The following is a 70,389-nucleotide window of genomic DNA, read 5'->3' as shown; positions in this document are numbered from 1 at the left end:
CAGCCAGGCTGCTCAGGAAAGCCAAATCAGCAGGGATGACATTGCTCTACCCGGTGGCTGCTACAGAGAGCCTGACCAGGAAGAAGGAGTTGAGGTGTGGTGAGTTGACTTTGGTTGTCCTCCAGGGGCTCAGCAAGCTGCTGTCTCAGTGCCCCTCCTCTACTGGACAGGAGGAAAAATACACAGTTTATGTTTCTTGGTCCAGATATGGACCAAGAGATGTCCCAGCAGTGCCATCTTATGCAAACACATTGACCTGGAGAAAGGAATTGAGGTAACTGCCAATCAAATCAATATAGGTTAGTGAGAAATAAGAACAAATCATGAAACATCTCCTCCATGTGATCATGGCTCATGGACGGTGAATGTGGCTTACAATCACTTCAAAACATGTTTTCTTTGCCATTTCTTCTTTCTCATTCTTCTTTCTCATTCTCTTCCCCTGCTTCAGTGTGGAGTCCAACCCATGGATGACATTTCTCCAGGAACGTCTCCAGTGCAGGTTCCTCCCTCTGCCTGCAGTTCCTCACAAGCTCCTCCAGCCCAGTGGCTCCTTTCCATGGGGTGCAGCCTTTCAGAAACACACTGTGGCACTGTGGCTCCTCTGTGGGACACGGGTCCTGCCAGAAAACCTCTTCTGGCCTGGGCTACTCACTGCATGGGGCCACAGCTCCTGCCAGGAGCCTGCTTCAATGGGAGCTCTCCATGGAGTCACAGATTTTGTCAGGCCATGCCCACTTACTCCTATGTGGGGTCTTGTACTGTCTGCATAGTCAATATTTGCTCCACCACCTATCCCCCACTAAGTGAGAGGGACAAACCTTGGTTTCCAACCTTGGGCAGCTGAGGAATATCTGCTCTGCTCTCTGCAGCACCTCCCACCCCTCCTTCCTAAATCCTCCTCCTTGCTAATTGCAATACTGATGCTTAGAAGAATGGGGCTCAGCATGAGTCCTGCCTGAGACTGTGAGATTTTACCTCAGCGTTTGTTATTCTCAAGGCCCAGACAACACCAGCTCTTCCCAGCTCAGAATACCCTGGAGCAAAGACAAAACCCTGGAAGGGCAGCTCTGCTCAGCTCCTCTGGGGCTCCCATGGAGCCTCAGATTTGGCCGGGCAGGAGCTCAGCTCAGGAGGGGAGAGGGACAGGCAGGGGCAGAGACTGGAACAGGGACAGCAGAGACGCAGGGAGTACAGTTAATTTTCTTCATAGTAGCAGGAATGGGAGTGTGTTTTGAACCTGTGCTGGAAAGTGTGTTGGTAATTCAGGAGTGTTTGAGTTATTGCTGAGCAGCCCTTACATGGAGGGAAGGCCTCTACTGCTCCTCATTCCACCCACCAGTGAGGAGCTGAGGGTACACAAAATCTGGGAGGGAACACAGCTGGTTCAGCTGACCCCAGCTGACCAAAGAGGGATTCCAGGCCATAGGACATCATGCTCAGCATATAAAGATAGGGAAGAGGAAGGAAAGGGGGGATATTGAGTGATGACATTTGTATTTCCATGTAACTATTAACCATGATGGAGCTCTGCTTTTCTGGAATAGGTTGAACTCTTGGCTGTGAATGGGAAGCAGTCAACGAATTCCTTGCTTTGCTTTGCTTTGCTCACACATGCAGTGTTTGCCTTATTTATAAAAAATATTAATTTATTTGTTAAACCCATGAATTTTCTCACTTTTACTCTTCCAATTCTCTCCCAGTTCAATGAGGGGGCAAAGGAGCAAGCAGCCATGTGGTGCTTAGATACCATTGGTGGTTAAACCATGACAAAGAAACACAATGGGCACTGAAAGAACTGCAGTTTGAACATGGCAAAGCAGAACTGAACCACATTTGGATACTTCATGATATTTAAGGAGTCTCATAACAACATTGCAGTAGGATATAACAACAGTCAATTAATTGTATCTGAGGAAAGGGAAACACTGCACCAGGAACTGCACTGCTAAGATGGACTTTCCCAGGACATGATGAAAAACTCCTTCCCTGCACTCCCAGCTCTACCACCATGTGAATAAACACAAATAAACACAAGTGTTGTTCTTCCGAGCACTTGTGAATTCATTTCTTTCTTTACAAGTACAGTCTTTCATGGAAGACATAGGGAGACCTGTGCCAATGCATCCAGGGGCTTGTGTTTCTCCCAAATCGGAGTTACAGACACCAGAGGGTCAGGCAGGTGTCCCCAGGCTTTCCTACAGTTCCCCCATTGGTGCTGTCACATGAAAGCAGAAGGCTTCCTCATCCCTTAGTGTAGGGAGATTTAATTGACCCGTAGCGTTTAATTTGTCAATGCCCCAGAAAAGCCAAGATGCTTGGGCAAGCCACCCCATCAGTGTCCAATTCGGGGGACACTGCACTGAGCCATCCTGCTGGATCAGAGGGCAGCTCAATTGACTCAGTCAGGGAAACGCCATCAGCCTCAGGAAGACCCCGCAGCAGGTCTTCCCCCTTTATTGGAGTGTGTTCCCTACTGAATTTAGTTCCCACAGTTACCAGCTGATGGTAACTGCCAGCACCTGGCAAGAATTTACTCTGACAGTTTCAGAATACCACTCCCAGAAGCCCAGGGCCCCTGAGGGAGCATCCCCCACTGCTTGTGGGAGGCTGGCAACCACTATCCAGCCCTGTAGTTTTCAGCCGCTGCTTAGGCCTTATGGCTACAGCTTAACTCGACACCCTGTGTCCGCTCAACCCCCGTGGCTCCTGCCACAACTTCAGAGATCTTTCTTTGCCTCCTGGGTGTGCTCACCTCTGTTGTTCCGGCTCGCCACTCCAATGTTCCTGCTGCAGCACATTTCAGCACCCATAGTGGCACTGGGACAGGCTGCTCCCCGTGAGTTTTGCAGATGCAGCCATCTCCCCTCTCCTCCAGCGTCTGGGCCGCCATTGCCTCATGAGGGAGAGGAGCTCGCCCCACAGCGCCCCCTGCTGGAGCGGGGCAATCATCGCACCCGCCCTGCCCGGCCGGGAGCCAGCAGCGCCCCTGCTGGCTGTGCCCAGAACTGCACCACAGGGGAAAGCACCTGCGGCCGGGAGAGGCTGGGACCGGCTCTCTGCTTCTCTTTGCTGCTGCTGTTTGTTTGTTTGGGTTGTCATACACGTATCTATTAGTAAAGGACTGTTATTCCTTTTCCTATATCTTTGTCTGAAAGCCCTCTATAATAATTCATACAATTATATAATTATATTTATATTTATATAAGAAAAGTTATAAAAATTTGGAGGGAAGGGCATCATATTTTTCCATTCCAAGGTAGGTTCTCACGTCCCATGGCAGACAGCTGTCTTTCAAAGCAAGACACTGCTCCAGGCCATTGACAGGAAAAAGAAAGGCAGAACTGAGCTTTTGAAGCAACAAAATGCCAGCATTTGTGGCTTGTGGGTGGCTGTGAGCACAGGTGTCTCTCTGTGGCCACTCAAATGGAAAGGGGCTGTTTAACAGCCTGGGAGAGCTCAGGGAGGAGCAGGGTGAGGTCTCCCTGCTCTGGGAGGATTTGCCAGCCAGGGCAGGGGACATGAGAGGCACCTGTGTGTGCCCAGCCCTGGTACAGGAGGGGTTTAGAGCTTGTTCTCTTTTTCACTGCAATCCTTGGCATGAAAGGGCCCTCACCATTCAACCTGAGACCTTGGCTCTCACAGACAGATCATTTTAGACATTTGATAACCAGCTCCAGTTGAACAAGTGGGCAGGAAACTTCTGCCATTAGATATTTACATTTAAGTTCATATTTGTGTTCTTCTCTTTGTTTCATAGCATAGAGGAAGATTTTGGTAAGAGCAAAGATCCTTTTAATTTCAGATCCAACAATGGCCAGGAGCAGATGCAGGAAGAACAAGACCCTTCACTCTTTGATCCTCACTCCCAAGGTTTCAGTGCCTCTACACAACAAAATACAATCACTTTACCTGCTTTCACCTCTTACCTAAAACACCATGAAGACTTTCTAAGGTACTAAATGATCCCCAGGCACCAATTCTAAGAGACCAGAGGGCATTCCTCCTGCCTCTGAGCACTGCAACAGAGAGGAAAAAGGGGACAGCTTTCAGCAAGTCAGAAGAATTATCATAAGTGCTTTGAAATAACAAAAAAAGTACTGATAGTTTTCCTGCTTTCTATTCACTTTAACTCCATCAGACTTTTCAGAGGTGTCATGTAGTCCCCAAGTTCTCATTTACAACTCAAGATTTCAGATACTATTTTAGATTTTTCCTTGAAAGCCATATGGTGTTTATTCATGTGGTGTGTTGGATCTCAAACCACTGAAGAAGTCATGTGACTGCCTGTATAATCCAAAATTCTGTGTAGTGGAACTGAGGCAGTTTTTGCTATGAAATACCTCACTGTGTATGGGGGGCTGGGGGAGCCACAATGATATAAAGAGCATAAGGACCAGTATAAAAACCCAAAGAAGGAATAGGCAAAGGGGTTTTTTATGATGGTCTCTGTGATCCTAAAGTATCAGGTGTATCCCTCAGGAATTGTTGCTTTGCTTTCAGAGGTCTGCATACTTTTAAAGTACTTCAAGAACATCCCATGTTATTTTACATCCCTAAAACCTCCTGCTCTCCTTCCAGAAAGATGTGGGACTGCCTTGGGTGCTGCGAAATATCTCTCCATGTCTGTAGGATACGTTTCATGGGAATAAATGTGTATCTGGGAACAATCTCTCTGCACTTCCAGTTCCAAAAGGAACAAAGGAATGCAAATTTAGCATTGTGGAGGAAGACCTTTTCTTTCCATGCTGTTCAATGATTTTCTTTTAATAACTAAAGACAGGATATTTTCAGAGCTGCACAGGGACTCTGAAATTAATTTACAGCTCATCCTGTGACGTATAAGATGAATGCCAAGGAAAAGTACAACTTTTTGTTCAAATAAATTTTCCAAACATAAAACACAAATCCCTTCCCAGAAGCAAGCAGGAGTAGGAATTCACGGCTGTACTGTTCAGTGATGCAAACTAGTGGGAGTCAGGGTGAGCCTTCTGGGGTCAGATAAAACAAATCTTCTGCTCTCTCAACTACAACTGCACTGGGTACATTATTGCTTGCTGAAGATCCTGCCCAGGGAGCTATTGCAGAGAAGCAGCCTGTTTGTATTCTGGCTGTTTGGAAAGCCTGGAGAGGAGACCACATGAAAAGCCTTTCAAGGTTTTCTCAGAGAACACAGAATGCACAGCACTGACAGGATCTGGCCAAGCCTGGTACAACAGCTGGGAAGGAAATGCTGGATTTCTGGTGGGTGTCTGGTTGCTGTAGGTGTGGACAAGTGTGCAGTTCTGCTTGCTTGATCAGGAGAGCTGATCCATGAAGTTGTGGCAGAGCACGATTTGCCTTTCACCTCAGTTCCTCAGCAGTGGCATAGGGCTGATGGGGAAAGGGGGTAAAATCAGAGCTCCTTGATCAACCTTCCATCAGTACCCTGGGATGAACAAAATGTCAGAGCTGGGGGATCTCTTGACCCACCCGCAAGGCAGACACCATGCAAAATGAAAACCCTAATGCACCACTCTTTACCCAAGAGACACCCCAGGACGCTCCTTTCTAAGCAGACACGCCAGTCTTTGTGGATGTGTCTGACAGCCTTTCATAAGCTGAGCCCTTTCTGGCAAGGAAGGCTGCTGGAGGATTCCTTTCAGTTCCATGTTTTTAGTCTAATTCAATTTACTAATTTGAGATAAGTCCTGACATTGGTTTTTGAGATCATCCTTGATTCTCAACATATGACCTGACCTAGAGGCAAAGGTATTTTGTTTAAAAAACAAATCATAGAATCACAATGATTTGTTTGCTACTAAATTCTTTTGACACCAATTGTTTTCTTGTAAGACAGCTAGCTGTGAGTTTAAGCAATCTTCTTTCGTTACTTGCATGTCCTATGGTGAGGAATAATGACATAAAAGACAGTAAATGGGATTGTTACAAATTAGTCCCAGCTGGAGTATATGTGAGTTGTGAGTCACTCAGCACTCAGGAAAGCCTGCAGTAAAATCAATCATGCCTAAACCATGCGGTTTCTAACATACAGTCCAAAAAATTCTATCCTAGAAATAGTTGAGAAATCAACTACATCACAAGATGGTGGCACCACTGTGGAAACAACACCTTTGCCAACGATTTTCCATACCAAGAACATCAGCTCTGAGGAACAGAACACAACAGAGCTGATCTGCACGGACAAGTTCGACAGCAGCATGGTAACAATCCTGCCAGGTACAGTTTGGTGGCACAGCTGCAACACATTTCTAGGGACAATATCCTGTGGGGCTTGGTGCTCGCCTGCCTGTCAGCATTGCCCTGGACAGCCAGCAGAAATCAGAAAGATATTTGGTATTTCAACAGGGAGAGCTGAAAGATGTTTCAAAGCATCTGAAAGACATGGTTTCAACTGCTTAATAACTTTGGGAGAAAGAGGCTAGACACAGTCTATTTCATTAAAACGTGAATTTTCTTATGACTACATATTTCACCCTGCAGCAGCAAATCTACTGCAGGACAACCTGGAACAGCCTATCCAACACCAACAAAAAGTTCAAAGTGGGGCATATTATGAGGGTTTTTTACTAAATCACATTTTATATTTTGTGGGATTGGTTTTGTACTCCTGAAGGTCATTCAAGGTGCTGAAGGGCTAGTAGGAGTGTTTGCAACAGCAGAGACCCCTCAGCTGGGTAACAAGGTGAGTTACCCAAACAGGATAGTGAAGTTACATTGCTCTCTGGGGGATAAAGGCATGGAAATGTATTTTCTCCAGGGCAGAGGACTCAGGACACAACACATTCAGCAGACACAAGCTGCTGTTCCAAGCTTGCTCCTGCAGTTACACACAAGCCCCAGGAAGCAAAAAGCAACAGGGACAGACCCTGGGCTCCCCTGTTGCTGCCATGTTCTCTCTCGCCTGTTCCTTTGCTGCTCTTCCTTTCCCTGAAACTGCCACCTGTGCATTTCCCACTTTCTGCCAAGATCACAACACCAAAACCTAGACCATGATGTCTCCCCTCTTTTCTGGTCACTGAGCAGACCCTGAAGAGCAGAGAGTGAACATGCTGTCCATGGCTGTGCTGGGTTTGAGAGTCCTGCTGGCAAAAGGCATCGCCTTCAATATCCTCATGAGTATCAAATTGGTTCTTTTCTGAGGTAAGGGAGCTCACAGCTTGGTGTCTGGAAAGCCTGGAAGCATATGCCAGAAGTGACTGCCTTTCCATGTGTCTGTCCCTAGCCCCACAAGGAATCATGCCTATTCATCTGCTCCTGATTCCATTCCACAGCCCTTGCAAGTATTCTGGGGAAAAGACAACAACAATAACCGAACCACACACAAGAAAATCAGTTTTTCCCCTAAAAACCAATTGAGACAAGTCTATCATGACTCCCAAAGGACAAAGGAAAAAGCATTTTTCTGTATTCAGATCTCAGTTCTTGAGGCCATTCCACAGCCCTTGCAAGTATTCTGGGGAAAAGACAACAACAATAACCGAACCACATACAAGAAAATAATTTATCCCCCTAAAAATTCAATTAAGACAAGCAGTTTGTGCCTCCCAAAGGACAAAGCAAAGAGTGTATTTCTGTATTCAAAGTTCAGTTCTTGAGGATGGTTCCCAAATTTTGTTTGCCAGAGAAACTCTGGTATTACCTGAACAGTCTAAGAAATATTGACTATATTGAGTGGCAGAATACAAAGCCGGGAGAAAAATCCAGACAAATAAGGATTCAAAGGCAAGGATCCCAATATAAAAACATTTGGCAGTAAAGAGAGGAAGGCGAAGAGTTTTAAAATTAAAGTATCAGAAGAGGAACAAAATATTGTCCAGCCTAACTTTTGTGATTGCATCTGTCATCATCTGACAGTTATCAAGCAGTGGTTCACAGGTCCAGTTTTATTAAATGTAATTTAAACCTCCCTTTGCTCTTCCAGACATGGGGAATGAACCTGAAGAAGAGCAGGAAAGAATGTGAACCAGCAGCACAAGGGGGTGGAACAAGCAGGGGCAGAGCTGCTGGCAGACACCACCCAGGACACAAGGCAGCACCTTCCCCTGAAGACACTGAACACTCTTCACTCCTGCCTGCCCAGCTGATTTACACTGAAGAGTTTCAAGTGCTTTTGCTGCTTCCTCTCCTCTGACAACTGAGGAGAGTGGATTTCTCCTCATCCTCCTGCTAAGCAGATCTCCCCACTCTTCTGGCATTTGCACACAAGTGTCCAACCTGCTTCAACAGCTTTGGAAACTCCAGGGCTCACTCTAGATAGATGGCCTTTTAAAAGCACCTTTCCCAAGCATGCTGTGTTTCTGCCTGTGGAACTGGAGAAGCACTGCTGGGGCAATTCAAGCCCAGTAGCTGCCATTTGTAGCTTTGGGTTTTAGATAGATTCAATAAATGTGTATTGCAGCTAAGAAGAGCTCTGTAAAATCTGGAGTGATTTAATTTATCCAGACAATGTCAATTTCTTTATTAAGCCTTTATTTATTCTGCTGAAAACTCTGGCAGTGAGTGTTTCATTGACCTAAAGCCCTCAGTTCATGACAGGGTCCCAGATTGTCCCCACTAAGCAGTGGCTTTTCACTTTGCATTGGCAATGCAGAACATTCAGCTTAACAAAACAGGAGAACAGAAGTGTTTTCAGAAGAAATCTCACAACTTGGAGCTTTAGTGCAGTCCATTGTAAGACTGTCTTAGTGCAGTTGATTCCACATAAGGGGACGGTATCTGCAGCTCTGCCACCTGATACAAGGTGTGGAAAGTTTGTAGGGAAACTGCGCCCCACATTATATAGCCTCTGTTAAAAGAAGCTCATTTGCATGTGGAATTATCCTGACATCTGAAAATACAATATTGTCCTGTAAAGGATCCCATTATATCAAAATAACAGAGGATGATTATAAGCAGAACTTTTTGTTACAATACATTGTGACAGTACTAAAAATCTCCTAGAGATTTATTTGTTTCTATGTTTGATTGTGGTCACAGAGCCTTTGAAATTCTCAAGGGGTTGAGCCACTCTCACTGGAGATATTCAAAAACCACCTGGTCATGGTCCTTGGCAAACAGCTCCAGACAGTCCTGCTAGAGCAGGGGACACCCAGTCACCTCCAGAGGTCCCTTCCAACCTCAATCCTGCATTTCTGTGACCCCTTTCTCATAATGTGGGAAGCGACAAGAAGTTCAAAATTTCTTTATATACCTTTAGACAGGGGTCTTGTTCATCTTTGCCCAGGGGGAAAGGAACTGAAGTCTTTTGCTAAGGACTGTTTCTGTGCTGCAGGCATGAGGAGCTTAAGATCTCAAGAGACTGGGTGTAGCACAGAAGATACACAAAAGATAATGACCATAAACCAACATCAACTCCAAACTTCATGGTCAGAGACACCTGGTCTGGGAAATATGGATAAGAGAATGAAGAATGAGAACCTCATTGAAGGCCAAGGGATCAGTAGCCAGTAGGAAACCAAATACTAAAAACTTGTCACAAACAGGAGTGCTTGAGGTCGCTTAAAAAATCTCCATCAAGGTTATGAGCAAAAGTCAGATTTAATATTAAGCAACAAAGCAGGACAAGTTACTACTGCTTACAGGACAGCTAGGGCACAAGGGAAAACAAGCAACAGCAAAACCAAACAAAATCCATGCAATCAAAACACAAATGTACTGAGAACTCCCTAGGGTTGTGTGTGTGGGGGGCTGTGTGCATGTGAAAAGACATTGCATACAAATATAAAAAGGAACCATACAAATATAAAAAGGAACATGGCCTAAAAGCTTAATAGCAGCACTCAAACTTAACAGTTCTTTAGCTTAATTTATACCTTAAATCTAGTAATTTAACATAGGGAAAGCATTTAATTTATCCCAACTTAACTTGAACTTTATTTATAGCTTAACCTCAACATTCAAAACACTTGACAACATTTAACCTAACTTATAACTTCAGTTCAAACTTAGCAACTTAACAAAAGGATATTTAGCAAAACTTACCTTATGTTTAACTTAAAGCAAAAGACCAACACTTAGCAGCACTTAAGTAAACTTCTAAATTAACCTTACTTGCAGGCCTGAATGCTTAGATATCTGAGGTACTTAAATACCTAAAAAAGAAGTATTTCTCTCAGATTTGTTATAGCAAATGCACACAGAAACAGTGCAGCAAGGTAACTGTGACAATTCCCCTCAGAGGTCCGTGAAATACTCACTTTTGCATCACTGATGGGTGAAGGACTGGGGCTGGAGGAGTGAGGGTGTGGGCCCAGGACACATCTTGGTTTGCTGATCCTCCAGGTGTAGCAAACCCGAGGGTCTGCTGCTCTGAGAGACCCCCTCAGAGGGAGATTGCTGCTCACAGCCCACTGCCCAGGAGAACTTAACCAGCCCCATTTTGGAACAGTGCTTATAGGTCCCAAGAGTGGGCTTTAGTTATAGCCATGTTTCAGCCTGGCCACAGTTTGGCTCAGCAGTTTCTTTGAAAGTATGAAAATAGGAATGTTGTGCCATTCAGGCCAGAGAAACATTTTCCAAGGCTGGTCATAAGGAAAACAGCAGCTTGTTAGCAATTCCTGGGAGCAGACAGTATTTCTGACAATCTTGGAAAGAGCTGAGTCCAGGTGCTGTTTGCAAGGCCAAGGCCTAACAAGCATTTCTCAGATAACACTGCAGCCTGGAAAGGAGTAGGGGGAAGAATGCACCACCACAACTGTGTTAACATTGAACCAATGGATTTCCAGATGGGTTTTGACTGTATACGTGTGTGAAAAATCTAGTAAAAACCTTATGCAGGAAGGATTTTCTCTGCACACCCAGGCAATGTGTGGATGAAATGGTTTCCAGAATAAAGTAATGCCTTAATTCTCTAACAGAAAATTGCTGTTGGAGAGTTTTCAGTTTTTCCACAGTTTTGGTGACAAGAGCACCCACAATGGGAACTTCAATAAAACTTATAAAGTAATTTCAGGAAAATTTTCACCTCCAGCACATCATATGTATTTTTACTTCCCCTTGGTGAATCTTTGTTGGGGGTTAGGATTTTTCATTTTGTTTCTTTCTCTCATAGAATTTGTTTTTAAGAGACAAGAAGGACCAGTACTTAAGAGAGACAAAAGATATAGCCAAGGGGGAAGGGAAGGAGTGCAGCTGGCTGCATTATCTATCTGAGGGGCATTCTCTTGGGAAGGGCAGAAATACCTCAAGATTTTGGCCTGGGGGCAAGGGCACAGCTCCTAGCTCTCTCTTGCTGCTGGCATTGTGGGATAATCTGTTTCTTGCTGTGAGAATTCACTGCCACTGCTGGAGCCCAGCCCTGTACTGCTTCTTCCTTACTGTGTGTGAGCCTTTGCTTGTAAGAAGAGCTGTTGGACTGGGACCTTATGAACACCCTCCCTCACTCAAAAGGACCCTCACCATCCACTGAGGGTGAGGAGCAGGGGGGAGTATGGAACTCCAAGCCCCCGAGCCACCTCTGAGGCACTTTCCCTGGCTGACTTCTCTGACATAGTTCGGGATTCTTCCCTGCACTGTCATAGCCCCGGTGAGCCAGGACACCCCACAGCTCCTGCTACAGTGTGGAGTTCCTGATACACTTCATTTCTGCCCTGCCCAGGGATCTGCTTGCCTTCCATCTGCTGCGCCGAGCTTCCTGCTACAGCTCCTTTTGCCATCCAAAGGGGGACTGGAACTGGCTGCTGCAGCACATTTCAGCACCCGTAGTGGCACTGAGACCATTCCTCATAATGTTCTTTTAAATTTCAGTGGCTGCTCGCCGCGAGTTTTGCAAAGGGAGCCCCCTCCCCTCTGCTCCACCGCCGGAGCCGCCATCGCCTCATGAGGGAGACGAGCTCGCGCCACAGCGCCCCCTGCTGTTTGTTTGGGTTGTCATACACGCATTTGTTAGTGAAGGACTGTTGTTCCTTTTCCTACATTTTTTGCTTGAAAGCCCCTTAATTTCAAAGTTATAATGATTTATTTATAATTTATATTTTATTAATATCTTAATATATATATATATTTACTTAATATATAATTTTAAGGGGGCCATATTTTTCCATTCCAAGGGACGTTCCTACCCTTCTTAGCTGACACCTGTCTTTCAAACCATGACAGTCACACACAGAGTGTGGTATCTGACATCTGTCCTGCTGAACAAGGCAAAATGGTGAGAGCTCTCTCCTGTGGCAGAGAACATTAAAAGCATCCTGAAAGAATAAACCTCTTTCCAAGAGGCCACATGGGAAAGCATCATGAACAACAAGGAAATCTGAATAGCAGGGAGAATATTTTGCTCACTAGCAAACTGAAGACTGTATTTAGAGTGAACACTAAACCATCCATGTGTTATCAATATTATTCTTATACCACATCCAAAACACAGCACTGTTCTAGCTAGTAAGGAGAATATTTTTCTCTCCAATTTTTATTTATATCCAGGGAGAGGAGTGTTTATGCTTCCAGTTTATACCTTTCTTGCTTTGCAGAAAGGTATAGGAATGACCCATGCAAGAGTCAATATCTGAAAAGTTTCTGTGTCTAAGACACAAATGATGGAGCCAGAAAGGCTCCGGCAGCACCAGGCAGGACTCCCAGGCTCATTCCTTCAGTGGATCCTTTCCCAGAGCCAGAGGTACGTGACAGAAGGAGAAGGAGAAGTTCAGGACAGTATCAACATCTCTGCATTACCTGATCCCTTTGCACTCAGCCTCCTGAATTTGCACATATCAAAGCCTCAGCCTTGCCCTTGCCGGAATCCTTGGGGTTTTTCCCATGTGGTGCCCCACAGTATTCTAGGGCCAGAATTCCTCACCCTCAGGCCCTTGACCACCTCTGGGCACAGCACAGCAACCTGAGCTGGGCTGTATTTAATATTTTCCTGCCACAGGGAAGGGTGCTGCCAGCTGCAGTTCAGATGGCTCTGGAGGGGACGTGGCTGATGCTGCTCCTTTTTTCCTGCTGCAAGGCCAGGCTGGGTGTCAGAGCACTGCCTGTGCCCATCACTGCAGCCCCAGCTGCAAGGCTGGTGTTTGGGAGGAAGCCTGGGCATATATTTAAAAGGATACTCAAAGCAAACCTCCAAACTTCTATGAGTTTTAATTTGCTAAAGTAATTTAAATACATTAAATGAGGTTTAAAAATATTCCCCCCTTTTTTCTTTAAAATGGATTTCCTCATAATATTCTTTTTGATTTCAACATTTTATTTGAGAGGGTAAACCAGACTGTGTTTCACTTTCTCTTCACATAAACCTTTAGACATATTTTGATAAGATGATAAATGTATTCTTTTGTTTTTACTTAAAAGGTATCAAACTCCATGATAAATGATAAATGGACAAAACAGCTTTTTGTACCACTGAAACCTTTTGCTGTCTTATACAGCATTAAAAGTACAATCTAATATTCATATTCCTGCATTTGCTGGGTATATTCTGACCAGCGTGTTCAGTTCCCCCATATACTAGAAAGTTCCTGGTAAATTTAGATCTACTGATGTAAACTGAACTTCTTTCTCTGATCTCTCCTGCTCTCTTCTGGCCAAAGTGTTTATTGTTCTCACAACACTTTCAAATTCGTGAAATCCAGCAAATAGCTCAAGCAGGAGGAAAAAAAATAACAAAAAACCAACCAATCAAAGAAACCACACAAACCCCACAAGAAGTGCTGCGCCTGCACATGCCACAAATTAAACTTCGCTGCTCTTCATTTGCATTCTGGCCTTACCAGCAGGAGTAGTTGGGAAATCTTGCTGAGTGATGCAGAGGCTTTGGAACGACCAGGATCAGGAAGCTGAAAGAGCTGGAAAACTGCATTTGAAGGTTCAAACTACAGCAGGAATACAGCTGGAAGTGATTTGTAACAGAAGAAATGGAGTAGAATACAGGCAGCATTTGCAGCACTGCTTTCAAAATTCCTCAGCATTTCTGAAGGAATTTTAAACAACAAGCTATTCAAGAAACTTGGTGCTCAAAATTTCCTGGGCTGGAGGAAAGATGTCTTGATGATGTTAAGGAATGGGTTTGTGCCCCAAGAAGCTGTTACACCTAAGTCAGGTCTTCCAAAGTTGTGGATAGGATGCCGGGCTAAGCAAGAAGCAAGTCTGAACCAGCAAGGAATGCAGCCCAAGCTTTCTGGCTTCAGGCAATGAAGAGGCTGATAAGAAAACGAGGGAATGCAAGTGCCAGAGTGCCTGGTGCTCTGGGATAAGGATATTGTGAGGAAGCTGTTTCCTGCAGCTGAGATGCCCTCAGGAGCTCCAGTCCTTGGGTGTCTGTCGAGGGGTTTCTCACTGGGGCTTCTCACATCAAGTTCTGGCTTTTTCTGCCAACAGGTGAGTCTGTTTGCATGGCACAAACCTGTGGATATGATACTTCTTTAACTGAATCCAGCTGGGAATTCAGGGGGCTGTGCTTTGGAGCAGTCTCCTTTAGGCATCCCGATACTGAGAGTGTGCTGTGAGCAGCTATAATGGGTCTAATGGAAGAGGGAACGAGTGGAGGGTGGGGCTCAAAGGACAGCCTCAGACGTGGTCACTTGCTCTGGGAAAACCTAAATTATCCTTTGGTGGGTCATTCACTCTATAAATCAGGACACAGCCATTGAATCCCTTAAATCTTGTTCTGTAGCAAAGTGGTGCAGGGACTTGGAAGAGGATGGAATGATTTAAATACACAGAACTGGCCTGTTCTTGTCTTTAAGTTAATTTGAATTAATAAAGGTTTTTCTATCTATTTAATAGAAATATATACAGTTTTCCAATTATATATGTTATAGTAGCATCAGTGGGAGAGTTTCCATTTGTTGAGCAAGTTTTTGTGTTTGGAAATCTGGGTGAGATATTTAAAACTGTTCAGTGATGTGATCTGCTGCGTTTCAGCTCTTTTTTGTTCCTCATCTCAGCCAGCTTTTAGCTGAAAATATTGGTAGGGATATAAAGATAATGAATTTGAACAGAAATCATTTCTGCATGGGCAGGCATGAAGGTTTCCCATTACTTAATTTGTAATTTGAACAATAGTTATTCCTCCCTCCCTTTACTTCCTTTCTTGCTGTGTCGTACATTAATTTTGGGAATGGCACTCGAGAAAATTCCAAACACCAGTTGTGCTGTGGCTGACCTACACAGAAAAACTCACCTGGACATGGTGAGAAGGAATTATTTTGTGAAGTGCTATTCCACTGACACTGGGAGTTACTGCTGAGCAGGAACCACAAACACTTCAATTTAGCTACAATAACCCTGAGTAAAGACAAAATCCTGGCTGTTCTTGCCAGCCAAGAAGAAAATATCATCAACTTCTGGTTCTAATTGTTTTCTTTTTCTTATTTGCTGCAAGTAAATGTACTTTGAGACTGCTTGACTGGAGTGGAAAGGATGGACTGAGCTGTTCTGGAAGGGATGCCCAGATTTTTTTCAGCAGATCCTGAATATCCATGCAGAATTTTTATTTTTATTTTTTTTTATCTATAGTGGGACACAGAAAGGGCAATTGCATTGCTGAGGAAAGTAAAAGATTTGAATAAATTTTCTTTTTGGTCTAAGAAAAATCTGCATGTGTTCAGTTATTTTAGAAACCAGCACAGAATTATTGATTTCATCACAATCACGTCAATTAACACAGTTACCACACCAAGAAAAGAGTGTCTGGTTTTAGAGCTGCAGATATTTTCATGCCTTTAAATATTTAATCCCTGAGTATAATTCTCAAATCACTTTAAAACAAACATGATCATTACTTCTATGTAATAAGAAATAGGCAAAAATCATAAAGTGCAATGGAAATATCTTAAATTTCATGAGAGGAGGGAGGGGGAGTTTTTGTAAAGGGTGGAGCTGCTGTGGGCACGCTCATTGAGACACTGCAGTTTGTGTCTGGATTTCGGCTGACTGTGGTTTCAGGTGAGCTGCTCCTCCTTGGCTGCAGGAATGTGGGGATGCTATTTCCATTTGCTCCCATTTACAATTCCAAAATGGGGAAAAAATTACAGAAGCACAAATCACTTCCCTGCCAACTACAATTTGGGGAAGTGAGATATCAGTAAAATTAAGATAATTAAGATAGTCAGATATTAAGATAAGGAATTAAGATAAACAGATATTAAGATTAAGGAATTAAGATAATCAAATTGTAATTACAGCAACTGCTTTCAAAGCTTTAGTCTAATATAGCAATGAGACATCTTCCCAGAGGTATCATTCAGAACAGAAAATGCAGCTGAGTAAGAAAGAGAGGAAAAAAACCTGCAAATGGATAGATATAAGCAAATTATATCACATTATTCCCTGTGCATTTAGGTGAACTTAATACACAGAGATGTTCACACAGAGATTAAATTTTAATTTTTATTGCTTTTATTTTGCTTTAAACTTTTATTAATTTTAAAATGCCTTTTTATTGTTTACATTTTATTTTGATTTGGGTTCATTTAACTTTTGAAGGTCAGTAGCAACTGAGATCCTTGTGGACAAACTGGTTGTGGTTGCCAGTCCAGTGTTCCATGAGAAAGGGTTGGGAAGCTACTGCCCCTTCAGAGACAGAGACACCATGCAGAATTGTTTGTTCTGTGTGGAAGGGTTTGAGGTTACATTTGAGAAAGGAAAATTTGGATTAAAGTCCTACAATGCTTTTTTTTTTTCCCTGCACATCAGCAATTTGAAAAAGATCTAGAAGCAGTGCATGAGGTGAAAAATGAATGACATGCATCAGTCTGCTTTGCTTCTTTTTAACTTAATTATTTTACAAGCCCTTCTATGGTACTGAAAACACTTGTGGCAAATACCAGCTTACTTTTGTCAAGGGATTAGATCTCACACTAAAACCCACTCTGCATAAGAACTTTTGAGTTTATTTTTTGGGGTTTTTGTGGTTTTTGTTTGTTTGTTTTGTGTGTGTGTTTTGGTGGGGTTTTTTTTGTTTTGTTTTGGTTTTTTTTGGGTTTTTTTTTTTGTGTCTAAAAGCTTATTTCTCCTTAAATATGAGGAATACACAGACTGAGTCCAAATGTGGGACAACATCTCCATGAAATCTCTTGATTTCCAGCTAAACTAGACAGGAGAAAATCAGTTTTTCTCCTCAGTAAGTCATTCGCAGTAACCCAGTGTCCCTGAAGCCAAAATGACCCATTTACACTCCTTTCAGCACAGGTTAGTGGGTTTTTTTCTCAGCAGCACTAGAGCGGCCCCTACAGCGCCATTGGGTGAAAAACATGAGGTTTTTATAGTTTTATAATAGTGAAATTCTAATGGAGAATTCTGAGAAAGAAAGTGGTCGGAACAGAAGCATGTGGTTGTCTCAAACAGCTGCTCTACATGGTGTTAATTGGAATTAGAAGTGCCTTAAAGAAAAGGGTGTTTTACACCAGGCTGAAACAAGTGATTCTTCATCTTCGAGTTGTGAGAACTCAGCAAGTTTTGAGTTCAGGTTTTTGCAAAATTTCTTGAGTTTTTTGAAGTTTCTTACAGTTGTGATATACTAGTTTTGAGAAAATAATTTTCGGTCAAGGAAGAGCATAATAATAATAATGTCAAGGAATTCTGAAGAACAGTAAAGAACCTGATCATTCCAGAGCAGCTATGAAACAGTGAAAGGTTCCTGGAATTGTGTGGCTTCCACAGATTTTTAAATCAGAATTCAGCCTGGCATTTTGAGGTGGTCTTGTGATAACTTCCACAGCAGTTGGAATGTTGGAAATGGCAATGCTCTCAGCTTTGGGACAAGGACTGCTCTGAGGGTAAATCCAAGTGAGTATAATACAAGAGGAATAAGGAAAAAACAATGTGAAGGAAAAATAATTTTCTGAATAAATTCCACTCTTCTGTTTGCATGTAAGTTGTCAGAGTTACTGATGTGTAGCTAGTCTCGTGTAGGCTAGAAAAAGGAAATACTGAATTTGGGGGCTGCTGTGCCTTTTCTAGAAATCTCTGTGCATCTGTTGGAATGCAAATAGAGGCAGAAATAGAGGAGTTGCTCTGTTGATGGTCTGTCTATAATTTTAGTTATACAAGAAGGTTATAGAAGTGTTTGTGGTTTTGTTGTTGGTTGGTTGGTTTTGGGGTTGAGTCTTGTGTCATTGTTTGGGTTTGAGGTTTTTTTTCCCCCCAAAACTGGAAATGTGAGAACAAAGGCAAATTCGTATCTTAGAGAGGAATAAATCCTAAGGCTTCATCATCATTTTGGTGCTGTTCAGGGGATGGGGACACTTGGATGAGAGTTGAGACAGTTTTGATGTGAAATGCCTGATGTTGCAGGCTGGTGTAAACTGGGGTAAGATAAGCGCTAAGTGAAGTAGATGGACAAAGTGCTGTAGGAAAATTTCACTCCTATCTTGCTTTTTCTTGTTCATCTTGCTCACAGTTAATTATTCTGATTTCTACAGTTGCTGCTATCACAGGAGGATGGGCCACAAGCTGTGTTAGGTGTGAGCTGGGCTGGTGAGATAGGATCCCACAGCTCTGGGATTCACTGTATGGAATTGTCATGAGGATTTTTTCAAGCATTTCAGTCACAGAATGGTTTGGGTTGGAAGGGACCTTAAAGATCACCTCACTCCAAACCCCTTCTCCAGACCTCATCACCTGCCCTAGATCAGGTTTTGACCTAGAAAGCTTGAGAAAAAACACCCTGAGAGATCTGAGTGCACATCAAAGCTGAAAATCTCCTTTCAGTCAGAAGCTGCTGCCAGCAGTTTTGGTAAAGCTCTTTGTCACAGTGAAACTCTGGAGGTAGCTACAACAAGCTGACTTTTGGAAAAGGGACAAAACTCTCTGTTTATCCAAGTAAGTGCCAGAAATTTTTAAAAAACTGAACTTTATCATACTGTCTCATTTTGAAAAGACAGGTATCTATTTAAGGAAGGCAGGAGCCTCTCTTGAAATGGAAAATGTAAATTCCTTCTTTCAGAATTATTATAATTTTGAAATGCAAAGGCTTTCTTGTGAAGACATGGGAATAGGGATAACAGTTTTTATTAGACTCTCTGTTTATCCAAGTAAGTGCCAGAATTTATCAAAAATTGAACTTTATAATACTGTCTCGGTTTGAAAAGACAGGTATCCGTTTAAGGAAGGCAGAAGCCTCTCTTGAAATGGAAAATGTAAATTCCTTCTTTCAGAATTATTTTATAATTTTGAAATTCAAAGGCTTTCTGATGAAGATTTGGGAATAGGGATAACAGGTTTTTATTACGAAAACTAAAAATACAAGTGAACTAATACAAAAAAACAACAACAAAAAAACCCCCCTTCTGACAGAGTAAGAATACAACTTGACAACCTGTGGGTCAGGGTGGTGATAGTAATCTTATTAAATGGTGGTGGTAGTCTTCTTGGAGTGCCAGGTGTGGTTCTGCTGGAGCAGGGATTCTGGAGAAGGGTGGAGTTTTCCTCTGAAGGGGTGGTGTGGATGGGTCTGGTCTTTTTTTTGGTGATTTAGTGGAGAAGAAAGCTGCTCCTCTGGGAGTGCAGTGGGAAAAGGCTGGTTTTGTATTCTAAATCTCAGATTATATCCAGGAAGGAATGTTTGGCTCTTCTCTTTGGGTGCAGCATCTCCCAAGGGGATGATGGAATTTTATCAGCCATGCAGGGACACTCAATGATCCATTAACAGAAAATAATAAATAATTAATGACCCATTAACAGAAGATATCTCCTGGAGGGAGGATTGGTTGTGGAAGAGATAAAATAAACTGCTTAATTAACAGAAGATAACTGCCCTGCCCCTAACAGATGGGAAATAGAATACCCCCAAACCATATTTTAAGACCCAGGACAAATACTGAGATGAGCTTTGGCCCTGGCAGTGTTCAAGGCCAGGTGGATGGGCCTGGACCAACCTGGTCTAGTGAGTGACATCCCTGCCCATGGCAGGGGGTTGGAGTGAGGTGACCTTTAAGGTCCATTTCAACCCAAAACATGCTAGGTATCTGTGATTCAGGGGGTTAACGAGAATTTTTTCCCTAAATGATAATATTTCCAATACCAAGAGTTAGTGGATGTGTCACCTTTCAGATACAGAATAAGTGGATATTCGTCTTGAAACTGTCAGGGTTGTGAGTCCAGGTTACTCCCTTTCATGCAAAATATTCAAAGGTCAAATCTGCCATCCCAAGGGGATTTGGCTTCCATCTTCTTCAGTGCTTTTTAAGGGTTTTTTTGGGTTTTTTTTTCAGAGTTAATATCCCCAAGATGAGAACTGTACTTGAAAACTCCATGTTTTCCTGTTGGTTGTAAGGGACACTAGGACTGTAGTAAATTTAGACATCTCACATGTGCAGGACATGTTTCTGGTCTCTCAAGATACCTCATTTCCCTCAACACGTGCTTCAGATGGTCAGTTTCTTTTCAAAGTAAGATTTTTTGCAAGTTTTACCTTTAGAAATTAAAAAAAAAAAAAAAGATAATTACTCATTTTTTAATAAGTAGGGAGAAAGTCTCTCATGGATCTGAAGTTTCTATGGCCAGGAGTTTGTAAAGGTTTGCCAAGGTGTAACATTGGAGGTGAAAATCAAGGGCTTAAATGTGAGTAAGGAATGGGCATAAAAGTAAAACTAGAAGGAATAATGAGAGGCTGTAGGGAGGAAATTTCTGTGGTTCTGAGGATTGCAGGCAGGTAGATCTGGGCAAAGATGTCCAGTTCTAGCTCCCCATGGAGTTTAACTGATGATTTGGGAACTTTCTTATTATAAGCTTCCAGAATTTGAAGTGGGGAATACTATGTGAATACTTACATTTCAATTTTCCAAGAAATTTGATGTTTATATCTAAAATAGGCTTTAAAATCACTGGCATAGCAAAAGCTGTGAAGAATTTTTGCATGCTGGAGATCACTGAAATCTATTGATCTATTGATGGAAATTTTCTTGAGTGTCTTTATCTTCCAACAATTTTTCTTAGTTGGTTTGTTGTTTTTTTTTTTGAAACCAGAAGTTTTAGTCTTTAGAAAATATACATGGATTTTCATCCCCAGAGAGACTATTAGACTATCAGTAGAATCAGGTAAGAACTTAGTGGTTTTAGAAATACCTGAAGAATTTTTGCATGACCTTGATCACTGAAATCTATTGATGGAAATTTTCTTGAGTGTCTTTATCTTCTAACAATTTTTCTTAGTAGTTTTTTTTTTTGTTTTTTTTTTTTTTTTAAATCAGAAGTTTTAGTCTTTAGAAAATATCAATATATACATGGATTTTCATCCCAAGAGAGACTATTAGACTATCAGTAAAATCAGGTAAGAACAACTTTCATTTATCTGCAGGTGAAGTAAATGCAAAGCAGCTTGCATTTCAACTGGCTCAGTGTTTTGGATGAGAATATTCCTGCATGTGAGATTGAATGTGGCACAAGCCTTTAACAGAAGGAGAAGTAATTTGCTGCAGTGCTCTGGCAATGTTCACAGGGAGCAACTTCTTTTAATTTTAAGCCAGATATACTTGTCAGCAAATGAGGTAGAAACTCAAAAGAAACTGAGTCCATTAAGGTTTTTATTACTGCACACATCATTATTCTGAGCTCTCCCTGCAACTGGTAATTCACCTTCACAAATGGAAATAAGCTATTGGGGAAAAAAGTTGGGTTTTTCCCTCATGAAGGATTTCCTTGTAATTGTTTTTATGGCTGAAAGTAGGCATACAGTTAAGATGGAGTGATAATTACTCCTTGGTGAAAAAAAAAATCAGTTTCCAGTTTAAAGGAGAAAGAAGATGAAGGGGTGCATACAATTAGGTGTAACAGGGTGATGGTGATGTCTCTAGTTAAGGCATTAGTCTTTTTCTATAATAAACTATAGATATTAAAATTTACCACTCCCAATTTTGTTTAGTTGGCTTCTCTTCTACAAAAGGAGGAATTAAAAAGGCAAATATATTTCTTTGGATGGTTTTTGCAAAGCACTTTCTGGCTGTGTGAACACAGGAAATGTTGGGAAATTAACTTTTGGACGAGGAACAAGAATTATTGTAAAACCAAGTAAGTGAAAATGGATAATTTAATAATTACACTTCTGTGTTCTTTTTTTTCTGAATATTTAATCTCTTTGAAGGCTTAGGAAATCTTATCTCTGTTCTGGTGAGTCCATAAGACTGAAAACCTTTTCATTCTTGATTTTTATTAACCCTTCTCCAATGCACTGCTACCAGGGCAGTGGCATGGAATGATTCAAACAAACCTTTTTTATTCTTTTATAATCGACAATAATGACACAATAATGATTGCAGAAGAATGTTGCAATACTAAATACTGTCTTTTTGTACCCATGAAATACCTTAAATGGGGGGGAAAAAGTGAAATAGAAGACTTGTTTGCTTTTACAGACCCAAAATACTTACTGAAGTGAGCAGAAAAGTATTAAATACTGCCATGTATGATAAGATTTAGTTTAGCAAAATTTTAAGCAGCAGAAATAAATTGCCGTGGATACCATCAAGAGCAGAGCAAGACATTTTGCTTCACACTGGCTTCCACAGTGGAACAGATTTCACAGAATCTGCTCAGTTCATCTGCAGTGGTTTCTGTAAGGACCCCTGTCACCGTGTGTCTACTGGTGACAGGAAGGTCACTTTTGGTGGAGGAACTCATCTGTCTGTGCTTCCAAGTAAGTCTTCCAGGAAAAGCAGTGTTTCAGCATTTGTTTTCACTCAAAAATGGTGTTTTGTCACATCCCAGAGCCAGTGAGAGCCCGTTCTGTGCTGCTCCTGAGTGCTCAGCAGAGCTGGATGCAGAAATGTTCTTGGGCTCTGCTCCAGGGATCTTCTCCCAGATCCAGCTGGAATGATGAATTCAGATTCCTCCTAGAGCCTCACAGCAGTAACAGACAGGATAACTGCAAGTGTCTGTTCAATTCTGTTCTGCCCTTGCAATTTCTATGAGGTGCTTTTTATAAAGGAGTTTGTATTCAAGTCTCCAGAGCTGGGTTTTCACTCCCAAGCCAATATCTGACAAAGTGCACAGACTTTTTCAGGGGCTAGAACACATTTCCTACCCATCCACAGGTTTTGGCAGTGCTAGTTCAAAACTGCTGCATTGTTTGGGCAAGTTCAACAATCAATATGTAATTGGAAGCCATTAGACTTCCAATCTGAAATTAAATTTAAAAGTCAAGTTATCTCGTTCTACCAGGCTGAATGACTTTGATGCCCATTGAATATCTGGGATCAAACGGGTGCTTGGGAGGCAGATATACCTGAGAAACAGAAATCAGTAAAGTAAAATTTAGTTCAAAACTGCTGCATTGTTTGGGCAAGTTCAACAATCAATATGTAATTGGAAGTCCTTAGACTTCCAATCTGAAATTAAATTTAAAAGTCATCTCGTTCTACCAGGCTGAATGACTTTGATGACCATTGAATATCTGGGATCAAATGGGTGCTTGGGAGGCAGATATACCTCAGGAACAAATTAGTAAAGTAAAATGAACTTTCTGTTCACTTTGTAGAAAGGAATCAGAACAAACCTTTGTTCATATGAAAATCTCCAATTTGCCGTCAAAATTTAAATAAAATACCTGAGGAAGAAAGGAAGAAAACCAATCCAGACAGCATTTCCCATAAAATTTTTATGTACATCTGACTGGTTGGTTCTGGGTTTTTTTCCATTTTGAACTGTGAAAAGCACAACTTTTCCTTTATAGGCAGGTCCTGTGACTCCCAGCATGCTTTTAGCTGAGTTCAAGCTTCAGAGATGACTTTATTAGAGAACTCCCAGGCAGTGCCACTGCAGGTGGGAGAAAGCAGATGTTTGGACAGGGGACACAGGTAGTTATGACAAGTGTAGTCTGGTTAAGGAAGCAGCTTTTTTTACCTGTTTACCTTCCTACTCTGCCAGATATTTTGCAAATGTACTCAGCCCAATTTACTGTTCCATCGTGCAGATCCACAGAGTGTAATTCTTCTTCAGTTGTGATGATCTCAGATATTGCAGCAGTCTTACACTTGGGCTTCCTGCCTGTGTTCTGAGGAGATCAGGCTAAATATCTTAGCAAGTCCCCATTCCTGACTTGTGATCAGAACGATCTTTTCTGTCAGATTTTGCCTTGGATTCACAGGTGAGAAAATGTGGTTTTGCTGAATTCTGTGATAAGCATTTCTCTTTTGCAAAGGTCAGGAAATACTGAAGGAGGGGAGCACGCTGGTAATGAAAAGTGGTGTGTAGAAAATGACAGGAGGAAACCCAAGGCTCACCCAAGTGAGCACCACAACGTGTAGGTTAATTCAGCTACAGACCTGTTTTTATCTGGATCTTTTTCAGGATTCAGTGAGTGACGTGTGCCCTGATTTGGTGCAGGAGGGAGAACTACGTAGGGTTGCATTAATGTAACCTTCATTATTGCATTTCTGAAAACCTCCCATGAGCAATTAATCCACTTAAACATGTGTGGAACAACTGAGGATATGCAAGGAAGAGCTGAAATGGGCATATCCATCACAGAAACTCATTAGGAGGATGGTTAATTATCCAACTGTAAGGGCAAGTTCTCTTTCTCATCTTTATATTTCAGTGAGCACATGTCTGAATTCTTAGTGAGAAACAAGGAATGGAGGCTTGCAGTTAGGCTGGAAGTGTTTTCCTGTCCAGATAGATTACAGATTTGAAATATTTTATTGAGATGCCAAATATATGCCTAGATTTTCTTTGCCAGGTTCAGTAAGTCTGGGAGGAGATTATCTGAGTTCACTCCTGTCCATAAACCACCACAGAGCAGGAGTTTTCCTGGTTTTGTGTATTTGCAGAACAGGAAGGGTTTTTGCAAAGGAATTGAATGATGTGTGAATTCAGGAAACTTTGCAAAGTTGCAGTTTGGGAAAGGAACGAGGCTCAGTGTTAAACCAAGTAAGTGCATGGTCTGAATGAGAGTATTTTGAGAAGTACTGGAGAATCAGATGTTTGAAATCAATAATATGTAATTTCCTTGGGAGAGGAAGGGCAATCTCCTTCCATATCTGCTGCTTCTGGGGCTGAAATGAGAGTGTGGATGGAACATTTAGTGGAAACAGAGCAGCAAGAAGTCTGGGGGATTTTTTTGTAAGGTCTGAGAGTTCATGGAGAGTAGCAATTATGAGAGGAGTCCTTCCAGGAATTACAGTAAGTTTCTGCTCACACAAAGGATGCAAGGACAAAATAATGTAAAATCGTGTAAATCAGTGTGGAGTGCCAGACAAATGACAGATCTTTCACCAAAATACAGACCTGTCTGAATTCTCAAGTTTTTTTATGTTTATGGTATTTCTTGGTAGAAGGAGATCCTGCAGACAGTGTAAAAGAATTATTTTCCTTGTGCTTTTCACATTTACCCATTTTGAAGAGCACCGCAGGGTCTCTTCATATGTGGAATTACATAATCAAGAAGAGAAAAGATGGTTCTTCAGAGAACTGGCGAGCCTCTGTCCTATAAAAAAAGTGATTTAATATGTGTTTACAGGTATAGAAAAGCCTGCAGAAGTTCTGCTAATGTGAAATACTGAGCCAGGTGTCCTTGCCAGATATTGTCCCCAGCCACATTTTCCCCTGCAAAACCACTCAGAACTGGGGAGTGCAGAGCTCCTGGGAATGTCTGTTTTTTCAAAGCACAGCTTTAAAAATAAATGGATTTATTGGATAAATGAATCCATTTATTTCAAAATAAATGGATAAATAAATCCATTAGCTATCATTTATTTATTGGATAAATAAATCCATTATTTAAAAATAAGTGGATTCTCAACTCTAGGATTTCTGTGGGAAGGGGATCCCTAACAGTCATTTTGTACATGAAAGTTTTATTTTGGTGACAAATAAGAGTCTGCTGCCCTGGAAGCTGAAGTGTGCAGAGGAGCTTGGGGGTTTTTGTAAGGGAGTTTTTGGCTGTGTGTACTCAGGAAATGCAGACAGACTGACCTTTGGAAGTGGAACCAGGCTGCTGGTAAAGCCCAGTAGGTATCTCCTCATCAAGGACAGACTGCATTTTTAGGTTTTTTATCAGGTCTTCCTTAGGATACAGAGGGAAAAGCTTCTTTATAACTTGAAGGAAAGAGGGCATGGGGGAGGAAAGAACATTCTTAACAATTCGCTTCTAACTTTTTGCCAGGTTGGTTAGGTTTTTTATCAGGTCTTCCTTAGGATACAGAGGGAAAAGCTTCTTTATGACTTGAAGGAAAGAGGGCGTGGGGGAGGAAAGCACATTCTAAACAATTCACTTCTAACTCTGCCAGTGAGTGAGTGGAGCAGCTCTGAACTGCTGCTGTGCTGAAAATCAGTGAATGTGTTTGTGTTGTGGAGCATCTCAGCTGGAGAAACCTCCTGGGGAATGTATTTGAGATTAACATACATTAATAGCTTTTGTTTACTGGGAAAATTAGATAGAGCTGCTTTCTGGGACCTGGGTTTGCACCCTTTACTGGGTTTATTGTCAACGAAACAAACAGGAGAAATTAGGACCTTAGACTGGCTTTCTCTCGAGGTTTCTCTTTCATTTTTCTTTGCTTCTTTCTCTAATGGGTCCGGTCCCTTGCTTAACTTCTGGGGTTGACTAGCTAGCTGATGTGTCTGACTCCTTCTTTAGACCATGAGAAGTTTTAGAAACAGCTCTGTTAGTTGTTTTAAAAAGTGGTGGAAATTTCATCCCCTTCTGAACTGTCGAACACTGTGTTCTGGCTGTTAGAGACTGAGGCTTTTCTGCTTTGCCATTTTTGTATAAAGGTTGATTACTGTGTGATAACTGAGTCTTCCTGGAAACTCACCTTTGGGAGAGGCACAAAACTAATTCTGAAACCAGGTACATCTAAAAACAAATAGTTGTTTCATATTATAAGGGCAAGGCTGAGATTCTCTTCTCTCCTAAGCATTACAAAAATTGTCCAAGAACTTCAACTATGTTATGCTAATAGGGTTTGGATTTCTCCTGCATTCAGAATTGTTTCTGTCTGGAAAGATCAGAGGTATGCAGCTGGCAAAACATCCTAATTTAGATTTAAATGGATGTGACAAGTTGTCCCCTTGATCTCTTTTAGGAAACACACATATTTGTGTGGACCCAAAGCTGTGTGTGGTTTTTGTCAGTGAGTGTGTCACTGTGTGAATTCAGCATCTGGCTGGCAAGTGACCTTTGGAAGTGGGACACAACTGGTAGTGAAACCAAGTAAGTGGAAAACCTGAGGGGAATTCTGGATAGGAAAGCCTAATTCCTCTTTCCAGGAAAGCATTGAAACAGTCATTTTAAATGGAATTAGAATTCCATTGTTCTTTCCTTCTGAGAGCAACTGAAGGTCAGAGCTTGACCTTGCACCAGAAGGAAAATAATCATTATTAAGTTAAACATCTACTTGTGAGGCTGGATTTTTCTATGCCATATGTGTCATTGAGAGCTGTGACCTTTTTGAGTTGTGTTCTTCACTGCTGCCTGTTCCCAGGAACCTCCCAGACCTGCAGACCTCTCCCTGTTCTTTTATTTCCCTTGTCCAGAACCCAGGCAAGGTCCTCATTAATTCCCAGAGGCTGCAGTTCCTTCTCTGCTGGGAAAACTGTCTTAGCCTTTGCTCTGTGCCTCCTACTTGCCTCCTACTTCTGTCTACAGAGAGGTTTCCATCCAGGTTTGCATGCCTTGACAAAAAAAAAAAAACCTCCCCCACCACCAAAAAAAAAAAAAAAAAAAAAAACAAAAAAAACCCCAAAAAAAAAAAAAAAAAAAAAAACAAAAAAAACCCCAAAAAAAAAAAAAAAAAAAAAAACACAAAAAAACACAAAAAACCCAAACAAACAAACAAAAAAATCTGGGCTGTAATGGAAAGAGGTTGGAACATGCAGGGAATTTTTAGTTTGGAGAATCAATAAATGTGTTTTGTGCAGGAAGGTCCAGGAGGAGATACCTGTTTTTAAAGCTGATCTAATGCTGAAGCAGGAATTTTGCTGTGGGATTTCTTTGCATGAATGAAGAAGAAAACTTTCAGTCAGTGCCATCTCTGTCCAAACTGAATGAGACCATAAACTAGGAAAAAATCTTTACAGGAATTGTAGTTAAAATTGCCAAGGAGTTTACTTGGGTAGACTAAGTTAAAAGAGTCAAGTAGAACCTAATTAGGTCCTGGAGGAAAAAAGGGGTTTTTGCTTTGAAGGCAAACACTGTGTGAATAGCTATGGAAACAAATTCACCTTTGGAAGTGGAGTGCAGCTAAGGGTAAAACCAAGTAAGGTTTAAACCAGTTTTTGCTCTATATTGTAGATAGAAAGAAGAAAGATGCAAAAAGTAGTACTAGTGATATGAGCTTGTAATTGTCATTGCTAGAAATGAAGGAATGGGACTATTTTTAAATTAAAGAATGATTTATTGCTTAGATAAACATTAATCTTAGAGGGTGTGAGATTTTAGAGGAGTAATTATTTGGCTATAGCTCAAGAGTAGTCACAAGTTTCTTCGTTACAGGGTAATATTGAACTTCCTAAACCAATAGACTGTTGCCACATAATTTATTTTACTTTTCTAACCTATTACTTTTACTTGCTTTTGTTGTACTGCATATACTTTTATTTAATGGGCTTCTAATTCACATGCACACATTGGCTTCTATTACAACTTCTAAACTCTTACATTACAAGACTACAGACTCTTCACTATTTTAGTCAATACAGTTTCTCACTTAAGGCATATTCTTACAAGTATAGAAATACAAATTTATTATTTTTCTGCTTAATATCTGTGTGTTGTATTTTTACATCAATCTAAGCTACTTCTAAGGCTGCAGATCAAATCCTTCAGTGTGTGTGGAAGTTTCTGTTTTTCTGATTCCCACATGAGCTGAAGACAAGTCTACTAGAGAATGTCCTCAATTAGCCTGTCAGTGATCTGTCCTTCCTTTCAGACACCCAGTGTGGGGTCCTGACCACATTTTTTGCCATGCCCATGCCAGCAGGGTTGCTTTTCTCTCTCAGATTGTGGATGAGCTTGTGCTCTTGTTGAGCTGAAAACTGCTGTGTGAGCTGTGGCACAGGCTCACATTGGCAGAGGGATACAGCTTCCAGTTTCAGCTGATAAGTGCACCAATTTCTTGTTAACTCCTTCCACATAGGGTAAAACTGCTTATGCCCAGTGAGATTTTCAGGATACCCTTCCTGAGATGGAGGTTCTTCAGTTATGGGGTTACACTCCTCTCTTCTCTCTTCTCTCTTCTCTCTTCTAACTTCAGACTTCCAAAGAGAATTTACATCCACAAATCCAAGACTCCTCTTGACCCCACAGGAGATCATGGCAGTTCTTCCCTCCAGGCTCTGGCTGCATCCCCCTGGCATTCAGCCCTGGCTGCTGGTGACCAGTGCTGCCAGGAGCTGGGGAAGGTTTTTGTTAGGGCAGGAAATGCTGTGTGAATTCAGGAACAGGAGTTTATGCCCCTACCTTTGGCTCTGGAACCAGACTCACTGTTAGGCCACGTAAGTCCAGCACTGCTGCTGTGCTTTCTGTGCTTTCTGCTGTGGTGGAGCTCATTCCTTGGGGCTGAGAGCAGCAGCCTGGCTGGGCTTTGCCCATCTCTGTGTGTCTCTAGCCAGGGGTGATATTGCTTTCTGGGAGTGTCCAAACCAAGGCTCCTTGCTCTGCCTGTGACTGAGGGATGACTTTGGGATGCACCCAGTGGCCCCACGCCTGCTCCCATGGGCCCAGCTGCCCCTGGCCAGGCTGTGCTGTGCCACTGCAGCCCAGGGAGGCACAGGATGCAGGGCAAGGCTCTGTGTCCCCTCTGCTGCCCCTGAAGGCTGGGCAAAGACTGGGGCAGAGGTGCTGCTCTGCAGGGACTGGCTGGGCTTTTTGTTAGGCCAGGAAATGCTGTGTGAATTCAAACTTTGGCAAGCTGGCCTTTGGCTCAGGGACCAGGCTGTCCATCCAGCCCAGTGAGTGCTCAGCTTTCCTGTGCCTCCTCTCTCCCAAATCCTTCCCTGTCCCATGGGCCACCCTATGCACTCTGTTAGTTTGTGAATGGCAGAGCAGATTGGGAGGAGAGCAAAGAGCTTCTGGGTCCTTGAGCACAGGTTCTGAGCTGCTGGAAATGCACAGAAACTCCCCCTTGCACAGAGACCTGCCCTTGGAACAAGGGCTCAGGAGAGGATTTTGCCTTCTTCTGGGTACCAGCAGTGCCTCTGAGCCTGTTCAGTCTGCCAGCTGTGCAAGGGCTTTGTCCAAAGGCACTTGCAGGGCTGACAATTTGTGATTGGGGTGAGACAGGGACATTTTGTGTTCTGGGTGAGCCTGGAGTGTGGGGCAGGATGGCCAAGCTCAGCAATTGCTGCTTTCCCTTCCTTGCACTGCTTCATTGACCTCTGCTAGGATAGCCAAATGTCCCTGGCATGGCTGGGCAGAGCTCTGGGGAGGCTCCTTGGGCTTTTTGTTAGGGCAGGAAATGCTGTGTGAATTCAGGCTCCTACAAGCTGACCTTTGGCACAGGGACCAGACTCTCCATCCAGCCCAGTGAGTGCTCAAATGCTGTGTGAATTCAGGCTATGACAACAAGCTGACCTTTGGCTCAGGGACCAGGCTGTCCATCCAGCCCAGTGAGTGCTCAGCTTTCCTGTGCCTCCTCTCTCCCAAATCCTTCCCTGTCCCCTGGGGCACCCTGTGCACTCTGCTGGTGTGTGAATGGCAGAGCAGATTGGGAGGAGAGCAGAGAGGCTCCGTCATTTATTGCTGCTGCTGCTGTGAACCTTCAGCAGAGGTTCTGAGCTGCTGGAAATGCACAGAAAGTCCCCCTTGCACAGGGACATGCCCTTGGAACAAGGGTTCAGGAGAGAATTTTCCCTTCTTCTGGGTGCCAGCAGTGCCTCTGAGCCTGTTCAGTCTGCCAGCTGTGCAAGGGCCTTTGTCCAAAGGCATTTGAGGGCTGACAGAGACAATTTGTGATTTATGGTGTCCAAAGTGATGCTGTGTAGAGAAAGCCCTGTGGAAAGGGAGCTGTGCTTCCTGTGGGACCCCACAGGCAGCTAGTGGCTGGGGAAACTGGGGTGAAATCTTAAATGTAGTTTTCCTATGTCTTGCAAAATTTCCTGGACACTTCATGCTCTGAATCTGTGCAAGGGATAGCACAAATCAAGTGGGAACACAACTGGCTTTCCTTGCTTTGAAACCTTGGGATTGAACTTTCTTTTATTTGGGGTTTATTTTTTTTAAAGTCCTTCAATGATTTTAGCCAATTATTTCTTGCTCTGCCTGTGACTGTGGGATGACTTTGGGATGCACCCAGTGGCCCCACGGCTGCTCCCATGGGCCCGGCTGCCACTGGCCAGGCTGTGCTGTGCAGCTGCAGCCCAGGGAGGCACAGGATGCAGGGCAAGGCTCTGTGAACCCTCTGCTGCCCCTGAAGGCTGGGCAAAGGCTGGGGCAGAGGTGCTGCTCTGCAGGGGCTGGCTGGGCTTTTTGTTAGGGCAGGAAATGCTGTGTGAATTCAAACTTTGGCAAGCTGACCTTTGGCTCGGGGACCAGGCTGTCCATCCAGCCCAGTGAGTGCTCAGCTTTCCTGTGCCTCCTCTCTCCCAAATCCTTCCCTGTCCCTTGGAGCAACCATTGACTGGGGAGAGCACACAGTATTTGTGGATGTGACCACTGGCCTCCAGGGTGGTTTTTGTTGGATCCTTTCTCACTGTGTGAATGATTACAACAAAGTCACCTTTGGGAAAGGGACAAAGCTGCTTGTGAAACCAAGTAAGGAACAGGTTTGTCTGGATTTCCCTCATTTATAGAGGGTGTAGGGGTTGAACAGCTGAAGGGCTTCCAGCCCCATGGCTTGGGAAGGCAAGGGGCAAAGGCTGGGGCAGAGGTGCTGCTCTGCAGGCGCTGGCTGGGCTTTTTGTTAGGGCAGGAAATGCTGTGTGAATTCAGGTTCCAGCTACGCCAAGCTGACCTTTGGCTCAGGGACCAGGCTGTCCATCCAGCCCAGTGAGTGCCCAGCTTTCTGTGTGTCCTTTGTCCCAAGTCCTTGAGTGTCCCCTGCAGAGTGTTGCACACACTCTTGCTGTGTCTGAGGCACCTTTGTTAGGGGAGGGAGATTTCAGCTGCCATTGCATTTACTGCACATGATGCAGGGGAGTCTCTGAGATGGGAAGCTGCATGAGAAACCCACTCCTTGAGCCCAGAGCATGAGCAGCAGCCTCTGCCACAGGGGCTTGTCCTTGCAGCTCCAGCAGGGCCCTTGGAGCTGCCATCAGCCCATGGCAGTTCTTCCCTCCAGGCTCTGGCTGCATCCCCCTGGCATTCAGCCCTGGCTGCTGGTGACCAGTGCTGCCAGGAGCTGGGGAAGGTTTTTGTTAGGCCAGGAAATGCTGTGTGAATTCAGGCTTAGCCCAGTGAGTGCTCAGCTTTTCTATTTGTGGGCGCCCCAATGAAGGCAAGAATAATGAATCTGACTCCATCTTCTCAGAATGATAATTTATTATTTTATTATACTATATTATATTAAAGAATAGTATATTAATCTATACTACAGAATGCAGAATGCTAAAAAGATAATAATGAAAACTCGTGACTTTTTCCAGGGTTCTGACACAGTTTTGCAAGGAAATGTGTCAGGGTGTAAATGTGGCAGCCAGACTCATTTTTGGCAAGGGGACAGTGCTTTCAGTCCTGCCAGGTGAGCAAGCCCTCGGCCTGGGAAGGGGAATTGCTTCATTTCTCTGTTGGTCTTGGTTGTTTGGAGGGGCACAGCTTTGGGAAGCACAATGATTGCAGCTTTGCCATGGCCAAGGGTCCCCTGGATTTGGGTTTCCCACGTGGGCCCTGCCCTTTGCCCTGTTCCAGCATCCAGAGCCTTTTTCCAGAAGACTCTGGTGCCAAAACAAAGCAACACACTCCATTTCCAGACAGGTTCAAACTGTTTTTATTATAACCTGCATGCATTTTATACATTATTAACAAACTCACATGTCTACATTTTATCCATTGGTCACCAGAGACAAACAAAATGCTCATTGGAATAGGCAGTCTCAGGTTTCTCTTATTTCTCCTTCTTTCTTTCTTGGTTTCTATGTCAATGACCTTGGTAGGAAATTGTTTCAGGGGTAAACATGGATCCTCTTCTCAAACTTCTCTCGGGCTCACAGAAATCTCTGCAAAACCTTTTCCACATTCCTGCTCCTCTGCACCTTCAGATTATCCAAGGAAGTCAGGGGTGTGGGATGGAGACACAGAGGATTTGTGTTTGTCCAGCTCAGGCAGGGCTGGGCAGAGGCTGGGGCAGAGCTGCTGCTCTGGGGAGGCTCCTTGGGCTTTTTGTTAGGGCAGGAAATGCTGTGTGACAGCACCTACAGGCTGACCTTTGGCACAGGGACCAGGCTGTCCATTCAGCCCAGTGAGTGCTCAGCTTTCCTCTGTGTCCTCTCTCCCAAATCCTTCCCTGTATCCTGGGGCAACCCGTGATTGGGGAGACCACACAAAATGTGTGCTCAGGGACCAGGCTGTCCATCCAGCCCAGTGAGTGCTCAGCTTTTCTATTTGTGGGGTTCCCCGATGGAGGCACGAATGATGAATCTGACTCCATGTTCTCAGAAGGCTAATTTGTTATTTTAGGATACTATATTATATTAAATAATACTCTACTGAACTATACTAAAGAATACAGAATGGATACTTACAGAATGTTAAAAAGATAATAATGAAAACTCGTGACTTTTTCCCGGGTCCTGACAGAATCTGGCCCCAATTGGCAGGGAGACAAAACAACTCACACCAGAATCCAAGGAAACAATCACCTGTGGGTAAACAATCTCCAACCACATTCCTCATGAGCAAAACACAGGAGAAGCAAATTAGATAAAAATTGTTTTCCTTTTTCTCTGAGGCTTCTCGGCTTCCCAGGAGAAAACTCCTGGGCCAAGGGATGTTTCAGAGAATGTGAATGCCACCAGCAGCTTTCTGGGGAAGCCTTGCCATGGCTGGGACTTTTCTCTCAAGGCTGTTCACAATTGGGAAAGGCAAAGGGAGCTGCTGCTCTCCAGGCAGGAGCTGGGGAACAGAAGTTGCCCTGTGCAGGGAATGGAGCCTGATGTGTCAGGAAGCTTTGCTGGTGCCTGGAACAGATGGATAAACTTGTGCTCAGAGCTTGTGTGTGCCTGGGAAGGGCCAGCCCTGGGCTTCTGTCACAGGCTCAGCTCCAGCTCTCCTTGGGCTCAGGGCTCCAGTGCCCTGTGGCCAGGGCAGGGGCTCAGAGCCTGAGTGCAGCAATCTCTGTGCCCCAGAAATTCTGTCCTGGTTCTGGGCAATGCAAGGAATGGCCCAGCTGGAATGGAGAGCCAGCCCTGCAGTGCTGGAACACCTCTGGCACTGCTAGATGCCTCCTGGAACGGGGGATCTGGGCTGCTGGAAGGTGCCCTGTGCCAGGGAACCTGATCCAGGCTGGCTCCAGGGGCTTCTTCCCTTCCCTTTGCCATGGCAGGGCAAGCAGCCTTTGGGGCAGGGATCCCAAATTCTCCCTGGAAACTGAGAGGGAGCTTCTTCCCATCTCTGACATGTTTGGTGACCCCAATCCAGTGCAGTTCTCCCCAGGGACTGAACAGAGCAATGGGGTTTGGGCAAAGAGAGGCCAGAGGAGATGTCTGGAAATCTGTGTGGGTGCTCAGAGCCCCTGGCAGGGCAGCTCCAGGGCTCAGGGGATCCCAGCCCTGCAGCAGCCCCTGAGGGCTGGATGGAGAGGCCCATTTTGTAATGAGCTCTCACACTGTGTGACCTCTGCTAACTGGGGAAAACCGATCTGGGGCAGTGGAACCAGACTTCTCGTTGCCCCAGGTGAGTTGTCTGAGCCAAGCTGGACCCAACACAGACAATGCTGAGCTGCACCAAGAGCAGTGCAGTGGATTTGTGGAGAAATTTGGGCTGGTTTTAGTGTTCTGAAAAAATGACTGGGAGACTTTGTGCTTAACCAGTGTGTTCTGGAAATGTGTCAGTGCTGGGAAAAAAGAATTATTGGAAAAGTGACAATAAGCAAGTGAAATGCAAGAGCAGGGATGTGTAAGACTAAATAAGTTTTCTGAGATTTGGGACACTGATCCCAGTGGAAAACTTCAGCCCACTCAAATCCAGGGGTGATATTTGGAAAGGAGGAGTAAAATGCAGTTCAGGTTGTTGCAGCAGCTTTAGCAGTGATCTCTGGGTTACTGCTGGAGCTGCAGAACTGGAGCAAGGACCCAGGGAGAGAAATGGGAATGACACGAGCTGTGGATGTTTTCTGTTAGTTGTGGGGTTTGGGAGGATGTGTTTGGACACTCCCTGCTAAATTTAATGGTTTAGGGGTGAGCATGGCACTGCTGGGGTATGGGGTGGACTTCATGTCTTGGAGGGCTTTTCCAACCTGAACAATTTTGTTTGAGATCAAGTGCAGGGCTGGCAGAGGAGTTTTTGCAAGGAAATGTGTCAGGGTGTAAATGTGGCAGCCAGACTCATTTTTGGCAAGGGGACAGTGCTTTCAGTCCTGCCAGGTGAGCAAGCCCTCGGCCTGGGAAGGGGAATTGCTTCATTTCTCTGTTGCTCTTGGTTGTTTGGAGGGGCACAGCTTTGGGAAGCACAATGATTGCAGCTCTGCCATGGCCCAGGTGTCCCCTGGATTTGGGTTTCCCACGTGGGCCCTGCCCTCTGCTCTGTTCCAGCATCCAGAGCCTTTTTCCAAGGGACTCTGGTACCAAAACAAAGCAACACACACTATTGCTTCATTCCTCTGTTGCTCTTGGTTGTTTGGAGGGGCACAGCTTTGGGAAGCACAATGATTGCAGCCCTGCCGTGGCCCAGGAGTCCCCTGGATTTGGCTTTCCCACGTGGGCCAAAATTGGGATTGGGAGGATGTGTTTGGACACTCCTTGCTAAATGTAATGGTTTAGGGGTGAGCATGGCACTGCTGGGGTATGGGTTGGACTTCATGGTCTTGGGGGCTTTTCCAACCTGAACAATCCCGTGTTGCTAAAATTCCAAGCATGAATCATTTCAAGAAATGCACCCTGCAAAGGAGGGTGGGCATGGCAAGAAGAGAGAGCAGAAAGGTGACACAGCCTGGTGGGACCCAGCAGCAGCACTCAGGAGGCTCCAAACACAGCCTGGGAGGTTGTGTGTGCACACAGGGATGGACAGGTGCTCCTGCTGCTGCGTGGAGAGAGGACAGAACACACAGCTGAGGAGTTAACCAGGCAGAGGAGCGGGGCTGAAGGAAGGGCTGATTTGTGCTGAGGTGACAGAGGTTCACCAGTAGTGGTGAGCATTACTGGATCACCAACCAGTGATGTTGGTGAGCATGTGTGGATCTGCTGGAGGGCAGGAGGGCTCTGCAGAGGGATCTGGACAGGCTGGATAGATGAGCTGAGTCCACCAAGGTCAGGTTTAACAAGGCCAAATGCTGGGTCCTGCACTTTGGCCACAACAACCCCTGCAGTGCCACAGGCTGGGGGCAGAGAGGCTGGAGAGCAGCCAGGCAGAAAGGGACCTGCAGGGACTGAGGGACAGCAGGCTGGACATGAGCCACCAGTGAGCCCAGGTGGCCAAGAAGGCCAGTGGCTCCTGGCCTGGATCAGGAATGGTGTGGCCAGCAGGAGCAGGGCAGTGATTCTTCCCCTGTGCTCAGCACGGATGAGTCCACACCTCGAGTGCTGTGTCCAGTTCTGGGCCCCCCAATTTAGGAAGGATTTGGAGGGGTTGGAGCGTGTCCAGAGAAGGGCAACAAGGCTGGAGATGGGTCTGGGACACAAACCCTGTGAGGAACAGCTGAGGGAGCTGGGTTTGTTTAGCCTGGAGAAGAGGAGGGTCAGGGGAGACCTCATCACTCTCCACAACTCCCTGACAGGAGGGTGCAGCCAGGTGGGGTCTGGCTCTGCCCCCAGGTGACCACTGACAGAAAGAGAGGACACAGCCTTAAGCTGCACCAGGAGAAGTTCAGGTTGGACATCAGCAAAAAATTCTTCACTGAAAGAGGAGTTGGGCACTGGAATTGTCTGCCCAGGGAGGGGCTGGAGTCCATCCCTGGAGGATTTAACAAAGCCTGGACTGGCACTCAGTGCCAGGGTTGGGTCATGAGGAGATGTTGGGTCACAAGTTGGACTTGATGGTCTCAAAGGTCTTTTCCAACCTAATTTATTCTGTGATTCTGTGAGCTGCTTCAAATAAAACCTTGCCATGTTCTCCAGCCTTCACCCAGCACACACCCACCCCAGGGCACCATTTTGCAAAGGGCTGTGTCACAGTGTAATTCTGGGAACTATGGCAAGCTTACCTTTGGAGCTGGAACCAAACTCGTGGTTTCTCCAGGTATGTCTGAATTCAGGTGGAATTCAGGTGGAATTCAGGTAGAAGTTCTTCTTTCAGTTCACAAGTTATTTTGCCTATTTTGCCACCCCACAATATTTTAGCAACAGGACAATGAATTTTCAGTTGGTATTAAGAGAAAGTGGTTTCCATGGTTGCAAGTATATTCTCCTCTCCCTGTTCCTGAAAATGAACATAGAGGTTTTACATCTGCAAGAGGATTTGTCTTGGAAATTCAATGGGAACTGGGCTCCTACATCAATCTCCTCAAACAGAGGAGAAGTGAAATGGTGAAAGCCAGCACAGACCAGCAAAATGTAGAGGGGTGAAACTGGTTTGATAAAGCTGTAGGAGGCAAAAAGGACTTTTCTTGTATGTGGATAGAAATAGTTGGGGATAACCAGACTCAAAATTGTGTGTGGACACAAAAAATGCACAATGGGTCAGTGCTGTGGAGATCCTTGAGCTGTGACCATGGGGGTGGGTTTCTGTTTATAAACAGAATATAAACAGAATATCATGATATAAACACAAGGCAGGGGTGACACCAAGTTGATGTCACAGCCAGCTTGTGTTGATTTACCTTGTCCTGCCACATGCAGGTGAAGCTTGGAGCATGTTACAAGTGAGGATCTGGAACTGGTGAAAAGCTGCATGACCAGCCTTAAAACTGAGGGTGGGAGAGATATTTGGATAGAGGGGAAATAGTTAATTACTGAATTAATACTAAATCGTAATAGTAATTACTAATTACTGAAAAAGTTAATTGACCTTGGGGGAAGGATGGAAAGGTGACTCTGGAGCAGCTGCACACAGACATGGTAAATAATGGTAAATATATGGTAAATTTACCATAATGGTAAATCTGGAGACACCTACATGAACTCAGAGCTCTGATCCATATCTCCTTTAGCTTGCTGATGGCTCCACATAAACTTGAGATTCTCCTTTCTCTCAGATGTTTTTGAAGAGGGTCAGGGGGGTCATTTAAAATAAAATTATTTTCCTCAGAGGTTCCAACAACAACATAGGGAAAGAATTCCAGAAGGAATTCTTTCCCTATGTTGTTGGTTTTTAACTTTCACAATAAAATCATGTTGAAATTATCTTAAGAATCAATACTAGTTTAAGAAACAAAACCATTACTTTTCACTCAATTTAGATATTAAACAATCCTAAATATATTTTTAAGAAATTTTGAAAATTTGATACATTTACAACAAATATAAATATCTTGGCAATTGTTACTTTCCCTTTTACAAAGGGTTTCAAACAAGAAATGTAGGATTTTGTTGTTTTGGTTTTTTTTTTGCCGTACATTTATGGCAGCAACAGTTAAAGCACACTTTCCTATGCATCCTTTTTTCTTCAGAAAAATACTTTGAGTATTTTTTGAGCTATGGATCAGAGCTCTGAGTTCATGTAGGTGTCTCCAGATTTACCATTATGGTAAATTTACCATATATTTACCATTATTTACCATGTCTGTGTGCAGCTGCTCCAGATCTTGCTCTGGTCCCACTGGAGGAACGTTCCTGACACATCCTGAAACCTCAGGGTTCAGTGGCTGAATGAGCAGTGATCTCCCTGCCCCAGTGAAACTGCACACCAAAAAGAGCTTTCTACTCAAAAACTAAATGGCAACTTCATTGGAATCACTCTGGACTAATTCAGGTGGCAAATCCAAGAGAATGGGATGATGGAGGTTTCGCTGCACCATCACTCCCTAGGGACTGATTTACTGCAGTAACAGTAAATAAATGAATTTTTGAGAGAGGAATTTGACTGGCAGAGTAAATAAATGAGGAATAAGATGGAAAATAGAAGTTGTGGTGCAGGTGGCTTTCTGGAAACAGTGGGACAAACGTGATTGAGGGGAATATTAAGGAGAGAGCATTTGGGAGTGCAAAATGCAAAATACCACAAGAAAAGAAAGTCAGTAGGTGGAAAAGTCCCAGGTAATTGGATCTGTGTGTTCATAGAGATAAACAGGATTTCTTCTGGTGGAGTATTTAATTGCTGAAGGCTCCATTCAGTGCTGCTCTGGATATTGTAGAGGCCTGTGCTATTGTGTAGCTCTGGGAGTAATTACAAACTCACATTTGGATCTGGGACGAGACTTCTGGTTTTGCCAGGTACATTTACTGCGATGTTCTTACTAATTTTCAAGTTTTTTAACACCAAGATCTGGGGAATGGCAGCTGTCAGGGCACTGTAGCCCACCTCAGGCAGTGGCATTAGCTCAGGGCAGCTGTCCAAGCTGGCTCAGGCTCCCAGGGCTCCTCCTCTGGTTGCCCTCCTGGCATCAGCCAAGACAGAGCTGGTTCTGCTCTGCTGCAAAGTGAATCAGGTGGATTTGTTCTCTCCTAAAGGGTCTATCCAGGCCACTTCCATTGGCCTCAAGAAAAGCCATGGGTTGCACAAGTCAGGTGGAAATGCATTGAGAAGGAAGGATGTTTATAATATTTGCACTGCTGGCCAAGAGCCAGGGATGTGCACCCAGAGCCCAGGAAGCCAAATCCATCCTGGGCTGCATCCCCAGCAGCATTGCCCAGGAGACTGAGGGGTTGATTGTCCCTCCCTGCTCTGCTCTGCCCTGGGGAGACCCCACTGCAGAGCTGTGCCCACCTCTGGTGCCAGGAAAGACAAGGACCTGCTGGAGTGGTTAACAGGAATGCCACAAAATCCCTCAGAGGGATGGAACAGCTCTCCTGTGGGACAGGCTGAGAGGCATGGGGTGGTCTAGCCTGGACAAAGCTCCAGAGAGACCTTATGTCAGCCTTTCAGTACTTAAAAGTATTCACAGACTTATAAGAAATATGGAGAATAAGTTTCAAAAATAACCTGTAGTGACAGGACAGAGAGTAGTGGTTTTAAACTAAAAGAGGATAGATTCAAACTGGAGTTAAAGGAGAATTTTTTTTACTATGAGAGTGGTGAAACACCAGCACAGGTTGCCCAGAGAGGTGGTTCATGCCCCATTCATGGACACATTCCAGGTCAGGCTGGATGGGGCTCTGAGCAATCCTAGTTGATGTTGTCCCTGGTCATTGCAGGAGGGCTGTAATAAGACCCACGAGGGGTAAATTTAGATGATTGGCATTAAGGCATTTACAGCATGGGGTGGCAAAATAGGCCAAGAAACACTTATAGTGTATTGAAATTAGGAAATAGTTGGCTTCTGATTGTGATGGTGTGGATTATAACATCTGTATTGTCTCACCCTTCACATGAGACTGAAAACAGAATAGAAATTTTTAAAACACCTCTCAGTTACCCCATCTCTGGGTCAGAAAAAGGCTTTATCCGAAGGTAGTGAATACTGAGGAGAAAAGCTGGCCTGAAAGGTTGTGGCCCCAGCTGCAAGGCTCAGTGATCTGAGATTTTAGGTGATGTTACAGGTGGAAAAGCAGATCATGCTTTATATTGACCCAAAATCTACAACACCACACAACTGTAACCAGTGAATGAATGAGCAGTTTTTAAATTTGATCCCTGTGTTTCTGATGCTGATAATTTTCTAGTAGATTTATTTGGTACTTTGACAGTGTGTAAAGTCAGCATGTTTCATTATTGCTCCCTGAAGTCAGCCCCTGCTCTGGGCTGCCAGGATGCATGGCAGAGACCTGCCCACATTTTTGTAGAGGCTGGCACCAGTGTGCCAACCAGGGATACACCAAACCCACATTTGGAGCTGGGACCCAGCTTGTTGTTACCCCAAGTAAGCTTGAGCTTTCTGTTCCATATTAACACCAGGAATAGTAAATAATTTGTTTATTGGGTAGATGTGATGCCTTTTCCTCTGGTCCTTGAATTAAGAGTCAGACACAATTAAGGGATAAAATGGTTTTTATCTCAGTAGTTAATAAGGATTCTTAGGTGCAACAATTCACCGAGATGGAATACTGAAATGGACACACACAGTAGATTGTGTATACAAGTTTATAGACCTTGCAAATTGGCATATTTTACAGAGATTCCTAATGAGAAGCTTAAGTGAATGGTGTGGCATTTCCCTATTCTGATGTATTTCCCCCAGATGAGCTTGATCTCAGTTTACAGAATGTGTTCTGGACAGAACCTTGTTTTCCCAAGATAGTGCAGGGTTTTCCAGCTGTGAGGCCTTCGGGATGTTTGTTCTCCTGGCCTAACAGAATTCCAGGACTATGCTAAGATACGAGGTTTAAAGAGTTACAAATGTAAGAGTACTGAGAATACATAAAAGGTATACAAAAAGGCAAAAAAATCATCATGGCGTCAGATGGACCAGGGATTTCATGGAAGAATATTCCAATTTCCTTGCAGCTTCCCTTGGCAGAAGCCAGTCTGAGATGCTGCCTTGGAGTGCCAGCAGGGCTTGGCTGTGCTGTGGCACTGCCCCACAGCAGCTGGTGATGCCCACACAGCTTTCACAGCCATGGTTGGATCACTGGAGCTTCTTCTGACTAAGCCCTAGAGACAGGATTTTCCAAGTCTTAGCCTAAGGGAATATGTCCTGATCTTTCTATTTTAAAATCCATAACCGTTGTATGATTCTAAGATTTTTATTTTTCCCCTAGAAACACAATTTCTGCTATATAGAATAGAAAACATGAGCTGGCAATTGAAAATCAGTCTGATTTTGCAAGAAAATAATGGAAAAGCATTTTGTGAAAATGACAGAGGTTCTCAGGAGGTTCATGAGCAGCCACGTGAAGTCTTTTTGGTTTGAAATTGTCACACAGCTGGGTTAATCCATGTCAGTCACCTGTCAGAGAGTGGATTAGAGAAGCAGAATTGCTCCTTCTGACCCCCAAAATATTTTCTTAGCATTGTTGAAAGGAGCAGCAGAGGACATCATAGCAATGTTCTCCTGAGGTTTAGATGGTGCCCGAGTAGATCTGTACATGAACACAAACAGGGTATGGCTTCCCAGTAAGAAAAAATTCAGAAAAAAATAATCTCAATTTATTTCTGAACATGAACACAAGCTAAAATCCCAGGATTTGTCCTGGTTTGGTACTAGAGGACTGTTTATTCCATTGAGCACTTGATTTCTCCTCACATGCTGTGTATCTTCCTTTATTAATGCACTGTGACTTTTGGTTCAGTCAGAAATCTTCCTCTTAAAAGCTTTGTGAGAAGGTTTTGGTGATTTGACTTCCCCAAGTCTAATTACAGAAAAACAAACACATTTTTTGGAAGGAGACCAGACTGATGCCTGAACTCTGTCAGTGAAGCAGCAAAGCAGCATACTGATATTTGCAAACACTGAATGTCTCCTCAGAGTTCTCTGCCCTTTGGATGACAGGGACTGATGCTGGACTAGGGCCTGTTCTGCTGCCTGGGTGTCTCTAGACAGAGTCTAGGAAGGGTTCCAGTCCTAAATGTGTTCATCTGGGCTTGCTGTAGCCACCTCAGCTGGGAGCAGCACAGACAAAGAACATTTATTAAAGAACATTTATTTCAGTGAGAAAGAAGATTTTTGAGATTTTTGATTTTTTGTGCTCCTGGGGTGGGCACCAGCTCCAGCTTGACTCCAGCTGTGGAATAGCATGTCCCAGGCTGAGGAGTGGTCAGAGCACCAAAAATTCACACCAGTCCCAGTCTGACCAGAGATGCAGATAGTTTGCTTTGGAAGGAATGGAGAATTTGATCATTTTCTGCATGATAGCAGCTGGGAATTAAAGCAGTTCAGGATTTCTACTACAGCTTGTTTGGGGTGGGGGAGGGAAAGAAAGGGCCCAGGTCTCAGTGTGATGTTGGAACAGGGTTCAGCTCCCCTGAAATCAGCCTTGGCTGTCTCTGTAGATTGGGCAGGAATTGCATTCCAACAGCTCCTGCTCCTCCACCTGGAAGACATCCTTCAGTAAAGACAAAATTGAGCAGCATGGAAAGCTCAATTGATGCTCAGAGCATCAGTATTTACTTCTATTATTTTATTATTTACCTAATTATTTACTCTTTCCTGTAAATAGAGGTGATGAATGTACAGCACCTCCAGCACAGTCAGCTCATCAAGCCAGAATAACAGGTCACAGGGCTGTGGTTAATGTAGATGTTTTTACCAAAATGATTTCAAGCCTTCATGGGCAAACAAACCGAGGAACTTACAGGAACTGAAGTGCAGCACCAGAACTGAGGCAGCCACCACTCTGAGTAAGAACAGGAAACTAATATTTTGCAGAGCTGCTAAAGCTTCCTGTGAAAAACAGACTTTATTGTTTTATGTGTTCAAGATCAAAGCACTGCACAGATTGAAAAGGAGAAAAACACCCTAATTTGGTGTGAGGTAGATATTTATCTCTTCAGAAAGCACAGTACTGGTGATGAGAGAGAAAGAGAGCAGCTTGACAAATTCCTCCTCTGCTCTTTCATTTCCATGTACCCCATGGCAGTGATCTGCCCTGCCTCATCTGTATTTTATGCAGGGATTTATCATCAAGCTTTTTGCCAGCTCCTGCCTTCCTCTCCCTAACAAACAATCACCATTTCCAAAACACCAGCTGGGAGTAGGGGAGCTGAGGGAGTCCCTGCAGACATCAGGCTGTGTTTCTGCAAGGTTCACAAAGAGTTTTATCAGGTTCTTCAAGGCAGGGCAAAGCTGGAATGAAGGAATTACAATTCAGGAGATGGGCCAGAGAATGAACCCTTGGGCTTTGTGGATTTAGTTTTTTCCTGAGATGGTGCTAATAGAGAAGTATGGCTATTTCTCTGAGGTGGCAACAGCTGGGAGCAGAACAGGTTAAGAATGTTTATTTCAGTGATAAAGAAGATTTTGAGTAATTTTTCCCATGGGAAGAAATGAAAATTTCTTCATCTGGGAGCTAAGATGTCTTCAGTGTTTCTACAGTATTTATCAGTGAGGTGTGTGAACAGGGAGAAAGCAAAGATCAAACTCAGTTCTCAATCCTACACAGTAACACTGCATCAGTTTATAAATGTGAGCTGAAGCCCTCATTGAAATCTGTGAAGGCCAATGGAAAATGCAGCCACAGAGCTGCTGAGAGCCCCAAAGATGCATTGTATCTACAGAATGTCTGAAACATTTCATTTATTCATCATGAGAGCACTGCAGTGTCTGGAACATTTTACTGTGAGCCATGAATAAGGATTTAGGAATTCACCTTCTCGTAGAACCAGATGAAATGTATGCTTAGAGGAGAATTTTATAAAGCTAAACACACAAAAAATTTAACCACAGGTTGTGTTTTGATATGTGTGGAAAATCCCAGTGTGCATTTCCAGGTGGCTGTATGTAAGACAGCAGGAACTATGGATGTGTAATCTGACCTAAATCTTCTTTTCTCCACTTTGCAGAAGTGACTCCATCTCCCTCAGTCTACAGGCTGACCTCCCAAGATGCCCAGGGTCTGGAAATGTGCCTCATCACCGATTACTCCCCCGAGAAGCTGACTCTGAGCTCTGCTGAGCAGCACACCTCTGCTGTGGTGGGGGTGGCAGCTGCTGGGAGCGGCGAGGAGGAGTCCAGCTACCTGTCCACCTTCTGGGCCAGGAGGGACGAGCTGCACTGTGCCGCCAGCCACGAGGGCTTTGGAGAGCTGCAGGGAGAGGACCCTGAGAGTGGTAATGGCATTGCTGGGGCTGGGAGCAGGCTTGGAGCTGCAGCTCCACGGTGGTCCCACGGGACAGAGGATTGTTGCCTCCTTGCCTCTGTTTTCATGTCAGATTAATCCCTTTTCTGACCCAGAAATGGGGTAACTGAGAGGTGTTTTAAAAGCTTTTATTCCATTTTCAGTCTCATGGGAAGGGTGAGACAATACAGATGTTGTAATTCACACCATCACAATCAGAAGCCAACTATTTCCTAATTACAATACACTATAAGTGTATCTTGGCCCATCAGCATTTGCCACACCATGCTGTAAATGCCTTAATGCCAATCATCTAAAATTACCCCTCATGGCTCCTACTACAATGCATCTTTCATAGCTCTATTTCTGTAAAGTATCTAGTTTTATTTTTAAGGCCACCTTTTGAAACTTGTTTTAAGAATTTTCTATAAGTTCATTTTCCACACTCTAAGTCTCTGGCAAGCAATAGTTCCTACTCCCAAGAAACAGTATTACTTAATTCTCTCAAGGCTGAATTGGGATTGTTCAGCCTGGAAAAGGGAAACATTATAAGCATGTCTTGGCCTATCAGCTTTAGCCACACCATGCTGTAAATGCCTTAAAGCAAATAATCTAAAATTACCCCTTGTGGGTCCTACCACAATACATCTTTCATAATTCTGTTTCTCCAAAATATCTAATCTTATTTATAAAACCATCTTTTGAAACTTGTTTCTAGTTCCATTTCTCTCTCAGCAATGCCTGTCCTGTTCCATGGCATTTCTAAGTCAGCATTTCTTCTCTCCAGGTTTGCACACAGATGCTCACTGTGTGAGCCTTCTGCCAGGCTTGGAGAATTCCCTACAAATCCATTTCTCACATTTCCCCCTCTCTTTTGAACGGAAAAAAACTTCTTTGATGGTTTTGTTTATTGTCTCTCCTTTGTTTAGTGTCTCTCCTTTTTTTATTTTCCCTCCTTCCTCCTTGGTGGAAACAGGATTAAGGGTGAGCAGACTAGTCATAGCAGCAGAACACATTGTGCAGGGATAGAAAGCTTGAAATTGCTTTGTCCAAAGAGACATTGAAGTTTAATTAGATCATGTTTTATGCTTGTCCTAAAAAAAGGAGAAAATAAAGTTTATGGGAAGGTTTGTTGGCCAGAAATCCTAATTTACTCCTCCTAAGCAGAGATATCTTTATAGACCTCTGAATAATTTTTGTTATTAATCACATTTATTGTCATGTTGGCCAGAAATCCTAATTTACTCCTCCTAAGCAGAGATATCTTTATAGACCTCTGAAGAAGTACATTCTTGTTATTAATCACATTTATTGACTCTCTCTGCAGGTGCCAGTGCTGTCTGTGTCACAGGGCTGTCCCTACACTTCAGGACAGGTATGTAACACAGCATTTGAGGAGAAACGTTTGCCCTGACTAAAGTGAATGAATTCCTGTCACCACTGAGACAGAGATGGCACAGAGTTGTATCAGAAAGCAAAAGCCCCATTTATTTGATCCTGTTCTCTTTTATAGCTCAGTTTGCTGCAGGTGGACCTGATGGGTCATTTAATCAATACTGTGGAAACCCAGGGCACTCAGGGAATATTTCTCTGTCTGCTCTGGGGTGCCCTGACCCCCAGGGGAGCACTGATTTTGATCCTCATTCATGGAGAAAGTTTCCTAAACTTGAAGATAGACTAGAATCCACAGAAGTGTGAAATAGATTGTAGAGAGTAGTGTAGGTGTGTCACTTGGTGAGATATTTAGGGTTTGGGGTTTTTAGTATGTTGTGGATGGACGTAAGATGGATGACACAGGGTGTCGTCCTGGGTTTCTTCTTCATGCTTCTTCTTCCTCCTTCTCCATGGCTTTGGGTGGCATTTTGTTACTGGGCAGAAAAGTCTGCATTTTGGCCTTCTTCATGGGTTTGGGTAGCATTTTGTAATTTGGCACAAAAGTCTGCATTGTGGCTCTTTGGGATCAATTATTGGGTTAAAAGAGAAAACAATCTAGGTGTCAGTTCCTAATTGGATAGTTTAATCTTAAAGGACCTTGTAACAAGAGATTGTTAGCCATTTTGTGCCTTCTAATTAAAAGCTACCCAACTCACAGTTGTGAGACTGTTTTACTGATAAGAAATAATAAACACCTGAGTCTGAACATGAACTGCCATCTCAAATGCCTTCAATCCAAACCCAAAGAAACCAATAAATACATTTCACATGATTGGCTAGTTAACAAGACACCCATTGGTAAACAACTACATGAGGAAAACAGCAAAACAGATTGTTAAAACCACCTGCAGATTGTTTAATATCTGACTATCCAAACAGCAAAACAGATTGTTAAAACCACCTGCAGATTGTTTAATATGTGACTATCATTGTTTATCCCCAGCGCCCTAAAGCTTCCCAGGCTGATTCTGGAAGAGCTTACCTAGCTTTGTCTCTATCTGAGCACACTGTCACATCCACATCTTCCCAGATTTTTGCTGGTTTTCCCTGATTGCAGAATCTTTCTGAAGCAGCAAAAAGACAAAAAATTTCCCCAAAAGGGCCCCCACAGGCTTTAAACAGCAAGGCTGAAAGTCGTGGTGTACATGCAGCCTTGCTGATCCAGGCTGATAATTTTATGCAGTGTTCTTGCTCTGAATCACCACAGAGCTGCTGCTGCTGCTGAAAGTTTAAAATCTTGAGAAAAATATCACTCTGCTGCTCAGCCCAGAGTGGCTCCAGGTACTGCTATGAGTCAGCACTGCTGCATTTCAGCCTTGAGCATTGGGTTATTTTGGGTGCAGAAACACTGAGTGGAACCACAGTTAGCAGTGGTTTCTGTGCTCAGGGGTCACTGAAGCTGGGGTGTGTGGATGCAACAGTTCAGTCAGGGAGAAGCCTGATAAACTTTCCCAGGATTTGTTCTGGGGACTTTTGAGAGGGTTAAGAGAAAGAATTAAAACAATCTTGCAGCTGGTGTTGTGAAGAATTGGTTTCTCATAAGTTGTTTACCAAAGGGGGTCTCCTTAATTAGCCAGTGGTGTTGATTAAATGATCAGTCAGGTCCACCTGTATCAGAACACTGTATAAAAAAGCGTTTCTAAAGAAGAATGTATAAAATAAAGGGTTTCTAATGATAAATGTATAAAGGAATGGGTTTCTAATGAAGAATGTATAAAACCAGGGGTTTGTAATAAAGAATGTATAAAATAAAGGGTTTCTAATGAAGAATGTATAAAAGAAGGGGTTTTTAATAAAGAACATATAAAATAATGGGTTTCTAATGAAGAATGTATAAAACCAGGGGTTTGTAATAAAGAATGTATAAAATAATAGGTTTCTAATGAACAATGTATAAAAGAAGGGGGTTTTAATAAAGAATGTATAAAATAATGGGTTTCTAATGAAGAATATATACAAGAAAGGGTTTCTAATGAAGAATGTATAAAAGAAGGGGTTTTTAATAAAGAACATATAAAATAATGGGTTTCTAATGAAGAATATATACAAGAAAGGGTTTCTAATGAAGAATGTATAAAAGAAGGGGTTTCTAATAAACTCAGATTCAGCCATCTGATGAGACCTGGAGTCTGGGTGTTGCCTCACCCCATTCCTGACCCAAAGGTGACAGGGCTGCACCTCAGCCACTCTGCCCCAGCTCCCTGGGGAGGGGTCAGGGCAGGGATCTGCTGCTCTGCCACTTCAGAGAGCAGAGCCTGTGCCTGCCCTGCTCACAGAGCAGCTGTGCTCTTGCAAATCTTTCCAAAACACCATTTCAGGAAAATGCTCATCAGTAAACACAATCAGCCTTTCAGCTCTCTGAAGGGTTCTCAATATTAAACTTCACAGTGAGTTTTTGCTGACAGCTCCCTCCTTCTCCACTAAAGATCAACATATTTTCAAATACTAATGGTTTTGTAAGTTCAGATTAATATAAAATTCAAATAAAATCTTATTCTATGATTAAAATCAAAATTGCTTTCACCCTGCCCATCTTCAAAACAATTTAGAGAGAGGAAGGAGAGCTGCCTCCAGCATCCTGGGTTCACAGTGCACAGTATTTAAAACCAGTTAGGTGGCAGACTGGCACATTGGATAATTAAGTGGTTATTGATTGGAAGAAATTAAAGTCTCTGAGTCCCAAACCCCATCTGGTTTCCTGCCCTACCAGCTGACTCCATGACACAATGGAGCAACTTTGTTAAAAAGAGCTTTTAAGTCTGACTGAGGATGTCTCAGTGCTCTTTTAACTCTTCATTTTCTGTTTTTTCCAGATGAACACTTGAACACCCTGTCTTTGTCACAGCTGGGCCTCAAAATCATTTTAATGAAAGGAATCATTTTTAATGTGCTGATGACAGTGCTTATGTGGAAGAAAAAAAAGGTGAGGATGCTTGGGGGGTTCAGAAAACATCTGGATTGGTTCTTCAGCTCTGAATGCTCCTTCTCTCTGGAACAGCTGTTTGTGCAGCTAAAATCTATCCAGTCTATCCAGAATTCTTGTGCCTGCCAGCAGTAAAATCCCTCCATTCCTCTGGCCGTTCCATTTTCACCCACCCCTCAAGTGCTCTTCCTGGTCCATAAGAAATTATTTTCCTTTCATGACATTTGTCCCTTTTATTTGTACATCCATCCCTTCCCTTGCCTGCATTCATCCATCAGATTTCTCCCCTCACCTGTCTCCAGCTGGGAAAGTTTGATTGTTAGTGACTTTAATATAAATCCTAATATATCAGCTTTTCCCAGTGTCTGTTTCTTTTTCTCTTGCCTGGACACTCCAGCTCTACAATTGTGCTGCTGTAACCCAAATATTGATTGAACACACCTTTGTTTTTGTTACAGGACTGAGAGTAACCAGGTGGAGCAGTCCTGAAGTGCCAAACCCATCTGCTTTGAGAGAGCATCGTGAGCAAGAGGGAGCTCAGGGATATCCCTTGTGCAAGGACATCCCTTGCTGCTCCGATATACCACCCCGGCCATTATATTCTGAATTGCTTTATTTGCATTGCTATAAAACCACTCAAAGTGAAACATTTCCAGTGTTGTGCCCTCCAGATGTCTGGGTCGTTCAGCACACAGTGCCTCTTTTGCATGAAGCACACTTTGCTCTAATTATACATTGCCAAGTTGTAAATGTAAAATGTAAATGTAAAATGTGCCATTATATTCTGAATTGCTTTATTTGCATTGCTATAAAACCACTCAAAGTGAAGCATTTCCAGTGTTCTGTCCTCCAGATGTCTGGGTCATTCAGCACACAGTGCCTCTTTTGCATGAAGCACACTTTGCTCTAATTATACATTGCCAAGTTGTTATTTCCATTAAAGTGATGACTTCTGCCTGGAGCAGTGCTGTGTGTTAAGAATTTCGAGCTAAATATCATCTGCATGGGAATTTTTCCTATTTTGGTAGCTTTAGGCTATTCATATCTCTTAGGATGCACCCCCAGAAACCTTTTCAGGTGCAAATGAAACACTTTGAAAAGCAAAGAGAGACTGGCTCAGGATGTACTGTCCTGCCACCTTTTCCTAGATCAGAACCAGATATCCTGTTTTTTCCCTAAAGGGTGAGATGCAGTTCTCCCAGAAGTCCCAAATTCAGTGAAATTGTCACTTCAATGTCACAGAAAAAAGAAAAGAAAAATACTATTTTTTTTAAGTCTATCTGACCATAACACCTTCTTAATTTAAACTGGTTTAAGATTTGGCTTTGTGTTTAGTAACAATACAAACCATTTTTGTTCTTTTTGTTTACTTCTAACAACGTGAGATCTCCCAAGTTCTTTTTGTACCAGTTGCATAAAAATGTACTGAAATATTTACCTGTCCACGTGTGCCCACCTTGGAACTGTGCTTGCCTGTGGCACCTGCATGCTGCTAATTCGTGAACTGTACTGGCACCACGAGATGTCTTGCATTTCTTTAGGCTGTTATAAAAAAATTTTTACAAAAAATGAGAAACTTGTTTGTCTTTTTTTATTTGTTGTTTGAGGCATTGTTTTGCCCTTCCAGCTGAGTTTTGGGGTGCAGGAGGGAAGGGGTTCACCAGGAAGGGTGGGAACAAAGCCCTTCTGCAGGACATCTCTGTGAGGACAGTGGGGACAAGAGCAGGGGCACCCCTCTGCCCCAAGGGCAGGCTGGGCTGGCTGGAGACAACAAAACCATGGCTTGGCCACACTCAGGGGCTGGCCACAGGGCCCTGGAGGCAGATTGGTGCTGCTGTGGGGTACAGGACCCTGAGGTGTGCTGTCCCCCACTCCTGGTGTGACAGCAGCACAGGGCACCTGCTCTGCAGAGATGGCACCAATGGGCCCCCTTTGCCTCCAGGGTCTGTCTGTCCCTGGCTGGTCTGGAAGGGAAATGTTCTCCTTTTGTGACATCAATTTCTCCAACATCTTCTGATGCCTTTTGGGACTACCTAAAAACAGAGGCCAGACAAAATCAAGGGAATAAAAATAAATCTTGAAGGGCCTTCAAAGGGTACATTTTGGGCAGACAAAGCCTCCCCAGGGACTACACCCAAAAATGGACCATGGGCCATGGATTTTTATATTTTTCTAAGTTTGGTCCATTTGCATATTGGGAGTTAATCTTCCAATTACAGCTTCAGGTAATGAAGTCATTTACCCCAGTTTGCTCCCCACAACTCAAAACTTTTGTTCACATCTCTCAGGGCCCAAGGCAGTGAGGTGTCCTGGATTCCCAGGCCTTGAGAGGAACTTTTGTGTCTGCCCAGAAAGGGAAAGCAGCAGCTCACACTGTGTGTGGAGTTTAGAGTTATACAGGAAAGAATTGCAGGATTGCAAATAGATGAAAAATACAAAAGCTAAAATCCTAAGGTGTCAGTAGTTCAGACAGAGACAATACAAAGCAACACACTCCATTTTCAGAAGGTTTCAAACTGTTTTTATTATAGCCTGCATGCTTTTTATACATTCTTACAAAACTCATAAGTTTACACTTTATTCATTGGTCACCAGAAACAAACAAAATGCTCATTGGAACAGGCAGTTCAGGTTTCTCTTATTTCTCCTTTTTTTCTTGGTTTCTACATCAATGAGCTTGGTAGGAAATTCTTTCAGGAGTAAAAGCATGGATTCACTTTATTCATTGGTCACCAGAGACAAACAAAATGCTCATTGGAATAGGCAGTTGAAGTTTCTCTTATTTATCCTTCTTTCTTTCTTGGTTTCTATGTAAATGATCTTGGTAGGAAATTGTATCAGGGGTAAACATGGATCCTCTTCTCAAACTTCTCTCTGGCTCACAGAAGTCACTGCAAAACCTCTTCCCCACTAAGGCATCACCAGAGGTTCCTTTGTGGGGGAGAAATGAGAAGTGTCCCTGCAAAGCTTGAACCTTGCCTGCACCTCCAGCAGCCCCCAGGGTGGCAGGAAAAGCCTCTCTGGACAGTGGGGGTGGCTGTCCCTCACCCAGCTGGCACAGCCTGCACAAGGAGCTGCTTTTGGAGAGGGTCACCATTCAAACACTTCTAGCCAGAAGCCCTGGGGCTCTCTGTGGGAGGGCCATGCCAGGATCTGACCCCACTCTGCTGAGCAGCACAGCAGAGCCTCCCTGGCTCCTGCCTTGGTCCTGCAGGTCCCTGAGGGGGTGACCTGGCACAGGGGGACAGAGCTGCTGACCCCTCCTGACACAGAACAACTTTAAACCTTCCCTGTGACCGCCCTGATTATTTTACAGTACGGATGTTCAGCGATTTGTTCTTGTCTCTCCCTTGGCACAAGCATCATGCTCATCTCTCCAGCTGGAGGAAGTGCTGGATTCCAGGAGCCTACATCCCAGTCATGATGAAATCTGCCATACCACTGGGAAACAGCCTGCAGAAGCTGCCAAAACCATATTTAAATTATATAACAAGTCATAAGTCATTGCATTTCACAGATTTCCAACCAATTAACCTCATCCCAGAAACTTTCAGGGATGTGAAAGAAAACTTTCCATACTCATCTACCTTTAGCATCACTTTTAAAAATTAATAACCATAGTAAATGTTTTTTTATGTCGCACTTCAAACTCAGTCCCAGATGAAAGGGCAGGAGTTAAGGACTGTGCTGCTTCTGTTTCCACACCTGAGTCCTTCCTCTTCCAGGTTAAACTGATTCCGGGGACAGGATTTGCCAAGTGGGAGATGAGTTAAATATCTTTACTAAAATGGCTCCTGGCATGTGACCTGCAAAGCCCTGAATTTGCAAGGTCTGTTCCAAAGATGTGAAAAATGCGTATTTTTATGATTGGCTTTCCCCAAATATGAAAATGAATATTATATGTGTTATCTTAGAATGTGATGCTGTATTAATTTTCTTAAGTAGTGTGTTAAATATAGTTTTAGGTTATAACATAATGTTAAAATAGAAACTATGCTATGTAAGATACTTTTTTAAAAAAGAGGACTCACACCAGATAGCAGCCACAGGGCACCTAAATCTTTCAGCGAAAAAGAATTTATTGCCCCGTTATCAGAAGAAACGAACTTCTTCCTGCCTCCTCAGCCCTGTCAGGATTCATAGGAAGAAGTTGACACTGACCAGACAGAATCCTTTGTTTGAATGGAATTTATGCATAATGTATGAGGTGTATGAATATGCAACAGGCTATTGTTTTTAAGGGTTAATCCTCTGTTAACGGAGGTCCTTTTTTGGGCTTATTTTGCCCAGAAGGAGGTACTCAGACTGTCTGTAATTCTTTGTTTTTATTGTCTCATATTGTCCTAATCCTAACTGTCCAAATTTTTATTACTCTAAAATTATATTACTAATTTTTGTAACCATTTTATTCCTATTAAACTTTTAAAATTTGAAAAACAAGCGATTGGTGTTTTTCACAAAAGCCACTTTCAGATATCAGGCTGCCAATCTCCCACCACCACAACGAGCCCCCCCCCCTTCCCTGCATTTTGTTGTTTATTTCGAGCTACAAAAACCACAGAGCAAAGCAAAGCCAGGAAATAACCCGGCAGGGCAGGAGGTGCAAAGGGGCTGGTGGCCCAGCTGGGGCAGGAAGAGGCCACAGCACAAGTTCCATGACGCCACAGTCGAGATCTGGGTCACCACTGGTGCCCGTCTGCAGCCCACCACAAAAACCACTTCCTCTGGAAAGTGCAGCACAAAGGGGATGGGGGAGGCACGTGGCAGGGAGGGGAGAGGCTGTGGAAAAGAACAGCAGACGTTAGACCACAAGCCAAAGTGGAATGAGGTTGAGGTGTCCTCCCCTCACCGCAGCCTGCACTTGGGGAGCTGTTTTGGGTGCAGCAGGAAGGATTGAGCTATGAATAGAGTGGGCAGGGAAAGGAGGGCAGAAATGCATTGTAAAGCGTGGTGGGGGTGACACCTCAGGTTTTAGCTTTTCTATTTTTCAGTGGTACTTCTGAGGTAGTGTTGGAAACAGAAAAGTTTTAATAAAAGGCAAAATAACAAAGCTCTTTACAGAGAAAACCCAAGCTAGGGGCAAGAGGCTGTTGCTCCTGCTAAATTACCTCACAAAAGCAATTAGTTCATTTTTTTTTCTCTTCTTTTTCTAGTGAATTGCTTAGGTGGGACTTTTTGGCTTCTGTCCAATTGGGTATCCTTAACTTTGAGGTGAAGTCCTCAAGTCCTGTGAGGTGTCTTTTTACCCAATTGAGGAGAGAAACTTCTGAGCTTTTTTCCTTTTTAAGGAGACAAAGGATAATTTGGTTACTCCATCCACAGGGGACACATTCCTACACAGGAGGGGATAAAAGCTTGGGCTAAAGAACAAGAAGGGTCAATGCTTGAAGCCTTCTGAAGTGCTGTGCTGTTACCTGTGTGGGCTGAAGCTTTCTGATGCTGCATGCTGATACTCTGTGTATTGTGGCCATCTCATCCTTTGACCCTGACCCATCGGCCAGGACAGTGAAAACCCTGACCCCTCACAGCCCGTGTCAGGCAAGACATTTGGGAGCCCCAGGTTTCAGGCTTTTACAGGTTTAATGACTGCAGCACAGCTGGAAATGTTAAAAAGGTGATAAAGAGAAGCCAAAATAGAATTATGAGAGGTTGTGAAGCTATCAGAGACCCAAAGTTCCATGTCCTCAGTGCAGCACACAAACATTTCCATGCCATGGAGTACCAAGGCTCTCAAGGTTTTACCTCCCCAGTGCTTCAGCAGCAGAGAAAACCAGACAAGAACGAAGCAGACCAGCGTGAACACAGAACCTCATGAAGGTTCTAGAGAGGCCTGGACACACTCCATCAGTGGACAAAGCTCCAGGGCACGAGGTTCAAGTGCTGCTCCTGCCCTGGAGTCACAGCAGCTCCAGGCTGGGGAGGAGTGGCTCGATGTTCAGCAGAAGGGACCCGGCAGTGCTGGCTCCAGCTGCGAGCCAACAGTGTGCCCAAGTGGCCAAGGAGGCCAACAGCAGCCGGGCTGGTGCCGAGAGCAGGGCAGGGATCACCCCTGCAGCTCGAGTGCTGCTTTCAGTTCTGGACCCCTCACTTTAAAAAGGACTTTGAGGGGCTGGAGTGTGTCCAGTGAACAGCAAAAAGGCTCACAAAAGGACTAGAAAGTATTTCTCTTCTGGGGCATGGCTGAGGGAGCTGGGGTTGTTCCGCATGGAGAAGAGGTGGCTCAGAGGGGCTCACATCACACCTGTAGTGAGCTGGGGTCGGTCTCTTGTGCTGTGCCTGCAGTGAGGGGACCTGGGAATGGAACTGAGCTGAGACAGGAGAGACTCAGATCAGACCAGGGTGATCAGGCCTTGGAAGGGCTGCCCAGGGCAGCGGTGGAGCCACCACCCCTGGGGTGTGGCCGCATTTCTCTTCCCAGAGAAAAGCAAGGCACAACTTCCCAAGGATATTTCCTGGGAAGTGCAGCAAGAAACCTCAGAGAAAAACCAATTCTTATTAATTTGCTGCTCCTGTTGTCCTCATGTGGAATGTGTTCTGGAGATTGTTCACCCAAGGTGATGGCTTGACGGGATTGTGGTGATGGTGATTTGGTTCATTGACCAATTGGATCCACGTGTGTGTGTTGGGACTCTTGGGGGACAGTCACAAGTTTTGAGTAGTTAGTCAGAAGTAAGTATGATGTAGTATAGTTATAGTATAGTGTAACAAAATAGATGGTTCATTGACCAATTGGATCCACGTGTGTGTGTTGGGACTCTTGGGGGACAGTCACGAGTTTTGAGTAGTTAGTCAGAAGTAAGTATGATGTAGTATAGTTATAGTATAGTGTAATAAAATATAAGTTTTAATAAAGTGAGTGTTCAGCATTCAAAAGCCTTGGAGTCAGATGCCAATCATTCCCAGAGCTGGGGTTGCCTGATTTTACCACACTGGGTTCTCAGGAGGTGCCAGGATCTGGTGCTGGGTGCTGAGGTTTGGTTACAGTGGCAGTGCTGGTTGGACTGGACAATCCTCCAGCCCCAATTCTGTGATTCTGAGGGGGCAGCTCCTCCCTGGCCCCAGAGCAGCTCCAGTGGCACTCCGAGGTCCATGCCAACATCCCTGTGTTTGTCACACGTCAGAGTGCAGCACACTGACACCACAGATCACCCACAGGCCTCAGTGAGCCTCGAAGTCCAGCTGGGACTCTCAGGTGTGGCCCCTGTGTCTCTGAGGGATGTGGGAGGCTCTGTAGGAACTGGGGACGTGCTGGAGGACACTTCCCTCCCTGTGTGACCACTAACCACAGCCTCAGCTGAAATGTTCCACAGCTTTCAAGCCCGGGGGCACGTTGGCAACAGACTCTGGGAGATCAAAAGGCAGGAAAGAGGGAGATGAAAAGGGTGGATGACAATTGAGTTTCCATGATCGCTTGTTTCCTGCTTCCCTCCAAAAGTGGGGCACAGGAAAAAAAGCCTGCTGGGTAGAAAGGAAGGGAGAGAGGTAAAACCAGGGAGAGGTAAAACCAGGGAGTCTGAGAGGGAACATGGATGCAGGAGAAGCTCTGTATTTGTCCCCAGTATGGAAAAGGCTGCAGTGTCATAAAGGGTTTTATTGATGGAAAGGATCACAGTTACACAGTGAGGCTGCAGACCCCTCCACAGGACACTCTGAGAGGGGCAAATCTTGAGCCCTGTGTCCCCTTCCTCCACCAGGGAAGGTGAGAGTGTGCTGGGCACTTCCCCATGCCAGGCTTTGCCATCAGGAGCAGTTCAAGACCTGGAAAGAGAGCAGGCTACATCAGCAATGCTACTGCAGAGCATAGGGGACAGGGCTCCCCCAAGCCCCAGTGACCTTGTGGCACCTTGTAAGAGTAACAGCAGGGCATGTCCCCACTCCCCAACACCCAAGTGTCCCTGTCCCCAGCTGCAAAGAAACTCCAGACCTGAACCCAGCCATGCCTCAGCCTCACAGAGCCCAGGACTTGGATCTCCCTAAACTCCTCCGGCAAAGAATGGGGAATCCCTCTCCTAAGACAGGAATGTGGGTAGGCTTCTGTAGCAGTCCTAGGTAATATCTTTAATTATAAAATGCCAAAAAGGCAGGCTCAAAAACAGATAGGCATAAATCCTCACTCTGTGCCAACCCAGAGGACAACAGCTCATCTGTGCTTGGCCAGGAGGAGCTCAGGGGACTCCTGGATTCATTCTCATTCTAGTTCTCCCCAAAAGCACTGCAGGCCTGGGTTGCCCCTTTAGTGACCCCCAGATCAGTCCTGGGGTTGCCCCTTTAGTGACCCCACAGATCAGTACCTGTCAGCCTCTCCCAGGCTCAGCCAACGAAGTTGATGACGACGAGGTGGAGAATGGTGTTGGCAAAGAGGAAATCAGCGAAGGCCCTCTCTGGGGAAATGCCCTGGAACTCGCCCTTGTTCTGGGGGTTGATCTGGATCCGGAGGCAAACTGCACAGCACAGAGACAAGGAGCCATCAGTGAGCACAGGAGGAAGTCAGGGAGGAAAGCAAAGCCTTCCTGGGGCAGCCCAGCCCAGGATGGGTCACTGTCCCCCCAGGGAGAAGTTACTCCATTGTTCCTAGAGAACTGCCAGGGAATTTGGACAGGGCTGCCATGGAGTCAGTGCTCCCACAGCAGCACACGCAGCACAGGGTGCCCAGAGCCCTGGGGGGAACAGGCTCAGAGCAGCACTGGACTCACACAGAAGTGTGGCTATTCCTCTGTTGGGGGTGTTGGAAACAGAATGATTTGGGCTGGAAGGGACCTTAGAGATCTCATTCCAATCCCAGGGACACCTTCCACTATCCCAGGGTGCTCCAAGCCCCATCTAAACTCACTTCCAGGAACTACAGCAGTCTGGGCACCCTGGGCCAGGGCCTCCCCACCCTCACAGGGAACAATTCCTGCCCAATATCCCACCCATCCCTGCACCTTGGCAGTGGGAAGCCATTCCCCCTTGTCCTGCCACCCCAGCCCTTGTCCAAAACCCCTCTCCAGCTGTTTTGGAGCCCCTTTAGCCCTGGACGAGGCTCTCAGGTCTCACTGCAACCTCCTCCTCCCCTGAACACCCCCAGCTCTCACAGCCATGAGGAGGGCTGACAGAAACAGGGCGGCTCTGGGGTACTCTGGGGAGCAGCACCGTGTCCCTGCGGCACTCTCTGTCCCAGCGAGCTGCGAGGACAGCCGGGGGACAAAGCTCCGGGCCGGCCCCGCAGCTGCAGAGCAGGGGAGAGGAACGGGAGCTCAGGAAAGGGCTGGGAGTGCTGAGGGTCCCGGGGTTCCCGGGTGAGGGGGAGAGGAACGGCGAGCTCGGAACAGGGCTGAAGGTGCTGAGGGCCCCGGGGCTGCTCGGCTGAAGGGGAGGGGAACAGAGAGCTCAGGAAAGGGCTGGGAGTGCTGATCCCCAAGGCTCCCCGCCCCTCCCGGCGGCTCAGCTGAGCCCGACCCGCGGCACGGCCGTGAGGGGCCGGCACTGACCGCCCAGGATGAAGCTGCCGACGGCCGAGATGAAGCCGCTGAGGAAGGAGTTGAAGGGGAAGGTGCCGACGCCCAGGCAGTATCCGAACTGCAGCGCGCCCGTGAGCAGCACGTAGAGCAGGAAGGCGTCCAGCGCCTTGAGGCGCCCGGCGGTGCCGCCGCCGTACTCGGACAGGAAGCGCCGCGCCACGGCCCGCACCGAGCCCGCCATGGCCGCCGCCGCCGCACCGCGCATGCGCCGCGCCGCCCTCCCGCACCGCGCGGGCGCGCACTGACGTGGCGTTAGAGCGATTGGGGAAACTGCGCATGCGCTGATGGGTCCGCGGAGTCCGCACCCCTGTGTTTGTCAAGAGCCAATAAGAGCGCAGAGCTGGCTGTTGCTGGGCAGATTAGAGAGTTGTTCCTGCCGAAAGCCAATCAGAGCCCGGCGCTGCGGCTGGGGGCGGGGCCTTACCTGAGGGGACTCGGCTGAGGGAGTGTCGGGGATTCCTGACTAAAGTAATGTCCGGGGGTTTGTGGCCGAAAGAGGGTTTGAGGGTTTTGGCTGAAGCAATTCCCGGGGGTTTGTGGCTGAAGCAGTGTCCAGAGGGTTCCTGGCTGAAGGAGTGGCCAGGGTTTGTGATCCAAAAAGTGTCCAAGGGTTCTGGCCCAAGGAGTGTCCAGGGGGGCTCCTGGCTGAAGGAATGTCCAGAATCTACAACAAAGGTGGTTCCCTGAGGCAGATGTGAACTGTGGAGTCCTGTATTTTCTGGGTCCCCCAATGCTGGAAGGAAATGAAGAAAGGATACAGAGAGAAAGCTGACAGATACTAATGAAAAACTCGTGACTCCCTCCAGAGTCCTACACACCTTGGCCCCTGACTGGTCATTAAGTAAAAACAATTCACATGAAACCAGTGAAACAATCACCTACCACATTCCAAAGCAGAAAAACACAGGAGAAGCAAATGAGATAATATTGTTTTCCTTTTTCTCTGAGTCTTCTCAGCTTCCCTGGAAAGAAATCCTGGTGAAAAGATTTTTCCAGAAAATATGACAGCGACAGTGGAGTAGCCCATCCAAGTATCTGAATTGTTTCCTAGATGCAACATCTGTATTGTGAATTAAAGATGCTGATTTCAAATGGTTTATGATTTCTAGATGTTATGTAATTCCTCCTGTTGGGAATGAAAATATGCCAGCACAGAAAGGATTTTCTAATCTTCTGTTAACCTGGCATCAGCTTTGCCTCAGCATTTCCCCCTTGCTGGGATGGGTTAGCCTTAGTGAGTAACCAAATTCCTACTCACACCTTCCACCCCACAGTGGGAAAAGAGGAAAAACAGAAACAAAAACTATCATAGATTGAGATAAAGACAGAGAGATTTCCAAATTCTACCAGGAGTGAAACATACTGGATTTGGGGAAAACCAATGTAATTTATTGCCAACTAAGATAGCTTAGATTGTGGGAAACTAAATAGTAAACACCTGAATAAACAAATTCATTCATTCATTCCAGAGTACTCCAGCACTGTCCCCAGCACACGGGGAGGGTTATGGGCAGTGCATGGGGTTTCCCCTCTGCTGCTTCTTTCCTCTCACACTTGTCCTCTGCCCCAGTGTAGGTTCTCCACAGGCTACAGAGAACACACTGAGCTACCATGCCACAAAGCAAGTACAGAAATACCATTCTTATTAATATTTTCATTTTTAGAACTTCAGCTTCCACAAAGCTTTGTTTACAGTCACTACATACACGCTGAACCCATCAACAGGATTCCTTGGCCTCCCTCTAATTCAGTAGAGAATAATCCTTCATCCCAAATACAATAATCTTTGATCCCAAGCACAATTCATGGAACATTTTGTTTCAGTCTTAGCTGCAAAGGCATTTCCAGGTTTGGGGCTGGCTTTGGCTGTGTATAGTGAATACAGGAATCTCCACCAGTAATTTTTACAGCTGTGTGGATAGTCAGGGGAACTTGGAATGGTCCTTTCATTTCTGCTTGAGTGGTTCTTTGCTCCAAGTCTGGGCATATCCCCAGTCTCCTGGACAGTGAGAGTGTGGTTGAACACCCAAGGTCACTGATGATGCTAAAACAATAAACCTATGCAAGGATGAGAGTGTTCTTTCCCAATTTTTCCCAAACTCTCTCAAATTGTGATTCCTTCCTGTGGGTTTTCCCCTGGGTATAATTACAGCCTGACATCATCTCCCATAGAGGATTTCATGTGGAATTACCTTCTCCTTGGAGCACGGCTGAATTCTAATTCTCAGCAATGCCAGGGGAAGAGCCTGTGGCCACTGGAGTGATGCTTCCTGTCCAGTCTGGCCAGTGGTCTTGTTGAGCCTCATGGTGTTGGTCCTCTGGACACTGACTGTTCCCACTGACTGTGACAGGTGTGAGTGTCTGCAGAGAGGCTCTTCGTGTGTGCAAAAATATTTAATGTAACAACTGACACCAGATCCCTGGAAGATCACTTTTTCATAAACAAATGACAGACAGAAGACTACCAATCCCTAAAAAGAAAAACAAACAAACAAGCCACCCTACAAAAACAATAATGAGAGAGGAGATAAGAGGGAGAAGAAAAGAAGATAAATGTGTAGTTATAGTCATTAACATTGCATTAAAATTTAAAAAAATAAAAACATTTCTTCTCATTATTTCCTTCAGTACCTGTTGTATTTTCTAGTTTATTCTGGCTTTAACCCCATTTGCCTGAATGGTGTTTAGTTACCAGCACTCACTCCCCTGGCAGAGTGGGAACAGAATTGGAAAAAGGTGAAGCAGTGAGATAAGAATAGTTTAATCACTGAAATAAAGTAAAATATAATACTAACAATGATAGTAATGGAACAGAGAGGGAGGAATAAAGTCCAAAGGAATCAAGGTGTGCACAGCACAATTCCTGTCCTGACCAGTGGCCAGCCCATCCCTGAGCAGTGACCAGTGCCTCCCAGCCAGCGCTGCCCAGTTCATGTACTGGGAATGTGTTCTGGGGTGTGGAAGATCCCTTTGGCTGTTACGTTCATATTTTCCGAAAAATCCCTTTGCCCAGGATTTTTCTCCTGGGAAGCTGAGAAGCCTCAGAGAAAAGGAAAACAATTCTTATCTCATTTGCTTCTCCTGTGTTTTGCTCCTTTGGAATGTGTTTGCAGATTGTTTACCCACAGGTGATTGTTTCATTGGATCTGCTGTGAGTTGTTTTGTCTCATTGCCAACTGGGGCCAAGCTGTGTCAGGACTCTGGAAAGAGCCACAAGTTTTCATTATTATCTTTTTAGCATTCTGTAAGTATCCTTTCTGTATTTTTAGTATAGTTTAGCATAACATTATTTAATATTTTATCATATCATATTATGTCATCTCATATAATAATAAATTAGCCTTCTGAGAATATAGAGTCAGATTCATCATTCCTTCCTTTGTCTGGACACCCTGCAAATACAATATTTGGTCAATTCAGGTCAGTTGTCCTAGCCCTGCTCCCCCCTGGCTTCTCATTCGCCTGCTCACAGGCAGAGCCTGGCAAACTGAACACTTGATTTGAGTGAACACTAACCCGTCCATGTGTTATCAATATTATTCCTGTACTCAATCCAAACCACAGCATTGCTGCAGCTACTAAGAGGAAAATAATCTCTGTGCTAGCTGAAACAAAATAGCATTTGATGATGAAATGGGCATGGGCTCCCACTCAAGAATTCCCCTCTCTTCCTTTCTTCTTTAGATTGAAGATTTCTAAATCATAGCTTGTGTCTGTTGGCCAGAGTATCAACATTCTCTGACCCTGCAGGCGTCAAAAATATTGCCAAGGGAGGAAAGTCATACCATTCCTTATTTTCCTCAATGTTTTTTCTGGATATTTCAGATTTTTATAAAGTTTGGTATCCAGAAATGTTAATCAATCTTTACAATTCTTAGAAAATATGTCTTAACAGTTTTCCACTGGTTGTATTGGTCTGGTGTGGTTGCAAGACATGGTTGTCAAAACATCCTGCTGCAATTCTGTGGGATGCTTTCCAAATCCAAGGAAATTATTTTGTTACAAAATTTGCAGAAGGAAAAATGAAACATACCCAATGATCTCTCTCACAGATTATTGTCTGGAGAATGTGCAAGAACTGCTTAAAAAGGAAATAAGTAGTAGAACCAAGTGATGGTAACAGTGTAATCTTTCCTCTGTAATCTCAATAAAAGTGATAATGGATCAATGATGAAATGTAGTTCTTGATGCTTTACAGGCTGTGATGCATTTCTTCTTGAATTTGATGGCAAATGGTGAATGTAGAAATACAACAGTCATCACAGCATTTCTGACCCTGGAATTTGGGAACATCCCAGAAATGCCATCTTTTCTCTTCCTCCTTTCCTTGTTTTTCACCTGCTTTTCCCACCTCGTTGTTACTACACTTTTTAATGGACTCTTACTAAGTGTCCTACCAACAACTAGGACTCTCAAAGCACTGATTAATCTTCTCAGTTTTTTACACTGCTGTGACTCCACTGTTCATCTACAGTTTGACAAATAGAGAAGTGAAGGATACTCTGAGCAAAGTGGTCAAGAAATGTGAATATTTCCTAAAGCTTAGGGAACTTAAGCATTTTTCCCCCTAAAAGACAATAGAGGAAAATAATGTATTTGAGAAAAGCTTCTCATTAAATATTTAGCCCTCAGAGCCTGTGACACTTGCCCTTGGCTTTTTACTATCAAATTGGCTAAATTGAGTGATTTTAATTGCCCAAAGTGAGAACAAGGCACTTTTCTGTGGGAAAGGGTTCTCTCTTTATGGATTTCACCAGTTGCCTGGGTGTCCATATTTCATCTAAGCAGTGATTTCCCACATCAGCTGATTGCAATCCCACTCTTCTACACAGAGTCCTGTTTCACTTTGTCAGAGTGAAAAGGACAGCTGAATCTTTAGATTTAAGGAATAATTTTTTTAGACAGCTAAAGATAGGTCTAAAGATGAATGAATCAAATTCAGAGGGAACAATCCAATCTCTTGTTTGAAGTAACTATACCAACATGACTACAATTGTCTCAGTGGGTGTGAATGCTACACAGCTGCAAGTGGGAATATTTTTTCAAAAGTTAAATTACATGTGAAAACTTTTAACTGGTTCCACACTTTTAGACATTTCATATTCATATTAGTTTGTAATTGTCATCTCTGTGGTTTTCAGCCATTTATGTGAACTTCAAAACTTTTCTTTTCTAAGCCAAACACTGATGGCAAAAATCAACATGAGTTCTACAGCCATGCCTTGCCCAGCATCCTCCTTAAGGTTTATCTCACTGAGCAGAGAGGGATGTGCTAAAGCTCTGATGGAGCAGAGGACAAGGCCTGGGGTGCTGCATTTAAACCTGGATGTTTGAATGCAGGGCTCACCCAGAGCAGGCTGGAGGGAGCTGGGTGGGGTGGCTGCTGGGCCCTCAAGGGGTCGGCACTGTGGGTTGCAGGCACTGTGGGTTGCTGTCACTGCATGTGTTGCAATGTTGCTGCCACTGTGTTGCAGTTACTCTGTTGCATTCACTGTGCATTGCAGTGACAGTGATACAATGAGAGTGTTGCAGTCTGTTGCAGTGACAGTGTTGCAGTAAAGTATTGCAGTAACAGTGTTGCAGTCACTGTGTATGTTGCCGTGACAGTGTTGCAGTAGTGCATTGCAGTGACTGTTGCAGTGACTGTTGCAGTGACAATGTTGCACACTGTGTTGCAGTGTCACTGTTGCAGTCACTATGTTGCAGTCGTGTTGCAGTGACAGTGATGCAGTGACAGTGTTGCAGCAACTCTGTTGCAGTCACAATGCATTGCAGTGAGTGTTGCAGTGACAGTGTTGCAGTCACTCTGCTGAAGTCACTGAGCATTGCAGCGAGTGTTGCACTCACTCTGTTGCAGTCCCTCTGTTGCAGCCACAGCATTGCAGCCACAGCATTGCAGCAGCAGTTCTGGGCTGAGCCCTGTAGGGCTCACCCAGAGCAGGCTGGAGGGAGCTGGGTGGGGTGGCTGCTGGGCCCTCAAGGGGTCGGCACTGTGGGTTGCAGTCACTGTGTGTTGCTGTCACCGCATGTGTTGCAATGTTGCTGCCACTGTGTTGCAGTTACTCTGTTGCAGTCACTGTGCATTGCAGTGACAGTGATACAGTGAGAGTGTTGCAGTCACTGTTGCAGTGACTGTGTTGCAGTCACATTGTTTCACTGACAGTGTTGCAGTCATTGTGCATTGCAGTGACTATCGCCATAAAGTACTGCAGTAACAGTGTTGCAGTCACTGTGTTGCAGTCACTGTGTATGTTGCAGTGACAGTGTTGCTGTAGTGCATTGCAGTGACTGTTGCAGTAACAATGTTGCACACTGTGTTTCAGTGTTTTCCCACCCATCCCAGCTGTTGCAGTCGCTCTGTTGCAATCATTATGTGTGCAGTGACAATGCTGCAACCACTTTGTTGCAGTCACTATGCATTGCAGTGAGTGTTGCAGTGACAGCGTTGCAGTCACTCTGTTGCAGTCACTGTTGCAGTCACTGAGCATTGCAGTGAGTGCTGCACTCACTCTGTTGCAGCCACAGCGAACGTCGTCGTCAAGACCCGACTCGGGACCAGCTGACACCTGCAGAGCAGGCTGTGCCTCTGCCCGTGGTTTGCAAGAGCAGGTTTGGGTCTGTTCCCTCCTTTGCCCTGCCTGGGGGTGGGTTGCTGACAGACAGCACCACCCTGGCACTGCCTGGGCCTGCTGCTGGACTTCTGAGAGGGAAGGTTGGTGCAGAAGTTGGAGGCTTGCTGAACTGTCTGTAATCAAAGTCTGTTAGTCTGTGCCTTAATGAGCCCTGCTGGGAACACTTTGTCCAACTCTGTTTCTGGTCTCTCACCTCGCACTGGGCTCTGTTAAAGCTCCCAGTAAGTTTGTTCCTGCTTCTGCCTTGTCATTTCCTCAGGGCACCTTGCCAGACTGTGCCACAGCCACGAGGAGCTGGGAGCTGGTACCACAGTCCTGCAGGGGCTCATTAAAATCTGACAGCCATAATGAGCTCTGTGGTTGTTCTTGTGCTGGAAGCATTGTGTGGTTAATTAGGGAGCTCCCAGCTGTGTTTCAGTGAATACCTACAGCTTAATTTCTCTTTGTCTTTTGTTCTAATTACGTGTGACAGGGAGAATGGAAATGGAAACATTTTAATAGGGAATTAGTCCTGTTTATACCCTGGTGGGAATCAGGCACAGAGAGGAAAATGTCTTTGGGATCAAGCAGGGAGAGACCTGAGTCAAAGTTTGATTAATGTGCTGGCAATAAGACAATTCTAATTCCAGCCTCTTCTCCTGTTACTGCAACCCACAGCAGTGCCAAAGGCTTTGTTTGCAAAGCCTTTCTCTGCTCTAATTAGCACTACCTTTACCTGCTGTACTAATTATACACAGAGACAGAAGCAATATTCATCACCATTGCAAAAGGCTTTCAAGGCCTTTTTAAATGATTGAAAGCAAAAAAATCTTAATTAACAAATAATGTCATATATTTTACTCTGACCCCCCTGCACTCCAGTTTTCCCAGGACATGAACCCTGAAAAGAACTGGTTCACTGAGGAGATGGACAGGTGATAGAAATTTTCAGGCACAATTAGAATGAGAAATATTTAAACAATAAATTCGGAAAAACTGAATATCTCCCTGGAAATCATGATGAGTCCTGTCACTCAGATGTCTGTATTGGGGCCTGTTGCAGTATACAAGGCAAATAATTTTAAATTAAAAGACAGTAGATAAACCACTTACTTATTAGAATATATGTAAAGAATATTATTAGCATCTTAATTATTAGATTAGACATAAGAAAGAAATTTTTTTATTATGAGCGTGTCAAAACAATTAAATGGGCTGCCCAGAGAGCTTTAGATGCCCCATCCCTGGAAACATGCAAGATTGGATGGGGCTCTGAGTAACTTGGTTAACTTGGTCTATCAGAAGATGTCCCTGCTCATTGCATAGGGGATGAATTAGATGATTTCTTACTACTCAAATTATTCTAGGATGCTGTTTCCAGTAACCTTGAGGGAGGTGATCCTTCCTCTCTACTCAGCACTAGTGAGGTGGCACCTGGAGTACCATGGGCAGTTCTGAGCTCCCAGTAAAAGAGACACAGATGTGCTGGGGAGAGTTCAACAAAGTGGCATGGAGGTGGTGAAGGGACTGGGACATCTCTCCTACAGGGAATACCTGGTACAGCTGAGCTTTTACCCTGGAAAGAGCAGGTCGTGGTGGAATATTATCCACGGATGTAAGTCTCTGAAGATAGGATAGACATGGAAGACATACACATTTATTTCAGAGTGGTGTACAGCGACAGGACAAGAGCCAATGGGCACAAACTGAAACACGAGAGGCTCTGTCTGAGCATTCAGCAAACACATCCATCTGTGAGGGTGACCAAGCACTGCTACAGGTTGGTCAGAGAGGTTGTGGTGTCTCCAGGCTCGGAGATGTTCCAAAAACACCTGGAACTGGTCCTGAGCAGTCGGTGCTTTAGGTGGCCATGCTCGAGCAGGGGCATTGGACCAGACAACAACTGAAGGTCCCTTCTCACCTCGACCATTTTGTGTGACTCTAGGGCAGTGTCAGTGTGCAGCAGAGTAGAAACAGCTCCAATTCATGCTCTGGTTGCTCTGGTGACCATCTGCATGCAGGGTTTCCCATCCGTGATCAGTGGTTTGCAGACAGTGTCTTCAGGGTGGGGAAGGCTATAGTGGTTGCAGCACAAAGGTGGGGCGATACCACCAGAGCAGGAAAGGGAAGTGGTGGTGAGCAGGGATGTGGTGGTGAGCAGGGATGTGGTGTTCAGCACGGTGACCTCCATGAGAACACAGCAGGGGCTGCCTTCACACTGCTCTGACACCAGACACAGACAGTTCCAGAGGGTGTGATTATGGGCCCACATTGAGCCAGGGTTTAGCCAATCAATGAAACTGCTGGTGCCTCTCCAAAAATAAATTTGTAAAAGACTGCTTTTGCCTCAGCCATATTTGACATTTTCTGCACCACAAGGGCACCTCCTGACCCAGGCAGGTCTGATCAGCTGATCCAGTGGGAGAAAGTTTCCAGTTCTACCCACAGGCATTTTACAGGTGTAAAGGGCTGTAAACAGGCTGGCTAGTCTTTAGTCTGTCTAAGCATCAAAAGAGGGGTTCAGATTGGTACTGGAAACCCACCTGATCTCCCTTTGCAGGTGGAGATGACTCTGTTTCTGAAAGCCTGGATAAATGTTCTGTACAGGCTGTGCCTGCTGGCTGGACTGCAAGAGGCTGATGGAGACAAGGGAAGCATTTGGGGACTGAGACCTGTCCTGCATGTCCCACCTATGCCCAGCATCTCCCAGAGTGTCATCTCCTCCTGCTCCCACTCAGGGTTTGCATCCAGCTCCCAAGAAGGCTGCAGACACAACAGAGTTTGAACATGCTTTTATTGATGGCCAGAAGCAGAGCTGGAGCAACAGTGGGAGGAAGGGAGCACTGGGAAGCTGGCTGTACTTGGGACCTGCATTTGGACCTTGCCACGGACACTCTCCTTAGTGCCAAAGCTGTGCCTGCACCACGGGGACTTCTCTGACTCCACTTCAGCTGCTCCTGGGGGCTTCTTGATGCATTGTGGAGAAGGGCACTGAGCATTTTAATCAGAGAATGGAGAGTAAGGAATATCTTGGAGTGCAAATCTCCTCAGCTGCTCACGTATCCAGGGCTCAAAGTATGAGATCCTCGTGAATACCTCAGGGAAGCGGTGGCGTTTACGTGCATAAGAAACAATGCCATGAGCCTTCTTCTTGCAGACTAATGGGCCACCAGAATCACCCTGTGTCATGAAAGGAGTGAGAGGGGTCATACATGCCACAGCTCAGCTCTCCCTGCCTTTAGGAGCAAGTTTCCTCTTCCCTCCCTTCATGTGAAGAACCTCCTCTTCCAAGCACCTCCCTCCCTCCAGACCCAGCTCTCAGGGTCTGTAGCTGCCTCACTGCTCCTCTGAGCCCACCCATGAAACAATTCAGTCTTGGAAGCTCTTTGAGATTCAAAAACTCCAAAAGAACACGGACCCACTTTAGACATAGTGACCCTCCTTTGGCCAGGGGGGCACATCAGCCTCAGAGCTTCTGTGAGCACCCCCAGCTCATAATTCAGAAGGTCCTGTTTCATTGTGGTGTCCTTTTATTTTCACCTGAGAACCAAGCTGACCGTCCAGTCCCAACCTCCTCCCAAGCCTGCAGCCCAAAACAGCACTTACCCTGCCTGATGCTTTTTTACTGTATTCATCACCAACACAGATCATGGACTGACGCTGGTAGTTTTTGAAAAGCTGCTGACATATTTCCTCCTTTTGCACCTTCAGTTCCACCTCCCTCAACACATTACTCCTGTTCCCTGTGTCAGATGTCAAGCCCCAGCCAGACACCCTACATAAAGCTCCTTCTCTCAGATGCTCATTTCTCCTGGGTATGGAGATAAATTGCACATTCTCATTGATCCTGGCCCTTGGCTTCAGCTGTCATGCAGAGAGAACACGGGGTTAGAGCCAGCGAAGGATTAGCAGCAAGTTCAGAATTTGGGGAGGTGACCACGGGGAGATCCCTCAGGAAGGAAGGATGAGTTGGGTCATACCTTCAGCAGCACAATGTCATTTTTAACGTAATCAGGGGATGACTGATAGTCGGGATGGATGACCCATTGTCCAACACGGATCTTCTGCTGGCTTTGCTCGCGGCTGGTCACGTCGTGGGCTCCCAGAATCACAGTGACCCTCACTGTCCTGCCAGGAAACACCAACACATCCCAGCTGCATTGACAGGAACACAGCCCTCAGGACAGGTGGTTCAAGGGAGAAACCTCCCCAAAGCAGCTCTCAGAAAGTTGTCCTTTCCCACCTGGACTGTGGTAATCACATGTCCTCTGAACAGAGAGAGAAACAGACTTTCCCAGGATTTTCCTGGGGAAGGCAGTGAGAAAGCTCAGAGAAAGAATAAGAAACAGTTCTTATCTTAATTTGCTGTGCCCATTGTTGTGCACATGTGGAATGTGTTATAGAAATTATTTACCAAACAGTAATTCCATAATTAGACTCTAGTGATAGTGTTTTGATTCATTAGCCCATTAGATCCATGAGTGTATCAGCCTGTCTAACAAGAACAATCAGTTTTTTCTTAGAAGTATAGAATAATACAGTGTAGTAGTATAATATAGCTTAATAAAACATTTGATCAACCTTCTACAGTCATAGAGTCAACACTCATCATTCCCCATACAAGAGCTCACTACCACTACCCTGGGTTCCTTCCCCAGCCCAGCTGTGGATCCCTCACCCCACACTGACACAGGTGGGAGCTGCCCCTGCTGAGGACAAAGGGAAGCAGGGCAGGGGGACCCTGGACCCCTTCTCCAGCAGCAGCTCTAAGCCTCATGGCTTAGAGGAACCATGGGAGGAGCCATGACCCTGGAGACCCTGGGAGCATTCCTGTATCCCAAGGTCACTCAGCCCCTGGCAAACAATTCCTGCACTCACAGAGGGGAGCTCATCTCCAGAGATCCTTGCTCTGCCTGAAGAGACACGGAGCAATGTTTCTGTCTAGACCAGGGCTGAGGGCCCCTGGGACTATGTGAGACTGGAAAAAGTCACCTGTACAAGAACAATGGAGTCTTACCCTATTTTATCCACACAGTGAGCTGCTGAGAGCACTGCGTCTGGACGAATCAGGAACCCTCCACAATAACTAGTTTTTGAGCCACTCTTAATTTCTAAACGAGCCATGTAGGGCCTGGAGTGGGGCTTA

General features: G+C 44.7%; 3 protein-coding genes and 1 gene segment (V, D, J or C); 2 read left to right on the top strand and 2 right to left on the bottom strand.

The window, feature by feature from the left end:
- Positions 1-8,462, top strand: part of LOC120504510 — a 15,962-nt gene extending 7,500 nt beyond the window's left edge. Inside the window, 2 exon segments of the C gene segment in view lie at positions 7,027-7,143; positions 7,925-8,462. Of these exon segments, the coding sequence occupies positions 7,027-7,142 (116 nt within the window).
- A 31,958-nt stretch (positions 8,463-40,420) lies between these two features.
- LOC120504509 (T cell receptor alpha chain MC.7.G5-like) lies at positions 40,421-50,696 on the top strand. 2 transcript variants are annotated; one of them, XM_039714024.1, is made up of 6 exons: positions 40,421-40,922; positions 44,501-44,767; positions 46,103-46,150; positions 49,023-49,131; positions 49,589-49,905; positions 50,079-50,696. In XM_039714024.1, the coding sequence occupies exons 1-6, from the start codon at positions 40,817-40,819 to the stop codon at positions 50,108-50,110; spliced, it is 879 nt and encodes a 292-aa protein (XP_039569958.1). In that variant the 5' UTR covers positions 40,421-40,816; the 3' UTR covers positions 50,111-50,696. The 2 variants fall into 2 exon arrangements, with proteins under 2 accessions (XP_039569958.1, XP_039569959.1); XM_039714025.1 differs by lacking the exon at positions 50,079-50,696 and having other exon boundaries at positions 40,721-40,922; positions 49,023-49,132; positions 49,591-49,725.
- A 6,007-nt stretch (positions 50,697-56,703) lies between these two features.
- Positions 56,704-58,857, bottom strand: DAD1 (defender against cell death 1). Its single transcript, XM_039714021.1, has 3 exons — positions 58,603-58,857; positions 57,424-57,573; positions 56,704-56,890 (listed from the first exon to the last, which is right to left on the bottom strand). The coding sequence occupies exons 1-2, from the start codon at positions 58,835-58,837 to the stop codon at positions 57,443-57,445; spliced, it is 366 nt and encodes a 121-aa protein (XP_039569955.1). The 5' UTR covers positions 58,838-58,857; the 3' UTR covers positions 56,704-56,890; positions 57,424-57,442.
- Positions 58,858-68,104: 9,247 nt separating this feature from the next.
- On the bottom strand, positions 68,105-70,385 carry LOC120504508 (cathepsin G-like; the record flags this gene model as incomplete). Its single annotated transcript, XM_039714023.1, has 4 exons — positions 68,105-68,423; positions 68,850-69,107; positions 69,224-69,371; positions 70,261-70,385. Coding segments are annotated over 4 exons (711 nt in total), but the record flags the coding sequence as incomplete, so codon positions are not given.
- Between the last annotated feature and the right edge of the window lie 4 nt (positions 70,386-70,389).

This window comes from Passer montanus, unplaced genomic scaffold (genome assembly GCF_014805655.1).
Source record: "Passer montanus isolate IOZ18808 unplaced genomic scaffold, ASM1480565v1 scaffold297, whole genome shotgun sequence".
NCBI lineage: Eukaryota > Metazoa > Chordata > Aves > Passeriformes > Passeridae > Passer > Passer montanus.
Note: the sequence above shows the minus strand (reverse complement) of the source record. Positions and strands in the feature narration are given on the sequence as shown.

Excerpts from the sequence above, each read along its gene's own strand:
- LOC120504509 (XM_039714024.1), top strand. The coding sequence starts at position 40,817 with ATGGCAGAGACCTGCCCACATTTTTGTAGAGGCTGGCACCAGTGTGCC. Across the intron at positions 46,151-49,022 it reads GTCCCTACACTTCAGGACAG|ATGAACACTTGAACACCCTG; the intron begins GTATGTAACACA and ends TGTTTTTTCCAG. Across the intron at positions 49,132-49,588 it reads CTTATGTGGAAGAAAAAAAA|AGGACTGAGAGTAACCAGGT; the intron begins GGTGAGGATGCT and ends TGTTTTTGTTAC.
- DAD1 (XM_039714021.1), bottom strand. The coding sequence starts at position 58,837 with ATGCGCGGTGCGGCGGCGGCGGCCATGGCGGGCTCGGTGCGGGCCGTG. Across the intron at positions 57,574-58,602 it reads CGGCAGCTTCATCCTGGGCG|TTTGCCTCCGGATCCAGATC; the intron begins GTCAGTGCCGGC and ends TGTGCTGTGCAG.